Consider the following 72,089-nt stretch of genomic DNA (forward strand, 5'->3'; position numbering starts at 1 on the left):
ATAATGCAGAATTATGTATCAAACAAGAATGTGACCTACAGAACTGGTATATGACACAGACTGAATTGAATAAAGTTTTGATATTTGTTTGGTTTTAGCATGACATTTCAATAACATATTACATTAAAAGTTCTGTAGTTACTAGAAGAGAGACAGGCAAGTGAAGAAAGGGAATCAGGAAGAGGGAACAAGCGGAGATACTAGGGAATTAAAATAATCATAATTGTGTTTAATTTATTACTTAATCATGAATCCAAACAGAGTAATAGAATATTATATTTTAGGAAGACTATGTAGATACATGATCCTATACTATTTTCAATGCAGGTGAGATATTACAGCAGCACATAATATGACATCATATGATATAATGTTTCTAAAGATTTTTAACCTTGATTTAGGACATCTAAGTAGCCAGATATGGTATTTGTTTAAAAGAAACAATTATTTTTGAAAAGTTATGATTATTTTAGAGTGACTTCATAATTGAACCCATATATATCATTCATATATATATATGAATGATATATATATGTATATATCACCCATCCACTTTCACAAAGAAAATTCAAGTTTTCCATCATGTGATTCCATTTCACTTCTACTTTTGTAATGAAATATTTTTACTTTATTTAGTTCCCAGTGGGTTCAAATACATACTCTTCTGCTCAAGATATTTTCTCTCTACTCCACTCCAAGAGGCACCAATCTCAACAACTAGTATGCCTTCCACATGGCCAATTTCTCCAAGGTTCTAATACTTTCTACTTTAACCATTTATTCTTTTTTTCTGGTGCATAATAGTTATACATAATGGTGGGATTTATTGCTACATACTCATACTTTCACACCACATCACAGTATAATATGACCAATATCATTCCCAGCATTTCCCCTCATTTTTCCTTGTTGTTAAGAGTAAACAATAGAAACAATGATCATAACTTATGACTATCAAAATGGATCAAAACCTAAACTAATATATTGTGTGTAATAATTTATTTGGTTTAATTGTTATTTGATCTATTATTATGACTTGCATATGAAGTATATGCAGAAAAGCTCGTATGTTTGAAATATACCCAATGTAGCAAATTCAAGGTGAAATGATTAGGCTATTCGGGATGAAACCTCATCAGTTGATCAACCTATTTGATGGATTAATAATTTCAATGGACTACATATACTAATTGTATGCAGGTGGGGGATGGCTGGAGGAATTAGGTCACTGGGGACATGCCCTTTAGTATTGAGTATATTTTGGCCCTGGATCCTTGTTCTCACTGTCTGATTCCTGACTAATATGAAGTGTATTGTTTTTTCTCCACCACTCACTTACACTATTGTGGTTTGCCTCACTTCAGGCTCATAGAAATCAAGTCAGCAGATGGGCTAAAACTCTAACACTGTGATCTTAAAATAAACTCTTTTTCTTTTCTGAGTTGCTCTTTTCAGGTATATTGGTCACAGCTATAAAAATCAGACTAACACATGTATTCAACATCAATTTCCCCTGTCAGGGACAGTTCTTATATTAGGCTACAGCCAAATATAGCCAGACGTATATGATTAACTTTGGAAGGATTCAATTCCTGTTTGAGCAACTGCAACACAATTACAAAACACAAAACACATATCTAAAAATATTGATTGCTTTACTGTGTAGAATTATATGGGAATTGACATAATACTCCAGGTTTCATAAACTTTATAAAAATATTATTTATAACTTCCATGTTCCCTTGTGTTATTGACTTATATTTTGAGGGTAAGTTAAGCAACTATTAACCAATCTAAAATATTTCCAGGCATTAGAATGGTTGGGAATTATGTCTTTTTTACTTGGTTATAGCTAATTTATTTTGGTGTATAGTATTAAAAAAAAAAAAAACAGAATTAGCCACCAAATGAACAGCTTCCCAGTTCTCCATTATAAGATCCAGAATAGAAGATTTTTGGTGTTAGTATGCTTGCCTTGGTTATATTTGGCTATTTAAGATAAAATAACAATAGTTCTTTTGAAATTATGACTCATCACGTGGGTCTTCAGGGTTCTACATTACTAATAATAAAACAAAAAGATAGAGTTGCATCTCAGGTCATAGTTATGGTAGAATGAATTTAATACCTACCATTGTTTCTCCAGCCCATACACAGTATAAACATTGTTTATAGTATCCCCTTGATTGCGGGTGGAGGGTAGAAGCATAACGATATTAACAACCACCTCTCTTCCCCAAAACAACATATATTAAGGTTTTATACTCTATGGCTATTATTCTTATAATACCAATGATAGAAGAAGAAACTGAAATATCAATAGTTAACAAATTTATCTTACTTGATAAGACAATTTTCAGCAGATCAAAACTTTCTTCTGTCTAGGTATTGCTACTGAGGAAATCTGATTTTGGTTTATGGTTATGAGAGCAAACTAAAGAAAGCAAGAGAAAAACACCTGGAGTGAACACTTGGCAGAATCTTACTCCTCTTTTCTTTTTGAATGTCAAAATGACTAATTTGAGACAGGATTGTAAGTGATATACATGGCTCTCCATTCCTTGCTCTTATGCTTCCTCTTTTTAATGTAGATATGAGAAAGATTGACTTTTATAGTAGGAACTGATTTAATGGCCATTAGCTTCTTGATCATGCTTAGCTCTCCTTCTAGTTAAGGAGAGCTAAGATGCATACTTGGCATACATATTTCACTATCTATAGTGACTACTATGTTTTCTGAACACATAAAGGTGCTTTTAGTGTGTCTGTATGGAGCCTGCTTGTTTTCCCTAATATAGACTGTGGCTGATGTTTTCAGTAACAGATTTAAAATACACCAAATAAACTGTTGATATAAAAACGTTTTCATACACTGTATGAATCGCTATGCAAAATTAATACCTAATTTGTATAAATCTTTCTTAGATGAGTGCTAATTATTAGTGCTATAAATGTGTTTGCATGCTAGAGAGGGCTGAGTCCCATGAAGAATCACTCTGTGGCCTATTTGTTTACCAAGAATGAAAGTTCACATCCAGCATGGAAATAACAGGAGAATAATTGTTGAAGTGCAGAATTAAATCAGACTATGAATATGAGTAATCAGACTATAAAAAAAGGGAAATCTGACCTATTGTAGTTAATCTCTTCTTATTATTCAGTATTTTAGTTGATTTTGTCTTTTATCTGTTAGTTGTAATGTTTATTATATATAGGAGATAAAGGACAAAATAATGGATATGAACATAGTATATGTTGTAGGCAGTTTGTGAAGTTTGTACTTAAAAAATGCTGTTTACCCTCAACTATATCTCTGTGCTGCTACTTGGCTGGAAATACGATTATAAATGTAGTCAGATGGCAAGCACAGACAACTCAAGATCAAAATTCCACATTCAGTTAATGTGGGAGAATCACATCCAAATTACTATCAGAGAAATGTGCACAAATATATCAAATGACCTGGAGAGAATAGCTGCACCAATTCAGGTTGTTCCTTCATTGCCTGAGAAATATTCCATAATCAATGTGAAAAAGTATTAAATAGTCTTCCCTGCTAACAAATAATATTTTATCCAACTAACATTATGTAGATGCCAGGGTCATTTGATCCTAAAGACAATAATGCATAAATAAACTTGAACAATTAAAGAGAATTTTGGAAATTAGAAGTGGAGAGAAGAATCAAATAAAGATAGTATCTGATAATCTCTCCTTAATAACTAGACTTTATTTGTAAGATGAAGTTTAGGGATCATCCAGAATTATTTTATATATAAGTGCCAAAATCTTGTTTGACCAATTGTCAGTTTGTTTTTTGTTTGTTTTATGTGTCTGACAGACTAAGCCATAATTTTTTTTTCTGTCATTTAAATACATTCATAAAGTGGCTCTAAATTGAAGAGTGCTTGCCTTGTTGAATTTTTTGCGCACTCCTACAAAATGACACCATAGTGACAGTGTGGCCATAAATATACTGTTGAATAAATCTGAGAATATGTGTATTCAATACTATTCCAAGTTTTAAAAATAGGAAGTAAGCACTTAAACTGCAACCAGTCCATATACTGATATTTCCAGCATACCTGCTGGCTAAATAACATCTAACATTTACTTCCACATCATTCCTTCAAGTAGAGTTACTAGATTATATGCTGCACTTCCTTTGCAATGTACCATCATCTAAATATGAGAATTATTAAGATAAACTAAAATATGGAAGTTGCTGAATATTCCTGAAAGATTATATTGTAGTTACTATCCAATACCCTTAAGCGTATAGCAAAATATGTTTGAGACCTAGCAAAAATAATCCTGAGGAATTGTACAGTTGATAATTCCTAATCAAAATGTTCATTAAATCAATATTTCCTTTCAAGGTATTTACTTCTGCAATGTGGTAAAACAGGTGGTACATTCACACACAGAAATGTACATACAACAAATAAAAAAATCTTTGATTTAATATCTAATTTAATGTCATTGTTAGTCAAATTTTGGTGACCATACGCTATTTTATACATTAAAATGGCCACTTAAAAGCTTGTGGGTTGGGCTGGGAGTGTAGCTCTGTGGTACAATGCTTGCGTATCATATGTGCTATGCTCTGGGTTAAATCCCTAGCACCACAAATACAAAAATATTGGGGGTGGTAAATTTCCCTAATTCTGAATTTTTTTAATTTAATAATTTTTAAATTAATATTTTTATTAATATTTTTTAAATTAATAATGTATCAACTTAATATTTGCATTTTAGAATACAAAAATCCTAGGTTAAGGATAAGATCAATTTAGGGAGTTGTTATATAAAATTATGAAATTCAAGTTCCCAATGAGCTTAGTCGATGAATTTCTCTATATGAAATTAAGAATTAGCTTCTGAAGATATGTAGATTAACTCCATTGTCACCTTCCTTAGCTTCTGGCAAGGCACCCATCAACAAGTGTAGCTCTGTGAGTGCAAAATCTTGTCAATAAGACTTATTTAAAAAGTAAGCTGTCCTTCTGGAATAATAGGTTTTCTGTGCAGATAGTAGTGCACAAAGCACATGCTGATATGATCTCCGGAAAGGGAAGCAAATCTTTTTCTGGACCTGAATGTACCCAGGTTTTCATCCCACATTGCTCTTATGATCTCTAGAAGAAAGCCATTTTCCAGCTTTGAAGTCTCATGGGGTCTGTGTGTGCACTTGAGTTCTGGCTGCTTTTCCCCTCTCTAGGACTCAGGCCTCGTCCACAAAAAGCTGGATCTTTACTCAATTTCTCTACTAGGCTCATCACTATCACCCCACATACCCACACCATCAGTAACTGTCAGTTGGACTCTTCACCTCATATTTCCACTTCTGGTGTTGTTCAACTTAGACCTGGAATTTCCTAATCATGTAATTTGTGTATGCTTTGCATTTTTCTTTACTTTTTGTGTAAACAGTACTATTTTTTATGCATGTGTTCTATATTTTTACTATCCTGAGAGAACATCTCTGGAGAAGATTGTGAATAATAATTTGTTTATTCTTTGGAGTGAGAGATGGGCAGTTTAGCTTTTAATTTTGGAGCTTGTATTTAAATTGTAAAGCTTAAACATACAATCTTTTGTTGAAATAATACTTTGGGCAACTTGGCAAAGACCCTTTTATTCTTCCTGAAGTAGTTTCTGCTTTTGTTAAATTAAATAATTAGTTGGTTTTCTTATTCTATGCCTTTTTGATAGAAACATAATTGTTAAATATTTTTAAATTAAATATTCAATATTTTCTCAAAATTTCCTTGTAACTTTTCTTTTTTTTTCTTTAAGGATACACATGTCAAAGTAAAAGTTACATTTTAATATATATGAGCTCCTGAACCTAATGATAAAGTTGACTGAATTATTATAAAATTATAAACTCTATTCCATATCATAAAATTGAGATGGGACTATATTATTAGTGCTCAACAATCTACCTTTTGGATATCAGTTGCCCAAGCTCAGTTTAAATCAACATTCACACTAAATATTAAGAATTTAATAGTGCACATAAAAGTGAAAGCTAAATTATTCACATATGCCACTTTTTCTTTAGCATAATAACACAGATGTTTCTAATTAAAAACTTGAGAGATTTTTAGTTTGCTTGTCTTATTTGAAATAATAAAAAGGAATAAGACTGTCACATTATTTGTAAATCCACAGTATTCCATGGTAGAGTTATAATTTGTTTCTGTGTGGGAAACATGCATTTTAAAATTGATTTTTAATATAATCACCATCCATTGAATCTTTGAATGTAAAAAGTAATTGGTTTCAGCATACACACCTTACATTTAAGGAACAAGTATTAGATAGTTAGCTTAATACCTCTTCAGTGTTAGGCTTTGGCAAGACTAACTGTATCATTAGTTCTGGTAGCATTTGCATTAGTATACCCAGAGAGACTTTTCAGTGCACCCTGAAATAACCTCAGAATCTCTGGCTTTGAATAAGTCTGAACTCAGGAAAAGCACTCATGTAGCCATGTACTCATCTGCCAAGTGATCCGTGTTTTGCAGAAGGATGCAGAATCGATTGTAGTGTTCTAAAGCAACACGATATAAGCAATTTTAAGTGACACTTGACCTGAATAATAATCTTTATGGTTCTTCAAATCGCACAGCAGCAACTCATGTTATAAGTTTATCCATCTTTCTTCTTTCTTTAAAAAATTCTCCTCTGTGGAATTGATTGACTTTGACAACTGAAATATTTTCAACTTTATAAGCATAAGCACTATCTTTTGGTGAATGTTATGATCTCTAGCAAGGTGAGGAGAGAAAAATATATCTGAAAATTGCTATCCTTCTTTTTCTACTGAAACCATATTCTTTATCTGACATAGTAAGAAGTCTAAGTCGGATATGACAACAAATCCTGATAAACTGAAAAGACTGCAGAGATTTGGAATAACTTGTTGTGGTACTGACTCTAGCATTGTTACCAGTAGATTGTTAAGATTTACAAAGTAAGCTGTTTTTTACAATCAAATTTCCCCCCAAAATAAAAGTTACTGCCATAAATCTGAGCTTCTAATTATAAGAAAATAAGTAAACATTAATGAATGCTTTTTTTAAAAAAAATATTTATTTATTTATTTTTTTTAGTTCTCGGCGGACAGAACATCTTTGTTTGTATGTGGTGCTGAGGATCGAACCCGGGCTGCACGCATGCCAGGTGAGCGTGCTACCACTTGAGCCACATCCCCAGCCCAAATGAATGCTTTTTTATTCTACTAAAAAGAAAGAAACTTGGAATTTCAATTGTTCTCTACCTCCCTCCCTCCCTCCCTCTCTCTCCCTCTCTCTTTCTGTTATACACACACACACACACACACACACACACACACACATATATATATATATATATATATATATATATATATATATGTTTTACTACAGATTTTGGGGGCATTAATTGTAGTCTTTAGTCATGGTCTAATATATTTCTGATATATTTGTGATAAAGAACTATTACCACAGAAATTGGAAATAAACAAACAACAAAAAAGCAGATATTATCAAATTAATTAAAAATTACAGTTGAATAAGTTTGAAAAATAAACATTATGTTTTAAATGTTTATTTAAACATTTAAATAAATGTTTATTAAATAATTCAATAAATTGTAAATGAAAAAATGTATAACCAAAACCACATTGGTAAAATTGGGAGTTATTAAAAGCTTTGCATATTTAAGTTATTATTAAGCAAAAACACTCATGTGAAGAGGCAGTATCCAAAGAAAGACTAAAGAGTAACAGATGGAAGGAATGGATACATACATTCCCTGTTGTAAAAGGAACATATTTAGTAAGCAGAGATGAAAGAGAGATATGAAATGGAACAAATAATCAAGGTAGACATAGGTGCATACAACCCTGAAGCAGAGGACAGAGATATCATCTAATGTGTTGCAGGCTACATTGGGTGTTTTTTTTTTTTAATTCACACAAGAGAAATGTTGAGCCTAGGAGAATTTTTAAAAGATTGCTATAAATCAATAAGTTAACATTTTGAGTAACCAGCAATAAATGTAGTATGCATGAGTCTATTTTTTATTACTATGGTAAAATACCTGAAGCAAGCTAACTTATAAAGAATAAAGTTCTGTTTCACTCACTGTTTTGGAGTCCAGAAGTTTAAACAGCATTGCAACGCCTCTACTGAGAGTCTCTTTTGGTTGTGTCACTTCATGAAGGATAGTAATGGCAGAAACGGATGTGGGAGGAAAAGATCATATCTAAAACAGGAAGCTGAAGAATGACTAATGGGTCAGGTTTATTCTTAGGACAACTTGTTCTTGTGAGAGCTCAGAGAATCCATAAAACTTCCCTTAATCTCTCCCAAAGGACCTGACACTAAGTCTTCCCTCCTAAAGATTCCATCATTGCCTATGTCACTGTCCTGGGGACCAGGAAATTAACACATGAAAATTTGCAGGATATACTCAAACCATATCCAAACCATATCACGGGGAGATATAATCCAGCTAGAAAGTATTGGTAGTTTAAAAAAATAAACAAAAATTCAGTATTGATTGAGAAAAAAAGGAATAAATTCAAAATGTGTTTAAATGGTAAAATTGAAATTTCTTGGTCATATGTTAATTGGGTAAGATATGGCATGTATAATTGATGATTCCTATAGTTCTGACATTCACCACCAAGCAGATGGTACTCCTGTTTGTTCCACAAAAGTATATAGAGACAAATGTTTACTTTTGAATGAGGTTTTTTTTTTTTTGGACACATAAATAGAGATGTCAAATAATTAGTTGCATAAACTGAAATATTACTCAGGAGCAAGTTCTGAACTAGAGATAATAGGTTTGGAACTCAATGGATTATAAAAGGTAAATTAGTTCATTTCTGATGAAGAGATTTATAGATACAGTAAAGAGTGAGAAGAGAGCATTTTTAGGACTGAACTTTATGGTATTTTATCATTTGATTATTAGTAAAGGAGAAAACATATGTATGAGAAAGAGACCAGAGGAGGAGTTGAGAGACAAGGATATTTTTGTCATGATTAAGTAATTTAAAATACATGAAATATTTTAAACAATGCATAACATATAATATTTTCTACATAAATGTTAGCTACTACTATTATAAAGAGGGGAGAGGAAAGTATAAACACACTTATTAACTTTACGGATGTGATAATTTTCTGGAAAATATTCTGGGAATATTAGTTTTGAAGCAGTAATGGTAAAGACGAGAAAGTTAACCCATTTTTACCACAATGAGGTATATGATGTATGAGAAAATTAACACTTTTCACTCTAAAGGACTGGAAGTAATGTGTTCAGCCTCTAAGAATTTGATGTGAATATAAAGGTGTCTGGTAACAATTATAAGGACATAGTACAATATTTGAGAAGGACACAGAGGAATGGAGAGCTGGGAAAGACAGATCACTGTTGGTGGGGAAGTGCATTGAAAGTCAGGCTTTCTGCTTCTGAAATGGATTGCTCAATAACAATAAAAATAGCATAATGTATTTAATCCAAATTTCTTTCTTTGAGGAGGGAGGCATGGGTTTAACCAAGAGAGCATTTGGCATACTACACCCGGGTGTCTGGCACAGCAGTATCTTCAATCTTAGCCCATTGATGTGGAGTAAAATTGTGACATCACAAGAGGCTTCTATATTTGCATTATGGTGGCTTCCACATTTGGTGATTGCAGTGACTGCGGACTGTACTAGAGAGAAAAACTATACATAGTGTTTATGTGATCATGTATCACTCATTCAAATGAGACACAAATTTAGGTTGAGTATAGGGAACAATCTTTGAAAACAATGAGAATTTAGATTTGTCCTTTTTTAAATTATCCTGTTCACACTTCTCTTATAATTTTGCTTTCTGGTATTTATTTCTTTAAATTACATTATATTTTTTCCAGTAGGCAGATAAAAGGAAAGATAAATAAAATAGTATATGTTCACCTATTTCTCTTCATTTATTAAACACATAAATTTTTTTTAAGGGAGTAAGGAAAAGTATTAGTTTGTTCTAGACAGCTTTTATAAAAGATTTATTCATTTTAATCATTAATTGTGACACCAGTTGTGAATGACAGCAAAAAAGGGAAAAGAATTACGATATTACAATTTGTCTACAAAAAGTATTGATTTTTTTTATTCCTCCATTTCACTTTTACTTTTATAAAGCCTATGGAACACATGAATAATATCCTCTTGAAAGTCTTTAATATTTCTCAAATGGTCAGATCTGCTGCTATACTGCTAATAACACTAACATTTGGATTACCTTGCTAACGTATATCCTGGGCCCCATTCTTTTTCTCTGATAATTCAAAACCCATTGGTCTAGGCTCTAATAATCATTTATTTCCATATAAACTCTTCAAGAAGATAAAGGCCAATCCTTGGGTGTATCTACTGCCATGATCTACTTTCTTTACCTTCTACAGAAAAAAAAATCTTCATTATTTGATATCTAAGAAATCACATTTTACTTTCTTATTTTATCTAATTTATATATTAGATAAAATATATAAATATATATATGAATGGTTTAACAATTACTACTTCTGAGTTTCATTTCTGATTCAGTATCATTTGGCATTTTGTCCCCTCCTTGACCTGAAATGCAGGATTTACTCATTTTTCTTCATCTTGTTTCAGAGACAGGCAGATATGAAGTAGAATTCTAGTACTACCATGTGGTATTTAAGAGTGCAACATCTAGAGTCAAATGATATGTATTTTAATTGAAAATTACATAATAACTGGTTTATTTCTCTCATTTAGAACATTAGTCAGCTACTAGATAGAGTTGTGGTAAAGATTAATGGAGTTAAGTAATATTGAGCATGTTAGAGTCTAGTTAATATGAGTCCACACAAAACCTTCTAAATTAAACCACTATTTTTTGAAATGGCTTCTCTTTGTTGCCCATTTTGGCTTCAAACCTCTGGGCTCTAAGAATTCTCCTGTTTTAATCTCCCAAGTAACTGGGATTACAGACATGTGTCACTGTGTTTGGTTTGGACTAATTCTTATGAAGCACTTGATTAGTGCTGCCACACAGTAAGTATTTAATAAATGACAGAAAATACTACTGTTACTCATGATAATAATAATATAATATTCTCTGTTATCAAATCAGTACAACCTATAGGATATGGCCCAAGGTGGCAGATGAGTTATATGAACTAGACATCACAGTACTAGGTCCATGGTGGGTGCTCAATTACTAGCAACCATTATGAGCATCCTGGTCGCTCTTGCCTCTAGTACTTTAGTTATCATAAGTAGAGACCAAGACACCCTCCCCACAAAATACACTGACTTCCTGGGTCTTTATTTTAGAATTGCAATAGTACAAATAAATAGAACCATATATAATGTAAAATTATGTTGCTTAGCTTCAAGTGGAAACTTGAATTATTTTCTTGATCCCTTGAACTGATTTCTTATAATACCATCAAAGGTAGTTCTAAAGATTTGTTTCCCTCACACCTGAATTTCTGCTATTAGTTGGGTAGAAATGTGAAGTTTGTTTTTTTTTTAATAGACTTTATTTTTAGAGCAGTTTTAAGTTCACAGTAAAATGAAAGTAAAGAGATGTCCCATATACTTCCTGCCCTCACATGTACATATTTTTTTATGTTATTAAAAGATCAAGTTTCACTGACATGATTTCCCCAATATGCATTTCTAAGATCCAAAATATTTCAGTCTTTATAATATTCTTATTTTCCTTCTTCATATTCTCAGTAGCATTGATGTCTCCTGCCTTTTAAGACAAAGTTTGCCAATTCCATTTCTTTCTTTATCTGCTGGGAACCCACTCCTTTAATGATCTCTTCACACTGTAAAAATATTTAACCTGCCCCTCTCAATTGGTTTCTGACATTTCACTCTCCAGTGTCACAAGTTTCCTTCTCTGTTATTTCATTTGCACTTCCAAATTTCTCAAAAGAGTGATAAATATTGACTGTCTGTGTTAAGTCACTTAGACTAAGGTTTTTTTTTTAGAAATTTTTAATGTTTTGATGTTGAAAGATACTCACCTTCCAAAAGTTATCGATTACCTCTGCTTCCTTATATTAGAAGTTCTCTCCATCCTTCCTCTCCTAGATCTACCATGAACATTAGGTCACACCTGGAAATAGTCACAGAAGCAGTGTAGGAGAAGACATAAAAGCAAGAGCGTCTATGTATTCTGGGAACATATTCAAGGTTAGTTCCAAAAGTTACAGGAACCAGGACAAAAAAAAAAAAAAAAAAAAAAACCAAGTAAGGGAAAAGAACACACACTTCCAAAATCAAACTCAAGAGTTAGAAAAAGGAATTTCAACCATGAGATGTCACTGTTTAAATACTTTTTGTATAAGGCAAGGGATTGAGCTTCCATTTACCTGGTAATTTGTGTTTGTGTGAAATTGGCACAAGTAGCTCAAATCAACAAAGTCTACAGTCATTACTAAGTTAGATGTTTTTCTCTCTGTGATTTCAATAGTATTTATTAAAAAGAATATGAAAAGGCCTGTGAATGTGGCTAAACACAGCTGGAAATACGGTAGCAGGGAGTCATCAGAAGAACAAAAATGTTTAAATACTGTTCTTGGAAGTAAGAATGCCTCAAATTATCCTTGACACTAATTGATTACTAGCAATTGATAATTGATAATATCATACAACCAACTTAGTTCATAATTTTGAAAGTTTATTTCCCAATTAAATTAAACAAGAATATCATGGATTGGTATAGATTTCAGTAAAATAAGCAGAAATTTCTAAGCTAAAAATGAGTCCATTGCATCAAAAAATCAACACTGTTGTATTAAACATAAATGAGGCTTTTTCTCAGAATGCAGAACACTGAAAAAAAAATGTGTGTCCGAAAATTTCTTGTGAAGGGGTAGTTTTTCCCTATATTTAGGATTTTGAACCTTTTTAAAAATAAGCTAAAAGAGGTAATTTTTTTGCCCTCAAAGAAATAACACTTTGATAAACGCTAGTCTTAGAACATGTAACTTCTGTTTTTCCTAAAGAATGAACGTAAAAAGTTTCAAGCAGCATGTTAAAAAAAAATCTAGTATCTATGAAACATTAAAATTAGTGAAATAGAAAGATTACGTGCAATGGAATTAGTAACTGAAGATGATTTTTAATAAAAATTAAATTTAAAATTTATATAAAAAGAAAACAGCAATCCAGGAAATGAATAACAGAATTGCAGAGTAGTATGAAATAGCTATTTTGTATCATCCTCACAGTTTTTATATAATTTGCATGATATGTTCACTAATAATATCACCCAGTTTTATTTCAGAGAGACCTTGAATGTCTTCCCACTAAACATATTTCAACATGAAACAAAAATTCACATGAAGTTTTAGCTTCAATACAGGGTTACACTCTTTCTTATATATATATATATATATATATATATATATATATATATATATATATATATGTAAATATATGAATTTTAAAATGTGTGTCTACACAACACCTAAAATCATCTTGTAGAGTAACTAGTTGTAGGACAAGGAGAGTAACTTTCTACAAATTAATTTTTATGTATTTAAAAAAATAATTAGTTAACAATTCCAGTAGTGATGATTTTTTCTCATTATAACATCAAGAACATGATGTAATTAAGTAAATATTTAAATTTTAGAATTTATTATTTTAAAATTTATGTCCAATTGTGGCCCATTAACTTTGTGACTAGTAGAATTGGTTGCATTACCCAATCTCTCCATTATTTATGAATTATCCTTCATTTTGAATTGGTTTTAGCTTTCTAATTTCTGTCATTACTCAACATTCTAATCTCTGTCATTGCTGATAGTACTATTGAATTTACAAATGAATCCTAACCTTTAGTAATGGAATAAAATCCAAATGATCAACTTAATTTATATTATGAACCCAGTAAGGTTATAAACTAAAAAATTCTGCCATATGTGTCCTGACTTCTCAGTAATGCCCCTAGAAATGTACATAAGATCAGGTATGTGAGGACAAATTAATTACATGACAAAATTAAAAATAGAACAATATCAAAATATTTATTGAGATGAAATATTTTTATAAAGTCAATTTAGATATATTTTATACAAAATAAAATGTATCTGGACTCGGTGGTGCATGCATGTAATCCCAGTAGCTCTGGGAGGCTCAGACAGGAAGATTGCGAGTTCAAAGCCAGCCTCAGCAAAAGAGAGCTGCTAATCAACTCAGTGAAACCCTGTTTCTAAATAAAATACAAAATAGGGCTGGGATGTGGCTCAGTGGTCTAGTGCCCCTGAGTTTAATCCCTGATACCAAAAATAAAAAATAAAATGTACCTATTTTAAAATTAATTTGGAGAAATTGTGCAAATGCACATGCCTGTAAAATTGCCACTCCAATCAAAAATTTTTTTTCATCTTTTATCCTTTCCTACTAAAACCTCTCAACCATTAATATATTATTTATCATAGAATTTCATATAAAGTTAGATATTTTGCCCAGTGTAGCATATTTCACTTATCATAATATTTCACATAAATGTAATTATATGGTATCTGTACATTGGTATCTAGCTTCTCATTTTCAGGATAATATTTTGACTTTTATCTATAATGTTTATACATGGTTCATTAAATTTTATTGATGATTAGTACTTCCTTCTATAAATATACCACAATTTGTTTATGAATTCACTTTATGATATGCTTTTTTATTATTTTTCCAGTTATCTATTATGAACAAATCTGTTTTAAAGAATCATTGCCAGTATTTCTTTTGGTTTTTTTCAGAAGGTATGTTTATACTTTTCCTGGGAAAATGTATATAATACATTCATTAGATCATATACTGATTATGTTTAACTTTGTAAGAAACTGCCTAATTACTCCCCCCAGTGTTTTACCATATGGTATTCATACAAGCGATGTATTAGAGTTCCAATCATATCACATTCTTACAAACACTTGATTTCTCATCTTTTTTAATTATAGCTATTGCAATGAATGTGTAGAGTAGAACTCTCACCCTCCCCCTTCTCTCTCTAAAACTTATTTCAGATTTTTAAAATTTCACTATTCATTTATTGCATATTGTATTTTAAATTTAAAACATTCTATGAGTCAGTGCCTTTTAAATTGCTTTTTAGCTTAATTTTTAATTATTTGTTGCTTCTACGTAGATATTTGGTTAATTTTTAGAACTTTCAACTTGAATTATTTAACTTTTACTAAATTCACTTAATTCTAGGTCACATATTTCAGCAGATGTCTTAGAAATATTTATGTACACAAATATTTTGTCTACATAAGAAGACAGGATGCTTTTTGTTTCCAACTATAAAACTTTATTGCTTTTTCTTACCTGATTTCCTAAATTATCAGTTATAAATGGTTTTATGGTAACTGACTTATGGAAAGAAACAGAATGATATTAAGAGGGGGAGGGAATAGTGAAAAGGAAACACTGATCACATTTGATTTTGCAAACAATCATGACCTTTTAATATAGTTTTTTAGAATAAAGTAAAAGAAATACACAAATTTAATATAATACTTCTATAATAATTTCAATCAATATCATTATATTTTTACAGGTTTTAGAGATTTATTTTCATTCATATTAAAAATAAAATATTTATCATAGATAAGCATTTAAAAAGAATATGTGCCCTTTCAATTTCTTAGAACTTTCCAAAAATATCAGTTTGATCAAAGTTGATTATGAAGAAAGCAGAATGTTTTTAGGTCTGATGTATTTTCAAAGATGAACAGTTATCATCATGCATGAAAAGGCAGAGTAGCGTGAATCAATGGGATTCAAATATAAAGGAGAAGGAGAAGAAAACCATTACATCATATTGGACTCTAGGCTAGATCCTAGAAATTGCAAGTATTTTGGCACTGGGCAGTAGAGGATGAGGGAAAATATCACACACCTGAGAGCCAAAACTCTACATTAGTTTCTGTCTCTCTCACTCTGTGATCACTCTGTGATCTTCATGTTTAACCTCTTTGCGCTTCAGATTTCTTCAAGTGTAAAAATGGAGATAATTATTGTAGCAATCTAATAGCATTATGATGAGGATTAAATGAGCTGCTATTTGTAAATGTGCCAGACATCTATTAAGCAGTGTGTGTGTGTGTGTGTGTGTGTGTATGTGTGTGTGCTGTAAGTACAATTCTAAATGTATTACACGCTAGGAAGAAAACATTATTTGTATACTTCAAGGCAAAATGTAATAATTTCTTAAAAGTTAATTCCCATGATCAGTTTAAAAAAATTGTACATTTAACTATAAAAGATATTTGCAGATTTTGGTGTATAGAAAATTCTCTATGTTAATTTTCTGGGGTATTATTACAAAATAAAAGTATATTAATATTTTTCATAAGTGAATAAAGAGCTAAGCTTCTCCCATCAGCACTCTTTTCTTCCTGCCTGTATTCATTGTGTTAGTTTCCTCCTCTTCAAATCAGAATTTACATGGGTCTATCTCAGGGAAGTCCTCTCTAACCCTTCTTTTCTTGGCTGCATCCCCGATACATGTCTTTTTATTTTTTTATTCTACATTTTTATTGATGTATTATAGTTGTATATAGTGGTGCGATTTGTTGTTACATATTTGTACATCTATACAATATAACAAAATAATTTGGCCAGTATCATTCCCCAGCATTTCCCCTCTCTCTCCCAACCTCCCACCCTTTGTTCCTTTTCTTCTACTGATCTCACTTTGATCATCATGAGATGGCCTCCGGTTTTTTTTTTTCTGTTTTCCTCTCTAGTTTCCTCATATGAGAGAAAAGTTCTACCCCTTCACCTTCTTAGTTTGACTTATTACACTTAACATAATGATCTCTAGTTCCATCCATTTTCCTGCAAATGACATACTTCATTTTTCTTTATAGCTGAATTAAATTCCATAGTGTATATATACCACAATTTCTTAAGCCATTGATCAGTACCTGGGTTGATGCTATAGTCTGGCTGCTGTGAATTGTGCTACTATAAACGTGGGTATGCACACTAGATACATATCTTAATGAGTCTTATATTTTGGTCTTTATAACACCACAGTTAAAACTAAATAATTATATTTTGTAATAATACAATATTTATTCTTTTCATGTTTATCAGAAGATATTGAGCTGCTCAAGAATACAGTGGTTCTTGTATGTAACTGCATCTTCTGTTTCTAATTATGTATCTATAAGTTCTCTGAGAGGAGAGATCTGTGTATACTTTTTTATCCTTAGCTGTTACACATATCAGAGATACAATAAATATTTCTTGTATGAATGAAGGATGAACTGAACATATAATTAAGTTGGTGAATCATTCTTATTTTATTTTATATTCTTCTTAGTATTCCAACACCAGGATACACCTTGACATAATCACAAAAACATGGAACCCACCCTTCTCCAATTCAGACCCAGCACTTCTCCCTCATCCCATACTCCCTTCCCTCTGCTCCACTCATCCTTCTTCAATCCATTTACAGTTTTTTTTAATTAAGTAAAGATATATTCTTCAAAGCAAGAATGTTGATTTTTGGTGCTATATTTCAAAAAGTCACTATCCAATGCTATAATTCTAATCAAGTTCTACTGCAACTACTTGATAGATTGAACATATGTTTGCATGAAGGGCTGAATGATACGCAGAATTTTACAATGACCCTTAATATCCTGATATTCTAACTTCTAGTCTACACATACCTTCTTATTGTTATTTAATACAACACTGATCTAAATGCTGTCCTAAAAGGATTTTACATATGTGATTGATATAGTAAATTATTTGAGCCTTCAATAAGATTTTATGGGTAGGAATTAAGACCCTTTAATTATAGGCCTAAAAATTAGATTCAAAGAAAATCAGAGAGATTTGAATTGTGAAAGGAATTTCATGCAAGGAAAGTTATCTTCTTCTGGCTTTAAAAATGATGGGGAAAAGTGGCAAAGAACATGGGCAGCATTTAGAAGTGAAGGTGGACCCACAACTGACAGGCTAAAAGAAAATAGGGATACTAGTGCCACAGCTGCAAGGAACTGAATTTTATCAACAACCTGAATGAGCTTGGAAACAGATTCTTCCCTAGATCCTCAAAACAAAACACAACCAAGAGCCAATGTCTTGAATTGCAGGCATTGACACACTGAGTACAGACACACTGTATCCAGACTTCTAACCCACAGTCTTGTAAAGATCAAAAAAAAAAAAAAAAAAAAAAAAAAAGCAGTGTGTATTGTTTTAAGCTGGTAAATTCATAGTAATTTTCACACAGCAATGGAAAAAGAATTAAAGCTATCTATAGACACAAATAATTTGTTTTGCATGTGCAAAGAAAATTTTTCCAGGGTTCAAGTGAATCCAGTTTGATCATAATGTTTTTAGACAAAAATTTTAATTGATTAATCATAAAATCTACATGAAAGGGAGCAAGTTTTATTGCGAACTTCCTATAAATTTGGTCTAGACAAAAAGACAATGTTAATGGTAATTAAGAAGGTTTTAAACAAGAATTTTTAAGCACATATCATATATTTGGCAGGGATTTTGCTATTCATGCTTCAATACAAAACCCATGCTTACTTGTTTGCATATGCCAGAGAGATAATCCTGATTTATAGATTTCAAGAGTTTGTTTCCTTCCAAGTCAGTTGACCTTCACCTCTATGGTTTCTTGTGTTTGATCCCTGCTGCTTCATGTGGAAATCACAAAGAGAAGAAAAAAGGCACGACCCCCATTGTGTTTGAAGATCAGATCTCTGCCATTTCTCTGTGGCTTTCCATAAAAGAGTTGAGTCTGCAACCCACAGACGATAATAAGCATACCTTCCCTGTATAACTTAAACAATTCAAAAATTCTGAATCAGGAGAACAGCACATGGGACAAACAAGCCAAGAAGGGAAAAGATGGAGAAGAATTTCTGATTTTCTTTAGCACCGAGACAGCTGCTCTACTAAATTATATACGACCCCCAGCACAGATCTTCTCCATAATGTGAGAGCAGCTTGAACATCCCTTGTATATCTGAGTCCCTAGCATTACTGTCTCATGTTGCTTTATTACCACAATAAACTTGTGAATCCTAGTAACTAACTCAGCGGGGCTCCGACGGCAAATTCATTTTCATAACCTCTTTTGTTGTCACAAATGTGATCCAAAAGGGTGCCAAGTCAGCAGTTCCTAGCTGCTTATTAATATAGCACATTACAGAGATTCGTTTAAAAATTCAACAGATGTACTATAATGAAACATTTTACTCATAATTACAATTATGCTAACAGTTAATAATAATTGGGCTTCTGTGCCTATATTTCATTTTGCTCTAAAGACAATTGGGTCTTTTCAAAAGCAGATAACCTCTCAGCAGGTATTCTGCTTAAGAAGCCAGCATAATCAAATGAGAGTAAAAAGTGGGTATGGAACAGGCAACAAGTGTGTAGCTAAGAAACAAAGGAAAGCAATTTGGAGATCACTTGTTCTTAAAGAGAAAGCAGCGATGCAAAACTAAAACCAGGATGTTCAACAACAATATATAAACACAGGACACAGGATGTAGAAGAAGGGAAAAATGTGTCTTGTGAGTAGCAAAACATTGTTGGCATTGATTTGATATATAGAAGTAGATGTCATTGCAATAAGCAAGCTATTCAATAACAGCTCATCTCTACTATTCTTGAAGATTTAACAGAAGCAGGGAATTTCCATTCTAATGATTATCATAATATCTATTTTCCATCATACCCCATTTACTTCTGTTACAATATCTATATCTTATTATCAAATGCAACATAAAAGTTATATACTAGATATTATGATGAGACATTCATTAATAAATAATCAAACCTCTCTAAGTACAAAATGCACATTTCAAGTTGTTTTGAATAAAAAAAATACCTCATAAGTATTTAGACTTCACAGTGAAATGTTTAGTTTTTAATGGATTTCACTAAATGTTGCTGAAGCCTCCACACACTGAATTTTAATGTTAAGTAAATAATCAAGTAGAGATATCTCAGTTGTAAACTGGTAGTGAAACACAATGATAAATAATAAAAAGGTATTCATTGCCTATGTTTTAGGAGAATGTACTTGAAAATACTCAAATTTATACTTTAATTATAAAAGCTAAGCAAATAACAGATACCATTTACTGTTTAAAGTGGTAAACATTTAGATAACATTTTTTCTTTCAGAAAACTTACACTTTATAGAAAGTAAAATAAACAAATATATAATTATAAATTTTGAAAAGTGTTGTAATTAAAAGTAAAATTGTACTTTTATCTCAGGGGGACAGAGTTAAGAGTGAATGGTCTAGACTGACTGATACATATTACAAGGAGCCATTTTGCTGAGGCCCTATTGCTCAGAGAAACAGTTTTAGTTAGTGGCTTGATGAAGAGAATATGCATAAAGGGCTCTGAAGTGTAGGTCAATGTAAATACAGCAGATTGTGAGTGGTCCTGGATACTGTTGGACATATAAGGTGAATGTATTTGACAAAAAATCTCTTAATACAGGTTAAAGAATTGGGGATTTTATTTTATTTTATTTTAAAGGAGAGAGAGAGAGAGAGAGAGAGAGAGAGAGAGAGAGAGAGAATCATTTTTGTAGATGGACATAACACAATGCCTTTATTTTTTTATGTGGTGCTGAGGATCAAACCGGGTCCTGCCTGTGCTAGGCGAGCACTCTACCACTGAGCCACGATTCCAGCCCAAGGGATTTTATTTTAACAACATTGTAAGTTTATGGAAATATCCTAGTCTATGGAGGACAATGTTGATTATTCAAAATATCACTTTGGATGTTCTGTGGCGATACAGCAATATGTATGAGACATGAGTTTCACCAGAGAGATCAATTGGGAGGATGCCATAAAAACCTAGGTGAATGACAATGATAGCTTAGAATAAGCATCCAAAACTAGGTCTTTGGGAATGAGTCTCTAAAGTTTCAAATGGCACAAGATACATTATGCTGTTAACACTGAAGAATTGAATTTATTTATATTTTTACAAAGATTTTATGCCACTTGTTGCATAAGACTTTATTGAGCATTTTACTAATGTTTTAATTAAATTAAAATGAAGGTATAACAAATCATGAACATTGAGCAAAAAAGAAGTGAAGTAAAGCCAAAACTATATTATCTTCAATATTAACTGCAGGGGAACACAGTTTGCTTACCAAATTTCTAGAAACTAGTAAAAAGAAGGAAACATGATTTCAATTTACAAAATAAAAACATTTTAAAAATTAAAAACTAAAACTATTTCTCAGTTGAAATAAACAACTCCTTATGCTGATTCAATGGGAAATTTCTCATGAAATCTCCAAATGAAAATAGTTTATCTGAAAAAAAGATGACCATCACAACTTCTTAGACCATATTCTAAGGCACTAGACCCAGGCTATGGCAAATTCTTCTTGAAAATTATTTTTTGCTTACTCCAGCTCATCTTTTAAATGGTTCTGGAGTCTTAATGCAGTACTAAGTCCAGAATCTGATTTTAACATGCACCTTAAATCATTATAAATCCAGGTAAATAGTCCAATATGGAGGAAAGATCAGAAAAAAATTATAAACATAATCATTATACATAACAGGTTTCTCCACACTGTGCTGAAGTATGCAACTAGTAATCTTTAATAGGATAACTTCATTCAAATATATTTCTTCATCATATACAACAATGGCCTGAACATCAGGAAAGAGGACAGCCATGGTGCATAGGAGCTAGACACATTAGGAAGACCACAAATTATATTTTCAAAAGGTTTGGGTTTGAGTACTAGCTCTATCCTCGGCAGTTTTAAGCTATTTAAGCCTCACTTCCAAGATATAAAGTGCTGATAAGACTGACTACACATAATTATCTTGAGGATTAGATGAGATGATGCATTAAAAGTATCATTACAGTGTCCAGTGCATGATAAGCACTCTAAACATCCTATTTTTCTTTACTTGTTTTAAACAGAAAATAAAGTTTATTTAATGTTGCTTCCAAAAGTTTAATGTTTTCAAAAATGATACGAGTTTTATAAAAAAAAAAAAAGAGAGAGAGAGAGGGGGTTGAGGTTTTGGCTCCATGGTAGAGCACTAGCCTGGCACATGTGAGGCACTGGGTTAGATCCTTAGCACCACAAAAATATAAATAAAAATAAAGGTATTGTGTCCATTAAAAAATAATTCCAATAAAGATTATGATCTAATGAAATTGACAGGTAGCAGAACATTTGAATATGAAAGTCCATATACCAGAATGTGTTTTAGATGATTACTTATCATAGTCTATAGGACTTACACTGATCTTTGTACAATTTCTGAAAAGTAGCTCTAAGAACAGGAATGATCCCAGCTATTCTTATCTATCACTAAAGGAATGTCTGCAAATCTCTTTCAGGGTGTGGGAGTTAGAGAACTGTTGCAGATGGAGAGTCATAAGGAGGGGCACATATAAAAATTATACAGTACTACTTTATCTGTTTTATTGTAAAGCAACCCTTCATTTCAGATCAAATGATGTGTTGATCTTTTAGCTTAAAAACAAAACCCATTTATGAATCAATCTTGTGCCTTCTTTTTCCTTCTCTGTGTATCTTTTAACACTGATTCATTAATTTTAGATAGCTAATAATTTCATATACTTATCTTATGAAACAACTGCAAAAGAAAATAGCAATGTATATCATCTAGCTTTCGTGAGTATTCTCAAAAGATCTTATCTTTAACTGTGCATAACTAAAGGTTCTTGGTTCCAAGAGCTGAACAACTCTTTTTATGTATCTTTTATAATCTAGAATAACTGATAAAGATTTTTACAAGTTGGTTTCACTTTTTATTTACCTATCAGGCTTTATTTACAAATATAAGGACATTAAAGATAATGCAACACGGAATTCATGAACTCCATATTTCAACATGCTTTCCTGAAATAGTAGTAATTTGGAAATATATAAACAAAGTAAAATTTAAGAACATTTATGTATAATAGTTTGCAAACCCCCTCTCTGTTATGAGCATTTAAATATATGTTATATAATATTCAGAGGTAAAAGTGGCCTCAATTCTGAGTGTTTTTTAGTCACAGTGAATGGGGGAAATATCAAAGATGTAAATAATATTTTTAAACAAGTATAAATTGTAATGTTTGTATTCATGTTAATCTTGTACAAGGAAGAATAAGAGCAAGTGTCTCTAAGGAGTTGCTTTGATATTTGATACAATGTGCTGAACTGGTGTAATATTTTTCAATTTTCTACTAAGTATTCATGGAAAGTCAAAAGCATCCAAGAAATTGTTTAATGCAGAACAACAGGACTGGCGGTAAACCTGTTATCAGAATTTGGGACAATTTTTCCCGGAAGTACAAAGCTCATAGAACTGAATTGAATCATGTAATTAGGTAAGTCAGGAGACATTTTGTCCACCTCCTTCTTCTATTCCTTGGTTTATAAGTACAGTGTAAAAAACAACTAAGAAGTTAGACATCCAACCATTGATGATATTATTTGAGACAAACTTGGTGCTTTTTATTAGCTTAAATCCCACTCAGAAATTGCCATTGTCATAATAAAATAAGCAGGATATTTGGGAAATAGGAAAAATTGTAGTTGTATGTTGAATTTTGAGATTTTTATTTGTAAAAGTAATTTGTTGTTGGCAGACAGAGTAAGAGCCTTGGTAAATTAATTATTATGATATCCCATATGCTCTATCCATACAAGGATCAGAGAGACAAGAAAAATGGGCAGATGGAAGAAATCACAGTTTGTCAGAACATTACGGGTAGAGCCCTCAGAGAGCAGAAATTAAGCCATATGCTAATGTGCACTGACCTAATGTCCATGTTTGGTTCAGAGAAGAGGTTTCAATCAATGGCCAAGAGACTGAGATTTGAGCCAAGTGAACACCCAATATTCCATTGTTAAGCATCAGATTATGACAGATCATTCTCAATTCAAGGATCAGTAAATCGAGGATAACCTAGGATTGAAAAACAGACTCTTTGCTGAATTTTATAGCACAATGCTAGAAGCTCAATATCTTTGCTGTCATATTCTCATAGTGCCCTCTACTGCCTTGCTGGCAAGCTCAGTGAGAACAGGTTGAATGACAGTGGAGGAATGGACTTCCAACTACCAGTAAGAAGAAGGAAAAACAGCCCAAAAATTTCCTTTTTGCATGTTCTTGATTAATAGAAGATGTATTTTAAAGCCATACTAAGTTTCTTGTAAGTAGTACTTCTCTTTAAATTCCATGTCAAAGACCTTTCATAAATATCTCTCAGATTATTCTATACAGAGAAGTGAAAAAAAATGGATTTTAATTGGACAATTATTAAATTTCAAGCAAAAACTGTTTAAAACAACAGATCTTTAATTGATAGTTAATGATTGGAAAATTTAAAAAATTATTGCTGAAATCTTACATAGAAACATAATATTCATACTAAACATTATGAACTCGAAAAAGGAGTATACTATCTCACTTATTGTTGAAATTATTATTTTGTAAACCAATATATTATGCTAAAATTCTTCCATGATTGAAAGAGCCAAGTTCTACTTATAAAATTGAGAATTATCTTTTAAAATCAAAACATTTGCAAGGAGAGGGCATTATGCAGAATAAAAATTTCAGGAGACTGCAAAGATAAATGAAACAAATGAGAAATCATTTTGAACAAAGCTTTTACCTGGCAGCAGAACTTTTTTTTATATTAGCATGATTACACCTTTAAAAATTCAATTGATAGATCTCAGGAGAATCAAGAATGACACAGCAAAATAGAATGCAAAATAAAGAAAATATTTTGCACAAATTAACATGGCTTGATGATTTTAAACCTATTTCTTCTAAAAACATTCTGTACTAAGTGAATATAAAATGGGAGTTAAGATATCCATGTGTAGATTTAAAATTGAGCTCATGATTAGATTCAGTGTCACAAGTCAATTTTATCACACACATACACAATAGAAGATAGTTTTGTTTTGAAGTTAGTTTTATGTCAAATCACACTTCGATATTTCTTTTTATAATAACTAAAGGTAAAGCATGATGTCAAAGTGAAAAACAATATGTTTTATACCTGGTTATATTAATAGTGAAAATTTATCAATGAATATTAAAACCCAAAGCAGAAAGAAACACAACAATTTGTTCTCTTTCCAAAAGAGAAACAGTAAATCACACAAACACATAATTTGTTTGGTTATATATTGTAAAGGTTATGTTTATACTAGGAGCTGTGAATGAGATTAATGAGTTTTCTCAGCACAGTAAACCTCCTCCACGGAAACAGAAGCTAAATTGCAATAAATCACAGGTTTATGTTCACGTATTTATGGGATGGGGAAGATTTAAGGTTCCACAGTAGAGAAAGCATCCCAAAGTAAAAGAGAAAATTATGGCTTCCGTAACATAAAGGTAGATAAACTGGGGTAGGCTCAAAATTGTGCATTCAATACACTTAAATGATGTCAGTAATTTATTAAAAGTAATTATCATGGCACAGTTTCATGCTCGTACTTTCCCAGAAGTGACAAAATGCTATTTCAATATGTTAGTTACCATCACATGATTTTGTATCAAGACCAATTAAACTAGAGTTGTGGTTTTCTCTGCATTTACCTAAAAATTCAATACTATATTTTCTTTTAAAAATCCGTTGGCATTATCATTGGGCCATAATCTTGTGTTACTTCATAAAAACAAGGTCTTTTACGTTATTTTGGGGGTGGGGGGCTGGGGGGGAGGCTATCAGTCATATTAGGCTATCTGCTGAGAGCATAATCCATTCAATTTACTTGTGTATATAAATAAGTTTTTAACAGATTTTTGTGCATAAACAATTCTTGAAAAAAACCTCAGTTTTGAGTTATATTTTATTTTTATTCACTATCTCTCTGTCTTGTCAATTTGTTTTATCTTCCTTGAAAAATTAAAACCAAATACAGAAATAGTGATAGCAATATAGACCAAGATGCCAAGGCCCTACTTTTTGTTACTTTGCTCATATCTGAAAATGACACTGTTGAAAACAGCAGAGTGAGTTTTGTTTCAATATCTCAAAATAAAATAAAACAATGGAATTTGATATATATTTGGCTTCTGGGAATGTCATTCAATGTGATTCAAACACAATGCATGCAAAGAGAAAATTGGTTGTTTCAGAAAAGTGAAAATCATTTCAAGTGAATGATGAATAAGTAAGAATATTCTCATGGGAGAATCAAGAAAATAATTCCAATCCTTATAATTAATGATACCTCAAAAAACTTGAATAAAACATTTTAAGGACTTAAGTGCCTCCTTCAAGACATTTTAAATGGACTGGCTCATTCATCTGTCTTCAAAGAAAGTATAGATTGTGTACACTTAAAATTGGGTAAAAAAGCCTCTTTGAAGGTTATACATACTGAATTAGTTCTTCAGGAAAAAAAGGACTAGTTTTTGAAGGAAGAATAATAATTTTCTGAAATTCAAGTAAAAAGTAATTTTTCCAATAGATTTTATTGGCTTATATAAGAAATTTGTATCTATTAAAAAACAAATAATTTTATACTTCTCTATTATTTAAATCCATGTAGTTTAAATATTTCCAAGTTGCATATGTTTAATCAGCTCTAGTAAATACCCTGAAAACAGCGAATAATCCACTTGTGGAGATAAGATTAATATAATACATGAAAAATTCTGATATATTCTGAAATAAAAATGCAACATATATTTATATATTATGCATCTTCAGAAAAAAAAAACACACTTTAATTATATATACCAAATTGTCAAAAGGTCAACTATTTTTTTAATTGGTACCCTTAAGAAAACCAGTTCATACCATATAAAACTGTTGTTTATGTCACCTTTTGCATGTACCATCTATGTTTACATGTTTTGATTCTTCTATACAGTAAAATTATCTAGCACAGATCCTCCTTGATATTGATTCACAAGTAAGATAAGAATATTACTTTCTTTTATTGCAGAAACCAAGAAAATGACAAGTCTAATTCCCAGTCAATTGTTTCACTTGAAATTATTTAAAAAAAAAAGTTGTGTGTTTTGAATGTGTTCATACTTGTTAGAATTTTTATATTGGTTTGAAAGGAACTATCTTACTATAAGAAATTATAAAATATGACACTTTTTAAAAGTAAGCCAATCTGTGTATTATATTTGCCTTATAAATTATACTATATGAGATGAGGTTGAGAAGTAAGGGTATATTAAATTTAGCTCTTTCTAAAAAATTGCTCATTAATTTACAGAAAGTTTTAGTTAGAGACATTTTAAATCTTCACAGTTTCCAGAAAACTGGTTGTTGTTAAAATAAGTGCATGAACTTTTTTATTATAAAATCTTAAAAGCATAAATTTTATATCTTAATAACTTTCATGAATGAAATATGAATAAAGATAAAACTGTGCCCATACCAAGGAGCATCCCACCCCACCTTTACACACAACACAATTAAGATTTACTAAGAATTAGTTCAAGATAATGAAATCTTCAGGTATTTAGTGTTGTTAATAAAGAGTTGGGAAAAACAAACAAGTGTTTCACAGGTTCAAGGAACATTCAGATTTACACAACATCCAAATTACTAAAGTTATATCACGCTTAAGATACAATAAAGACAAATAAAATAAGCTAATACCAACTTGATGCTAGAAACACTTATTTTTCTTAATTCTCAAGTGAATTAGAAACTTCCAAAATTTAAACTAGGCATAGATATTTTCACTGATGAATACATCAAACATAAATGGAACAAAAACCCTCCAAATTTACCTAAATCTTATTAGGATATAGATCAAGTGACTACATACTCTACCTTGTTTTATGACACTAGCATGACCTCATAATGAAAATATGGTATAGACTCCACCAAAAAAATTGTAAATATATCATAAGGTAAAAAGCTTTGGAAATGTAGACAAATTAAATTAATCAATATGTAATAAAATATAGTACAGTATGTCCAATTGCTGTTAGCCCATGGAATGTAACAAATTATAATTGTTAAAAACCTATCAATTGTTAAGTTAGCATAAAAAAAGAGCACAAATATATAACAATTTTTACTTATGATTTTAAAAGAGAGACAAATTTAAATGCACATTTATGATCTTTAAAACCTCATCAAGTAAAAAACTGAACATAGTATTTTAAAAATTTATATCAAAATAAGTGATGAGAAAGGACTTTGTGTTTTCCTTCAAAAATTTTAAATATGGCAATGAGATAAACTCTCAATAGTTTTATTTAAAATTTTACTTGGTACAAAGTCAGTATAAGAAAAGGCAAAAAACCAAACCAAACAAACAAACAAACAAAAAAACTAAAAAGACAGACACCCACTGGAACTCAGGCCTAGCACAGATCCTCCTCTGCCAATTTGTGCAGAAGCCCAGGCCCAGCATAGACCTGGGTCCCAACCACCCCACCTCAACTGGGACCCTAGGCCTAACCCATTTCCACATTAGGGCACTGCATCATCCCCATAGCTTTTCCCAATCAGTAGCCTCTACCTTGGGACAACAGACAGGGCCTAGAAGAAACTTCATCTTGGAGCAGGCATCCCAAAGCCAGTGTAAGGCCCACCCTTTCAGCTCCATTTCTGAAAGATGTTGCATCCATCTTCTAGCAATTCCACTTGTATCTCTAGTTACCTCCTGCTATTGCCACCACCACCTAGAGTTAGTAGCATCCATCCTGGAACACTGGCAGGGTCTGTTAGCCCAAAACCAAGGTGAGTTACCAATAATCTGCACAGATACTACAAGATTATAAGATAGAAACTGTAATCTTCACATGCACACAGCAAAAATGAAAGTCACATAGACAACATAAAAAAAAAAAAAAATGGAGAAAAGTGCCCCAAACAAACCAGGATACTACAATTACAGAACCCATGGACAGCACAGTTGATGAAATTTCAGAGAAGGAGTTCAGAACATTCATAAATAAAATTATCTGTGTATTAAATAATGACCTAAATGAGCGAATACAGGCAAAACTTTACTTTATCATTCCAACAAAGAGATAAGAGAGCAAATATAAGCAACCATTGATGACACAAATAAACAGATAAGGAAACAAATACAGGCATTCATTCATCACAACAACAAAGAGATAAGGGAGCAAATATAGATAGCTAAGGATAACTCCAAGAATGAGATGGAGATTCTGGGGGGAAAAAATAGAAATCCTGGAGATGAGGAAAACAATAAACCAAATAAAATACTCAATAGAAAGCATCACAAACAGACTAGATCACTTGGAAGACAGAGCATCAGATAATGAAGACAAAGTATAAAATCTGGAAAATAAAGTTGACCACACAGTACAGATGGTAAGAAACTATGAGCAGAATGTCCAAGAATTGTGGGATAGCATCAAAAGACCAAATCTAAAAGTTATTGGGATATAGGAAGGCACAGAGTTTCAAACCAAAGGAATGCACAATTTCTTCAATAAGATTATATCAGAAAATTTCCCAAACATGAAGAGTGAATTGGAAAACCAAATATAAGAGGCTTACAGGACACCAAATGTACAAAGTCACAACAAATCTACACCAAGGCACATTATAATGAAAATGCCTAGCATACAGAACAAGGATAGAATCTTAAAGGCCACAAGAGAGAGGAATCAGATCACATAGAGGGGAGACAAATGCATATCTCAGCAAATTTTTCAACCCAGACCCTCAAAGCAAGAAGATCCTGGAACAACATATACCAAGCTCTGAGAGAAAATGAATAACAATCAAGAATTTTATATCCAGCAAAATTAAGCTTTAGATTTGATGATGAAATAAAAACATTTCATGCTAAATAAATTTTCAAATATTGTTAAAAGAATTTACAACTAGAAAGCTTGCACTAGAGAACATTCTCGACAAAATATTCCATGTTCGGGAAATAGAAAACAACAATAAAAATCAGCAGAGGAAGGTATTATACTAAAGGAAAAATTAATCAAAGGAGAAACCAAGTCAAGTTAAATACCAAAAATAAACAAAAATGGCTGGGAATACAAATCATCTCTCAATAATACCCCTAAATATTGATGGCCCAAACTCACCAATCAAAAAGACAGGTTAGCAGATTGGATTAGGGAAAAAAAAAAAAAAGACCCAACAATATGGTGCCTCCAAGAGCCTAATCTCATAAAAAAAGGCATCCATAGACTGAAGGTGAAAGGTTGGGAAAAATTATACCACTTACGTGGACTACGGAAACAAGCAGGGGTTTGCAACCTCATATAAAATAAAGTACACTTCAAGTCAAAGTTAATCAAAAGTGATAAAGAAGGATATGGATATTGCTTAAGGGAATCACACATCAACAAGACATAGCAATTATAAATATATATGGCCCAAACAATGGAGCATCCACATTCATCAAACAAACTCTTTTCAAGTTCAAGAGTCAAATAGACTACAATGTAATAATTTGGGGGTGACTTTAACACACCTCTTTCACCTTTGGATAGATCTTCCAAACAAAAGCTAATCAAGGAAACAATAGAATTCAATAATAAAAATCAATAACTTAGACTTAACTGACATATATAGAATATTTTATCCTTCAAAGAATGAATATACTTTCTTCTCAGCAACACATGGATCCTTCTATAAAATAGATCATAAATTAAGCCACAGACTTACTGAATAAAGAAAAACTCTTACGAATAAAAAAAGTAGACATGCTACCCTGCATTCTATCAGATTATAATGTAATAAGATTAGAAATCAACAATAAAATAAAAAATAAAAGCTACTCCAATGAAATTGAAAGAACTTTTTCATCAAAAAGTTAAAAATTGACAAAACAAAAAGTTGGTTCTTTGAAAAAATAAATAAAATTGAGAAACCCTTAGCTATGTTAACAAAGAAAAAGAAACAAAAACTCAAATTACTAACATAAGTGATGAAACAGGAAATATCACAACAGACACTAGAGAAATAAAGAAGATAATTAGAAATTACTTTGAAAACTTTTACTCCAATAAAATTGAGAATATCAAAGGCACTGACAAATTTCTAGAGTCATATGATTTGCCCAAATTGAATCAGGATGATATACATAATTTAAACAGATCAATTCATTTTTATATATTTATTTTTTAGTTGTAGTTGGGCACAATACCTTTATTTTATTTATTTATTGTTACATGGTGCTAAGGATCAAACCCAGGGCCTTGAACATGCTAGGTGAGTGCTCTACCGCTAAGCAACAGCCCAAACCCTAAACATATTAATTTCAAGAAATAAAATAAAAGATGCCATCAGAAGAAGCCTACCAACCAAGAAAAGCCCAGGACTGGATGGATACACACCTGAGTTCTACAAGACCTTAAAGAAGAACTAATAACAATAGTCTTCAAATTATTTTGTAAAATAGATAAAGAGGGAGCACTTCCAAACTCATTTTATAAGACCAATATCACCCTGATTCCAAAACAGGAAAAGACAAGTCAAGAAAAGAAAACTTCAGACCAAATATCAGTAATGAACGTAAAGGTAAAAATTCTCAATAAAATTTTGGCAAATCAAATACAAAACCTTATGAAAAAGATCATGCACCACAATAAAGTGGAATTCATCCCAGGGATGCCAGTTTGGTTCAACATACAGAAATCAATAAATGTAATTCATGACATCAATAGACTCAAAGATTGCTGGGAGCCACAGCCAATTAATATGATGCATGGCATTTTTGATTGAAAGGTGATGCCAGCTAGCCATTGAGATGATATGATTATGTTAAAAATTACATTCATATGGATACCGGACTCCTGCTGCGGGACTCCTGGAGAGTTCCCATTGGTTGGGAAAGTGCAGTAGGAGGGAATTCCGGGGGAGGCGCTTGCGCTGGAGTTCCGGGAAGGAACCAGCGGAACGCCGCGTGGGTGGATCGGGAATCTTCCCGGGCACGAACGTGGTATTGGCGGTTTTTTCAAATAAAGTTTGTTCCTGTTTGAGTGGCTCCTGATCTTGTGCCCAGCCAGACTACGGCAAAAGATAAGAACCATATTATCATCTCAATAGATGCAGAAAAGGCATTCAGTAAAATACAGCACCCTTATGTTCAAAACAGTAGAAAAATTAGGGATAACAGGAACATATCTCAACATCATAAAAGCTATCTATGCTAAGCCCTAGGCCAATGTCATTCTAAATAAAGAAAAACTGAAAGCATTCCCTCTAAACACTGAAACAAGACAGAGGTGCCGTCTTTCACCACTTCTTTTTAACATAGTTTTTGAAACACTAGCCAGAGCAATTAGGCAGAGGAAAGAAATTCAATGGATATGGATAGGAAAAGAACTCAAATTAGCACTATTTGCCTATGATATGATTCTATACCTAGAATACCCAAAAACTTCCACCAGAAAACTTCTAGAACTAGTAAGTATATTCAGCAAAGTAGCAGAATATAAATTTGAGGAAAATAAGGAAAACTATCCCATTTACAATAGCATCAAAAACAGGTAAATAAAATACTTGAGAATCAACTTAACAAAAGAGGTAGAAGTCCTCTACAATGAAAACTACATAATTCTAAAGAAAGTAATTAAAGAAGACCTTAAAAGACGAAAAGATTCCCCCTTGTTCTTGGATACACAGAATTAATATTGTCAAAATGATCATACTACCAAAAGCACTATATGGATTTAATGCAATTCCAATCAAAATCCCAATGACATTCTTAATAGAAATAGAAAAGGCAGTCATGAAATTCATCTGGAAAAATAAGAGACCCAGAATAGCTAAAACAAACTTTATCAAGAAGAGTGAAGCAGGTGGCATCACTATACCAGACCATAAACTATATTACAGAGCAATAGTAACAAAAGCAGCATGGTATTGGCACCAAAATAGACTTGTAGACCAAAGGAACAGAATACAGGACACGGAGACTAACCCACATAATCACAGTTATCTTATACAGACAAAGGTGCCAAAAACATACATTGGAGAAAAGATAGTCTCTTCAACAAATGGTGCAGGAATACTGGAAATGAATATGCAAAAATAAATAAATAAATAAATAGAACCCCTATCTCTCACCATGCACAAAACTCAACTCAAAGTGGATCAAGGATCTAGGAATTAAAGAAGAAAAAGTAGGCCCAAATCTCCATCATGTCAGTTTAGGTCCTGACTTCCTTAATAAGACACCTATAGCGCAAGAATTAAAATCAAGAATCAATAAATGAGATGGATTCAAACTCAAAAGCTTCTTCTCAGCAAAAGAAACAATCAGTGAGGTGAATAGAGCCTACATTTGGGGAACAAATTTTCACCACACACAAATCAGATTGAGCACTAATCTCTAGGATATATAAAGAACTCAAACATCTTAACACCAAAAAAACAAATAATCCAGTCAATAAATGTGCCAAGAACCTGAACAGACACTTCTCAGAAAAAGAAATACAAAATATGTGAAAAATATTCAATATCTCTAGCAATTAGAGAAATGCAAATCAAAACTACTAGAAGATTTCATCTCACTTCAGTCAGAAAGGCAGCTATTAAGAACACAAACAACAATAAGTGTTGGTGAGGATATGGGGAAAAAGGCACACTCATATTTCGCTGGTGGAACTGCAAATTGGTGCAGCCAATATGGAAAGCAGTATTTCCATTCCTTGGAAAATTGGAAATAGAATCACCATTTGACCCAGCTATCCAACTCCTAGGTCTAAACCCAAAAGACTTAAAAACATCATCTACACGGACACAGTCACATCAATGTTTATTGCAGCACAGTTCACAATAGCTATACTGTGGAACCAACCTAGATAATGGATAAAGGAAATGTGCTATATATACAGAATGGAATATTATTCAGCATTAAAAGAGAATAAAATCATGGCATTTGCAGATAAATTAATGGAGTTGGAGACTATAATGCTAAGTGAAGTTAGCCTATCCCAAACAAAAAATAAATGTCATGTTTTCTCTGATTTAAGGGTGCTAACTTATAATGTGTTTCGGGGGGGGGCATGGGAGGATCAGATGAACTTTAGATAGGGCAAAGGGAAAAGAGGGAAAGTTAAGAGGTATGTGGGCAGGAAGATGATGGAATGAGATGGACATCATTATCCTAAGTATATGTATGTAGAATCAAATGGGGTGACTCTACTTTGTGTACAACCAGAGATATGAAAAATTATGGACTATATATGTAAAATGAATTTCTAATGCATTCTGTTGTCATATATAACAAATTAAAATTTTAAAAAAACACTAAACGTAGTAAAGAGAGAGGTGAAAGATAACTGTCCCTCTTGACAAATAACATTGATAATTGCCCCTCTTGAAAAGCAAGATTGTTTATACATAATCCTGATATATAAAATCCCAAGAGCTCTACAAAACATGTAATATTACAAGTGAATTCTGCAAGTTTGGAGCAAAGTAAGTTACATAAATGAATCAATATGTTTTTCCAGATTTGGGGCCAAAATGAGAAAACATTTAAAAATAGGTCTGCAGCAGTTTTAAAACCATAAGACTTTTAGCCAGGTGCAGTGATGCACACCTGTAATCCGAGCCACTCAGGAGCTGGGGCAAAATGATCTTGAGTTCAAAGCTAGCATTAGCTACTTAGTGAGGCCTTGTCTCAAAAATAAAAATTAAAAGGTCTGAGAATGTTGCTTAGTGGTAAAGTGTCCCCAGGTTCAATCCTCAGTATTCAGCACTCAAAAAAGAAAATATTATTCTGCTGATAGGAAAGTTCCCTATATTACAATCTATAAAACAATGCTAAGAAAGCCAAGATAAATGGAAAGATATACCATATTAATCAATATTAATTAATGGACTAGAATGCTGAAGATGGCAAAATGTCAACTTCTTCAAATTGATCTGTAATTTCACATGAACCTTATAATCATAATGAGTTCTTTTGTTTGTTTGTTTCATCTAATAGAAAATTATAAAATAAACTGGAAATTCACATGGAAATATTTAGGTGTTAGTATTTACAAACAACTCTTGAAGAAGAAGCTTGGGTTCAGGATTTAAATTTAAGATTTAACACAAATCTAACAAAAATAAACAAACAAACAAGGAGAGTCAAATAACTAAATGTCATAAAAGACAAAAGTATATTCAAACATTGGTTATCAACAGTAACACTGAATCAATTCAATAATAAAGGAAAATATTTTTAATAAATAATGCTAGAAAAAAATGCATATACATATGGAGGAGACAAATAAACTTCTGTCTCACACCACACACAAATTATTTTAACAACTTGGCAACTTTGGGTAGACAAGATTTATTTGACCTGATAAGAACTAATGAATAATAAAACAATAGATGATAATAAAAATGGAAATTTTGATTTCATTGAAACTAACCGCTTTGTTCATTTGAATAGACTATTAAGAAAATAAGTAGACAAACCTCAAACTAGGTGAAAATACTTGAGAAATATGGAGAAGATTTGGCAGTTTGTTAGAAAGTTATACATAGATCTAGGAATTTGCAAATGTTTGTTCAAGAGAAATAAAATATTTCTATTCACAGAAAGACTTGCACAGGTATGTTCATTCTGACTTTATTCATAATAGCTCCAAACTGTTGACAACAACACAGGCTTCTATGATCAGGAGAAAGCAATAAATTAAAGTGTTAGGATTATACATTGAAATGTTATTAAGCATTAGACAGTAGCACACCACTGATATTTACCATGGCCCAGATGAATCTCATACACTACCCACAACCATAGAGCTGCACTCAAAGATTAGGTAATGTATGGTTCCATTTAGAGAAAGATTGATAACAGGCAAAAACGACTATATGGTCAAAATAATCATAATAATAGTTGCCTGTGGAGGAGGGATTGAGACCATTCACCGGAAGAAACATGAAAGGACTTTGCAGTGAGGTAATTGTTCTGTATATTAATATATGTACCAGGATCACCATATCATATATTTTTCAAAAGTCATTGAAAAGAAATTGATATATTCCACACTATATAAATTTTGACTCCAAAAATAAGTGTGAAAATTATTATACTCTAATGGATTTTTTTTTCACAATGACATTTTTAGCAGTCACAAAATCATTTCCTTTATTTTCAATATTTGAGCAGAAGAGTTAATAATATATTGAGCATGACCCAAAACAGGCCTCTTTCTAACTGTTGGAGAAAAGAGCTGCTAATATGGGAAAAAAAAATGCAATGCGCTCTGTGATGCTGGATTGCAGATGCCTTTATTAGAATGGTCTTATACTTTTTGGTACATATATAGAGAGAAATACATTTGCATGTACTGACAGGCTCTGATTTGTAAATATTACCTTCTATCTACTCCAAGAAACCAGGGATCTTTGGAGAAAAGCCTGAATCCAGTGCTCTGAGAGAAATAGAAAAGGGTGAAAATAAAACATTTTGTTATACAGAAAATATTAAAAGAATAAGGGTACAAACCACACTGATGAGGTTCCCACTGGTTGAATATGGGATAATTTGAGCATGAAAATAAGTAATTATAGTAATGTATAGGTAAAAAATTTACAGCACAGTACCTAGTAATAAAAAAGAAAACATGAAGATATCATCAATAGATGCTAAAACTAGTCAATGGAAATTTAATGAAGTACAGAATTTTTATAAATTCTGTAATTATATTCCCCTGAAGTACTAATTAATCACAAACCCAAATGAGAAAACTTAATGGAGAAACCAAAAAAAATACAAAGGAAGTGATCACATCTTACTAATATTAAGGCAAACTGACATCAAATAACTCCTGATAGAAAGCTTTGAAAAGGCATTATATCATTTCTGTACTATTCCTGCCAAAAATGCATAACCTGGAAGTAATAATGAGGAAATATCAGACAACTGAGATACAATCTACACAATTCCTGGCCTTTATATAGTCTTCAAAAATGTCAACTTCAAGAAAGTCAGTCTGACTATATGTTCTGAAGAGTCAGGGCAACCAAGCACAATGAATACACCATCCTTGATTTTGGGAGTAGAATAAAATAGCTATAAAAGACATTTTGGGGGCAATTAATGAAATTTAAATATGCACTAGGATAATATGACAAGTTCCCTTATTCTAAGGAGACATACATTAAAATATTTGAGACAAGAGGATAAAAGTCTTCAACTTATTTTAAATTGTCTGGAAAAAAGACACATCTGTATTTAAGAAAGAAATAAAAGAAACAGCAAAATGTAAGCAATTTGTGATTTGCATAAAGGGTTAACAGAAATTTCTTGTACTAATTTTTAATTTTTTTCTAAATTTAATATATCAAAATAAAAATTACATTCATGCAAATGAAGAGTAATATGAAACAGGAAAAAAAGGAGCTTGTTGGGGCTTACATAAGTCTAGGAGAGAGTATAGCAGAAATGTACAGTTGAAACACACTATTCCTTTCATTTTAAAAGATGAAATTGTTTTCCAATGAATGATAGTAGAAGAAAACTTTAGATTAAACAGTTGAACAAACAACTTGCCATCTGGAATATGATTATGTTTACAGCACAAAAGATGAAAGCCAATGATATGCACATTTGTACGTATTAATATAGAAAGATGGTATAGCTTTAAGGCATTTCTTTAGGAGATCTCTCGTCTGTTACAAGAACAAAAAATTAATAATAAAGAGAAACTTACAGGTCCAATTTACAAATAAGTTTCATTATTACTATATGTTTCATTGAAAGAACACTGTATAAAATATAGTTCAATATCAGTTCTATATCTACTTCTTGTTAGTTGAATGTATAATTTAAATTTTATGTGCGTAAGTTTTCTCACGTGAAAAAAGGAAAAATATGGCCAGTGTATGGTCTTTTTTGAAAATGTTATGTGTGTGAAACATAAATCATATGAAAAATTTCAGAGTGCCAATCATATTCATTATTTAATTAAAATGAATTAATTAAAATCCTTAAATACTCTATGTGAAGGAATCACACACTTGTATAAATATAAAAGCTATACCATCTTTCTATATTGATAGGTACAAATTGTTCAGATCACTGGCTTTCATCTTTTGTGCTGTAAACACTTGCAAAAAAAGAAACATCAATAGCTAAGGTTAGATTTTCATTGAAAGCTTTTGACTTAATGTCTGACCTTTGAAGGTAGCATATAATCATTAAGATATTTGATCTTGATTGTTTTTCTGCTTTTTGAGCATATCTTCTTTTTTAAGTAGTTTGATCTGTGTGCTATTGGTAAACAAAATTTTGCAAAAAACAAGCAGCTTTGCAGATGTTTTTCAGATACATCTGAGCTGCTCTCTTGGGATCTAGGCTATTTCTTATAAGAGTTGTTACATATACTTTAAATGTCAAGGCATGCTCTCAAGATTATATAGGCTTTTCATGATGTCTAACTTAGCATGTTGTCACATTTTTAATTCTACTTATGCTGATTTATGAACAATAACAATAGATTTGCTTGACACTTTATTTTCTTACTTTCAAAGCTTGATCTAGCACTCCTGTTAAGTATGTTTTCTATTGTCTCCGCGGAAAACTGACACTTCCAAAATTTCTGTAAAAATCACAATCATTATGTGCATTTTAAAAGTCATTTAACAAAATATTAAAATTGAGTCATGATGTTGGTTATGATAAGCACATTTGTGCTCATATGTATATGCATAAGTAATGAAATCTACAAATGTCATAAAATTTCAGAAGATTGAACACTTCACTTTAAATGCTTCATAAATCAGTGATGATAATATATGTAGCTCACATCATGAGAAGAAACTTCAGAATATATTGCATATTTATGGTAAATATGAAAATATTATAAAATAAATTTAATGTTCTGTCTACTTGTGATGAAGAATAGTATCCTATACTTTCTAGTCTTAAATATTTTAAGTCTTAACCATTTATTACTGTGATGGTCTTTGATAATGTATATAATAATCTCATTTTTATGTCTTTAGACCCAGAGTTCTTATTCAGTTTGGTAGTGGCATCTTTGAGAAATGAATCTGATTATACAAGAAAATCTATTAAGGTTTGTTGAAATTAACATGATATATGGAATATGTGTTGATTAAATGCCTAGGATATTTGTCCATGTATCAGATTTTTAATAATTAATTTATTAATGTCCCACCATAACTTTCTCCACTTTCACTTATTAGAAGTAAAAAAATCCCAATAAAAATAAAGGATTTAGGGCTGATTCCAAAGAAACACCCTATATGTTGTACAGCTAAGAACTTCAAATTTAGCATAAGTTTACAAATAAGCAAGAGAGACAAGTCAAAGAAGAAAAGAGGGGATCAACATTTAGAATCTTTAATTATAGGTGAGTGCACATACTGGACTGAGTAGAATTCCTTACCTTTTTTAGGATAGTTCAGGAAGCCAATACAATGATAAGCAAAATGATCTTTAATTGAGAATAAATTCAAACTAATTGTTCAATAGATATTCGGTCCTTCTTGTTATTTAAACCAGATTTTTTTTTCTTTTCCTAAACACATTTAAGAAGTGATTTTGTGATTCCCCAAATGGCTCAAACTACCATCCAAAGAAAGCACGTTAGAGTATATGCTCTTTACTCTCTTGCTCCTGGATCATTCTCTCTTGTCTAGGCTGTCAAAGAGATCTTTTAAAGATATTATAAATCACATCCTTCACTCCTTAAGCCTCCACTGTACTTTACTAAACTTGATAAAGCATCTGACCTCCTTACTATGTTCTACAAAGCCCTTTATGAACAGTTCCTTGACTAAGTCTCAGTTACAATCTTAAAGACAGCATATTTCTGCTATTCTCACCAAACTTCTTTTTATTATTTTTAAATAGTAAAAAAAGAAGAAGAAAAATCATATTAGAATTAGCACATTGGCCTCAGTTTATCTGATTCCAATTTTGTTAGCAGTATCAGAAGCATCATAAAGAGGATATAGTTGACTAAATGCCTTCTTTCCATCAGGCCTGATCAGAGCAATGACCTTGTCCACATAAATGTCATAGAGCTTCTTAGCTCACTATTTGACTTGATACTTATTGGCTTTGGCATCCACAATGAACATGAGTGTCTTGTCATCTTCTGCCTTCTTCATAGCAGATTCAATGCTCCAGGAAACCTTAACCATAGCATAGAGGTCAAGCTTATTTCTCCTGAGGGTGCTCTTCTTATATTCAGAATGACTCAGGAGTCTTATTGTCTTAGGCTGCCAAATATGGGTGACTTGCATATCTTACTTTTTTGTGGCTGTGCATACATTTACACAGTGTCTTCTTGGCCCTTGAAGCCTCAGTTTTGGCTATGACTTGGGGAGTTGCAGGAGGTTGCTTTTCTCTTTCAGCACCATCTTGGTGAAAAGAGTCCTCACTGTGTTTCTTAATGCTACCCTGCTCTCTGATGTTCAAATAAGCTAAATTCAATATAGTTTAGGATTATTGCATTGCTTCCTCTTTTTCATGGAAGACTCTAGCTCCAAATGTTCATCTGTATGTGCATTTCAGTTCATTAAGAGAACCTCAGTAGACATTCACTTCTATAGCCCAATTTCTTCATTCAGATACTGCATTATCACTTTCACAGAACTTGCAAACATATGTGATAATATTTATGGTATTATTTTGATTTATTGGTTATTTATAGTCCCATGCTACCAATACTAATAATAATATGGCATGCACCAAGGAACAGATGATTGACTGTTGCTGTGCTACTATAACTCAGCACCAATAATAGTGTCTGACCTATAATAGTCAATTATAATGACTTTTACATGACTGAAAGAATGAGAAACTAAGACAATAAAAGCTGAGCATATAGTTCTTTGACTGACTAGTAGAACAATGTGAATTAAATTAGGTGAAGGAGTAATTTTCAATCCTCAATATCAGAGGATCCTGTGTTAGGGTTCACCAAGGCTGATCCATTGAGAGGATGGATGACTGTAGATGCAGTAGTACTCTCATTTTTCAAGCTGAGTATATTTAAAAATACACTCAGGTATAAGATTTGTTGGAGAAAAATGGTTCTGCTTATTGAAACAACAATAATATAACAGTATGTTAAGAACATCAATGTGCAGGAATGTGTGCAATACCCATAACTCTACCAGCCTACATCATTTTTTTTCTCCTTTGACTACAAATTTAAGACATTCAACAATATTATGTTCAATATTATTTCCCTGAAAATATCACTTATTTATATCTTAGTTTTTATACAATTTCTTAGGCAATATGAGTATATACAAATTATGGATTTATGCACAGGTAATTATGGTACAAATATGTTTATAATTTGTAGATTTATTCAAGAACACTTGAATATGTAAGAGTCTTACATCCCTTTGGAAAATGAGCTGAGGAAGTACAAGTTGATAGAGTTAACTGCTGCTTTAATAGTCAGATATGTTGTATAATGAAGACCCTTCACACAATTGCATTAATTACTCTTTTTGTTTCAAGGCCATTAGGTGATGCATGATCTTCAAGAAGTGTTATTTCAGCTGGACAAGTGTTATTACAGGTGGCATACACCTGTAATCCCAGCAACTCGGGAAACTGAGGCAAGAGGATTGTGAGTTCAAAACCAGCCTCAGCAAATTAGTGAGGGCCTAAGCAACGTAGGGAGACCTGTCTCTAAATGAAGTATTAAACAAAAAAGCTGTGAATGTGGCTCAGTGGTTGAGCCCCCCTGGGTTCAATCTCTGGTAACAACAACAACAAAAAAATCAGAATAATTCTGTAAAGGACATATTATTATTATTTTCATTTTAGGGATAATCCATATAGTTTGACTCTTGAGACTTTATTTTTTACCATTTAGTTATAATTTAAATTGTGTTAAAAATAATTTTAACCAAAATAACTAAAGTAGTAAACTTGCTTAGTAATTTTAAAAGCCTATTAAAAGTTGGGACAGAAATTTTTTCCAAGAAGCATCTTTAGCTCTAATATAGATAAACTGAATCTTATATATAATGATTATTACCAATAATATTAAATAACCTAACTTATATAATTATAGAGCAGTCACAAAATTTTATTCATATGCACAAGCCCACACATATAATATATAAATATACATGCATACATATATACACATATATATTATATACATATATTTGGACTTATATAAAACACACACATATATATACACACCTGTTTATATATACATGAGTGCATAAGATTACTTTTCAGGACAACTAGTAGTAAAGCAAAGATTTTAGACAGTCTGTTATTTCACATCATTGAAAAATACATTTAAAAGGATCATCATATTCACAAGTATTTATGAAGAAATTCATGGAGACAAACTTACAGAATTTCATTTTCAGGGCATCAAAGAAAGACATGATTCAAAGAAAATCAATAACTGGAAATCACTAATGTGCATATGCTCATAAGGGAGTTTTTAGGAATCTCTATCGATAAAATCCTAAGTCTGAACAAAGGTCAATCAATCTAAAACATATTTAAAATCACTTTTTCCTGTTAAATGCTGGAATGAGAAACACAGGATTCCACTGAGAACTACATGCACATTTTGGATGAAATTATAATAAATTAATAGAATGCAATTTTGGATGAATAGTATAAATTCGTGTTTAAACTCCACAAAATTTTCTGTTTATTGCAAGATATTTTCATTACAGGGACAAGAAGGGCTTCTGCAGTTTAACACACAGCTGAATGGGAATCTCAGCCAGACGCCAGAAGGGTCTTCTATGACAGCAGGAGCTGAAGTGAGACCAGATCATAAATTACAGCTACTGAGGTTTCAGTTACAGTTGCCAACATATCAAGCAGCAACTTGATGGCCAACAGATAGTCCTAGAGAAAAGGAGTCCAGATGTTTCCACTTCACAAAATACTCTGTTTCATGACCCCCGCAAAAATAAAATCTCTCCTCCAAGACACCCTGACACTATAATGGAATGCAGCTATGGAGGAAGTATGAAAGATCAAGAAATCTCAGACACAATCATTTTTTATCCTCTTTTATAGAATTATTTTAATGATCAGTTCAATATTTTAAACCATATGAGGATAAAATTTAAACGTTATATTATTCTAAGTGATATTTATGGGCATAGATAAAACATGAGATTAGTTCAAGACAAAAGTAAAGTTGGTATAATTTTCTTGAACAAGTAAATTTTGTGGTCATTTTTTCTATACTTGATGTACTTATAAGTTTTCATTGGGCACAGTTTTACTTTGTGAGTTCAACTTTAAGCAAAAACTATTCTAAAATATTAGCATTTATTACTGATATTTTGCCAAATGTTTGTGGAATTTTCAACTTGTTGTTATATAACAATATGTAAAAAAAAATAAAATTGAGTTTTACAGAGAGTTTCTGCAAGTTTTCATAATGGGCTTGTGAAAAAGATTATTTTTAGTACATTTTTTCTAATCTTATGACATTTCAGTTATCCTCAAATTTCCAACTGAAAAGTCACCAAATATATTATTCATTTGTTTTTTACATAACCAACATTGATTAATTTTGCACCATGTACACAAAACTCTCCTTATAGACTGAAAACACAAAGATAAATGTAATACCATTATTAATCTCAAAAGGGCCCATAACCCTGGGTGTGTGGTCACTAAGTTATACAAATAAGAATAATGCAATGAAATAAGGTCTGTTATTGAGTAAAGTTCAAAGTGCCCAGAGAACAGAATGGGAGAACAATATTGCTTTAACTGCTTAGAAGTGCTTCAAAATGTAGGTGACTTTGAATTATACCTGAAAGATAAATAATATTTTAATAACAAAAAAATGATGGCAATGATGTTTTAGTCCATGAAAGCAGCTGATAAAGAGGCACAGTACCATGAAGAAAATGTGTATTTATGAAATATTAAATAAATCAGTGTTCCAGATATATGGGAGACAGGGCAGTAAATGACAGGAGAAACAACTGGAAAGGGATCCAGTGACTGGACATGCCCACTAAGCAAATGACATCAAATCAGAAATTGCAAATTATTTAATACTAAAATGATAGAATGCTGCAATTGTTTGAGCTGCCTGGATTCTTATTGTTCTTCAAAGTATGTCCCTTCTCGCAATTATGAGCATCCTAAAATGTGTATTTATTAATAATGGGAGACTTGCTTTATATTTTGTTATTATTAGGCTTAAAATGGTCCCCAAATTTCCTATTATATAAGAGACTTTGCAGTGATCCATTGTGTTATTAAAAAATTAATAAATGAATAAAATTGTACTTATTTATGAGGTTCATGTGATGTTTCAATACATATGTACAATGTGCAATGTTCAAATCAAGGTAAAAATTTAATTCTTCCAACATTTATCATTTCATTGTGGTAAAAACATTCAAAATCATTTATTCTAGCTTTTTGAAAGAGGCTTTAAAATACCATTATCTATAGTTACCCAACTGTGCAATAGCACACCAGAACTTCTTACTCTTAACTTAGGACCCATTGCTCCTTTGTATAGTATGTAAGACACTTCACAATCTGGCAAGGCCAGCTTTTCGTGAACTTCCCACTTTCCTCTCTCCCACACATTACACTCTAGCCTTAGGGAAATCTGGCTTTCTAGTTCATGCTTCAACTCAGTCTAATTATCACTTCCTCTTTTAAAGCTTCCCTGGTGCCTTTAGGCAGTCAGTCACACTCCTCTGTCTGCTCCCATGAAAGGAAATAATTGGCTGTCATTCAAGGATCTTATGGGTAGTATTCCAGTATTGAGACAGATGCTGGATTCAATAACCTCAAAGGTCATTTCCAATACTTCATTACTTTTCTGCAAGGTATTATATTTACATAAACACTATACATCAACAAGCACAATTACAAACTGAAGTTTTGCATTTGCCTTTCAAACAAAATAAAATTGTGTCTCACTGAACCTATCAACTACACTTATATTTTAGCTTAGGAACTTCTCACAGCTTCCAGAATGGTGGCACTACATTTTATATTAGATGTAGATATACATATTAATATAAATAAATAAGTACTAGATAGCTCCATTATCTATAGTGTGTATTATAGTATAAATTAGGGTATTAGTTGGCTAGGCTGGCAATTAAAGTTACACAAATGGAATCGCTCAAACAACAGAAAATTCTTGCCTCAGAGTTCTGGAGCCTAGAAGTCCAAAATCAACATTTTATGAGCATTAATTCCTTCTGACAGCTATGAAGGAGAATTTGTCCCATGCTTCTTGCCTCAATTCTGGTGGTATGCTGACCATCTTTGTCAGGATTTGACATGTAAAACCATCACTCAATCTTTGCCTTCATCTTCCCATGGCATTTTCCTTGTGTACGCTTCTGGATTCAGATTTCTCCTTTTATGAGGACATCATTCTTATTGGATTAGGGAGCCATTATACTCCGGTGTGACTATTTTAATTAATTACATCTGTAATGACCTTATTTCTATATTATGCTATACTACGAAATGCTAAGATTTAGAAATTCAATATTTAATTTGGAGGGAAACATTTTCAAACCCACAACATATGCACACATATAGTATACTATTAAAATACTACTACATTAGCCTATATTTATACTATTTTAATACTATTTAGACATGAATATCATACATAGATAGTATATAGAAATACACATCATCATCCTAGATAAACATATAATTATACTTTAATTATGTAGCTATAGGAATGATTAAAAGATATGTAATCTAAAAGAAACAGAAATCATTGACCAATTTCAGACAAAATCTGTAGGTCAATTTACTGTGAGGTTCCCTGAGATACTTCCCAAGAGCATTTTTTTCTTAAACTTTCCTTAACCAAATAATACCTTAAAGAGAAATGCACAAATTTTGTTAAGAAATATGAAATATTAATAGTACCTTACTCAATGGGTTTACAACACTAACTTAATTTTTTTTCTTTTCCAGGTTAACTTCCAATTGAACATGATTTTAAGGCTACAGCTTTCAAAACTGCAATACTATGACTGTGATTTTTTAAAAATTATGATAGTTGAACCTGCCTGTAATAAGTATATACCTCCTTTTCTTTCTTAAAGACATGAACAAATGGGAAATTTTTGATAAACATTTATTTTTTTTTCCTTTTCACAATGGTAATTAATCCTGCACTGGCAGTTTAAAGTATAGGTAATACAAATCAATATTTTGTCTTATTATGTGGTATGTGTTTTGTCATTTGCTAAAACCTATTCTAATTTGATCTCCAAAAATGAATAATTGCATGAGAGTTGATGAAGTAAATAATGCTGCTTAAGTGTAATTGAGTAGCAGAAAGTTATATCTGTAGTGAAATTGGTCTTGTACTCTCCTTTTTTTTGTAAAAGCTAGACCTTGTCCCCTTTACCTTCATATACAATCTTTCCCAAAGTTTCAACCAGAGTTTGAAGAAGCATCTAAAGTAGTAAAATTTATGTTGTTTTTAGAATCATTGCTTCATATAACAACAAAGCCTTTGTTAACTGAGGCGAGATTTTAATGCCTGTCTCCATTGGGACAAATTCCTTTTCTCAAAATTTATTCAATCATGTACATATACACAAACATCATTTATGACCAGTCCAGTGGTATATAAGCAATAAGTAATATACATAAATATTGTGCATATATGTAAATCATTATTTGTGATAGTATGTCACTAATTGCTTGCAAGAAACACATTTCTATCTAAGTTCTAGTTTAGATTTTAATAGATTCCTATTGCATCACTGTCACTTATTAACTGATTCTGTCACTTATTAACTTCAAACCTAAACTTTCCTCATTCACAAAACAGGCATGGATTATGATATTTTTTTGTGAAGGAGGCAAATACTTCAAGAGATAGAGTAAAAACTCAATTGGAAAAAAAAAAAAAAAAGAGCTATCATCATCAACATCACCAGTAGCAGCAGCAACATGGTCATTTAGTTTGGAAGTATTTATTTATTTATTTATTTATTTAAAACAGGAATATTTATTGGGTGGCTAATCCTTGAAATTCAAGATTAGCTGGATGTTGCAACAGCTGCCCTCTTGGGTTTAGGAGCTGATCCTTCATGGAATTCATGCCTCAGTCTTCAGTAAACAACTTTTAGGTGCCTCACTCAACCAGTCCAATGGTATTTCATCTTGTCCTGTTGGCACTCACTCCCCTTATGTTTTCTTCTGTGATTGGCAGGATAGCTACATTTGCAATAGGTCAACTGCTGGAGGTGGTAGGCCTTGGAGCCACAGGAGCTGCACAATTTGTGCATTTTCTTACCACTCAATGACATTCCCTTCATCATCTGGCTTCTGCATGGAGGCTAAAAAGTGTTTTGGGGGTTTTATTTGCCAGACTGGGGATTGAACCCTGGTCCTTAGGCATGCTAGGTATGTGTTTTACCACTGAGCCACATCCCCAGCTCTATTGTCATTTCCTTTTAAAAAAAATATAAACCAAAATATGAAAAATGCCTACTTCTTTCGAATTAAAAGTGATCATTTCATATAGTATTTTAATATACTTTTCATAAATTTTAAAAGACTGAACTACAGTATTTAGTTAGTAAAATAAATAATTGAAAGTTTAAAAATTTAACAGAATTAATCTAATTGTGTTAATAAACAGATATTTATTACATAATATAATGTAAAATAAATTTTATATCAAATAAAAATATATATAAAGTTATCATTTATTATCACTATGTTACACACATGTTATCATTACTTTTTTCACTTAAAAAATCTGAAAATCTTGAAAATTTTAATATAACATGGGCAAATGATATTTGTTACTTACTTTTTTCTGATCTGTTGACAGTAGAGCTTAGAATTATGTAATGGTTTTCAATTGGTATTGTTCTTCTGTTTTTATTTTTGCACAATACACCCTGGTTTAAAATACTCATAAAAGATTAACTTTGCCCTTATAACACTGTTTATCTTACATCCTCATTTGTCTGAGCTTCACTTGCCTATACTAGGATTTATGGATAGCATTTACTGGAGTACATTTTTCTATCCCTTTACTCCTGATTTTCCTATGTCCTCTGCTTTAGATATTTCTCATAAAAGAATGTACATCTAAATTTTAGCTTTTAGCTGATGAAAGGTTTTTTAATCATTTAATATGGGGTTAAGCCTGTTTACATTTGTTCCAATGATTAACAGTTTGAAGAGTTTTTATGCCACTTGCATTTGACACAATTTCATTTGCTTATGTCCTATTTTCTGGCCTTTTTAGGTTATTTTCTTGTTACTTTTCCCCTTAATTTTAATTTAAAAAAATGTAGATTTCTTCCTACACCTTCAGTTATTGTCATTTCAACATATATCTATGTTTTTTCTAACAAATGCTTATATTAATCAATTCCTTGTTCTTTATCCAAAAGAAGGCAAATAGTATTACATATTTTAAATTCTTATCAACAGTTTCTTTCTCCACATGCCATTTTTGTCCATTATTTACTGCACATTTATTACTAAATATATTGATTTTTCTATTTTCTCTTTTTGTTATGGACCTCATTTTTTATTTTTAATTATTGGTAAAATTGTTATTAGGCTTTACCTATATTTGTTCATGTTAACTTTTTATCTTATGTTTACATTCATCTTTTTAATTGTGGAAGCACATCTTTTATCTACATGTCTGTAGGAGTCATGTTTCTAAGTGAATGTTTAAATTTATTTTCAAAGCTGCTGTAATAAAATAATACCTGCTGTTCTGACAGTATTCTTCTGTAGATAATCTGAATATGTCTCTCTGCTGGACCCTAGAATATTCTCTCTGTCCTGATGTTCGGCAATTTTACTATAATGTGTTTATTCTACTCTCAGTCTGATAATTCATAAGTTTTTTTCATTTTAGAATAACCTCAAGTGTTATTTTTTTCAAATTCTTCCTCTCTATCATTCACTTAATTTACTCCCGTTTATTTTTCATTTGGAACTATATTAGAGAGCCACATCATAATCTCCATAACCCCTCACTTCTGTTTCATGGTTGCTATCTTGTTATTCCTCCACAGGATATTTTGGAACTTTCTTTTTTTAGCCTTTTAAGTATCTAAATATCATTATTTATAGATTTAAGTAGTGATATCTAAATAGTGATATTCAAATGTTTAATAACAATTTTAAATATCACTGAATATCTTTACATATATTTCAATTTCAGTGTTTCTCAGCCTTCATCCTATCATAGAATACATAGAAAACATTAATACTTATAAGGTTCACTTGGGTAAAAGACAAGTCTGCTCTTTCCAATTGTTAGTTTTAAATTTTTAGTGGAACAATTGATGTTCTTTCAGTCATGTCTACTTGATTTATAACTAATGCTATTATCCAAGTATAATCACTAATATCTTTCAATTCATCAATTTGTAGTAAAAGTATTTTTGAAGCTAGGTGCAGGGGTGCATGCTGGTCATCTTAGTTATTCAGGTGGCTGAGGCAATAGGTCCACTTGAGTCCATGAGTTCAAAACCAGTCTTGGCAACATAGCAAGTCCTTCTCTCAAAAAAATAATTCTTTTATTTTAGAAAGATATCTATATTAAAATGGGTATCTATATCAAAGTGACATGTTATCATTATGGATAGTAATCATGCTCTTCAAAAACATATCTTTCTATTTCTTTTGTTTTATTGGCAGCAAACATGATGTTGACAATTGCTTTTCCAGCTAGTTAAAATAGTTTTTTCTGTAAAAAGGAATGTCTAGACGAGGAAAAATCTTGAGTGAACTCAAGTCTCTCTTCTCTGCCATGCTCCTGCTCTGCTTCCCTGCCTCCCCCACCCCCACCCCCTGAAACTTTCCAAACTAATATGTGCTCAACCATCAGGCAGAAAACCTGAAAAGAATTACTGGACTTTAGCCCGCCAGTTTGTCTAATTTGACTAACTTGCCAAGAATTAAAAATGACACTCGTCCCTGGGCCTTCAGAGTGGTCTCAGTCCTGAATATCAGGCACTGAGTGGGATGTGGACAATGCTCACGGGCTGGAGCTTTGAGGTGAGGTGGGGCTTACCAACTAATTTGGGCCCATGATCTCTTTGCCCATCCTTTTTTTAAAATTAAATAAATGGATCAAAATTAAATAATTCAAGCCCTGTCTTCAAAATTTTTTAAAATATATTATTGTTTAGCAAAAACAACAAATCCCAAACTCTTTTAACCATGAAAAAAAAAAAATTAGTATGGGCTGGGGTTGTGGCTCAGTGGCAGAGCACTTGCCTTACACTGGGTTCTAGCCTCAGCACCACATGAAAATACAACTAAAAACATATTTTAAAAAATTAAAAGAAAAATAATATGACTTTTATTTGAGCTCTTAGTTGCAATACATTGTAACTAGCTTATTAAATTGGAATCTGATATTCTTGAGGGGTCCTCATACAAGATTTAAAAGACTGAAACTTTTTCTGCCCATAACAGATATTTTTTATAATAATTTAAAAAATATTTATATATAATGCCCAGTGCTATTGCAGATATAAATATGCAATGTCAGATCAATGTTTCATTTGATAAATTTCTAGTAAATTGTTTAACTTTGAGAACAAAAAGAATGATTTAGGCACACTGAGGTATATTTATGTATGTTGAGCTTTCTTCCTTTGTTCCTTCTTTTCATTTTCTCTCCTTTTCTTACTTCTTCCTTCCTTCCTTTCTTTCTCTATTCCTATTTCTTTGCTTATTTTTCTTACACTTATTATGTTGATCGTGACTTTGATCATTAAAATTTAAAAATCATTTGATGGATCTTGAAGATATATAAATATTAATTTATATTAAATATAGATAACTTGAGTAGAAATGTTTGGACGTTAGAGACCATTTTTTTAAAAGGTAAAGTTTTTTAAAACTGCAATGAAAATTTTGAAAATCTAGCATGTTTTAAACAAACTAAAATATACTGAAATAGTAACTTTGTGTATTTCAATAAATATTATTCTACAAAATCATATATATATTTATATATATGTATATACTTATATATGACAAAATACTAGCAAAATCAATTTTAAGAAGTTTGTTTTATGTATCAAAAGCTAGTTTTTAGTAATTAACCTTTTTTAATTTCTCAAAAGTAATTCATTAATAATTTTTATCAAATATTAATCTATGGCTAATATTGAGTAATTAAAGAAATAATGTGAAGAAAAGGATCTAAAAGAAAAATCAAGACCTTACCACAACCAATGATGTTCTATTTAGAAAGAGCCAATAGACAATTGGAATAATAACAATTGGAATAATTGCCAGAACAATTCAACAAAAGTTCGAGATTATAGAAAAATTATATGTGAAATTAGAGAACATATTTATATGCTTATGAAACAAGGAACATCACTGACAGTAAAAATTGCAATATTTATTTAATTACTATATCAAGTAAAGTGAAATATTTGACTGTGTTGGTGGTCTGAAAGTTTCTTCTCAAAATTCATTTGTTAAAATTAATTGCTAATTAAATGGTATTAGGAAATGAGCCTTTGGGAGGCAATTATGTCATGAAGGCACAGTCCTTTTTAATGTAACTAGTGCCTTTCTAAAAGAGGCATCAGAGTGCTGCTTTGACCCTTCTACCATGTGAGGGTGCAGAGAGAAGTCTCCATTTATGTGTCAGGGAAAAGATCATCAACATCTTAGTGCCAGCTTGAACTTGAACTTCCCAAAGTTCAGAACTATGGGAAATTCATTTCTGTCCTATTCATCATCCAGTTTATGGAAATTTGTTATAGCAGTTCAAACTGACTATGACAAATTAGAGATCAAGGAGGGGACCAGGCAGTGTGGCCAATACAGAGCACTATCTTGTGGAAGGGACCAAGCATAAAGCCACACAGGTATACATGAATTATGAATTCAGGCCCTTAATAAAGGAAAAACAAAATATTTTAAATAAATTTCAACTCTAAATTTCTAATGGTTATGAAAGTACTTTAAAATTTAAATTTATGAACATTTGTATCTCATAATAAAGTATAACTTACTCAAAAACAACATTGTCAGGAAGCTCTGAGTTTATCTTTAAAACTAAAAGCTGAATTTTTAAATTGAAATAAAAGACAACTTTTATTTCCAGATTTTTGTAGCATTTTATGCTTATTTCATTGGAACTATTTTGACCCAAACTCTTTGAATATTATAATCAGACTACTGTCAGTATCCTAGAATCAGCTTAAATGTTTAGATTTGATCAAACTCTAAGCACAGGGAGCCTGTGTTGGGTATGTGTGAGACCTTGCCTTTGATTTTATTTCCCCCATTGGGTTTCTCCCAGCTTAAATTAAGTTTCCATCTCTAGAGAAGAACATCATGTAATCCCTTACCCCTACTCCTCGTCCCTGAAGGGCACCAAGTCAAAGGGTGCCAAAGTCAAAAGTTTTTTCAACCAATCCTGGAGGGATGCAATGTCTGCTCACTGGTTCCCGAGTCACCCTGCCAATCAGCACCCACCACATCACCAGAGCAACCCTTCTTAAGCTGAAGCTTGCAGGCTCATGCTGCGGCTGCTCTTTTCCTCTCCCTTTCTTCCCCTTCAGGCAACCCCTCAATAAAATCTCTTGGTTGAATCTCCATCTAAGGTGAGTCACTTGCCTTTCAGCCTGAGTTTTCAAAGACTGTGCCAAAGTTTCAAAGACTGTGCCAAAGTTTCAATAAGTGCCAAAACCAAAATTTCTAATGTAAATTTTCACATATCTTTTTAGCATGCTGCTACTCTCTACTCTCCTTGGGAATTTTGCTACTTTTCCTCGTTTGAGTCAATAGATAGCCTCCTGTAATATTTCCCATACATTCTATGTTTTTTATTGTAAGCTCATCCTCTGCATTAATAGCCTTCCATTTTTTCTCTCTGGAGTGTTTCCACCATTATCTTCTGATTAATTCCAAACTGGTACTTATATTTGGTAATATACTAAAAGTTTAAAAAGTCATTGTGAATTCAGCTGCTATCAGTCTTCATTTATTTTTTTAAATTCAGATCTTTAGTACCAGTCTTTAGAACAATCACCATAGATTAAAAAGTAATATTTGTTAAAGCATGCACAAAAGTATATGTCTTCAATTTAATTCCCATTTTTTTTTTTTTTTTACTAAAGCTGAAACAGAGTGAAGTTTATTTTTTCAGTCTTTTAATAGTTGATTCTCTTATATATTAGCCTAGATAAGGAACTGTCTTCAACTGAGGTCCTAAATCAACAGACAAATTTGTTCTGGTTGTTATTTATAAGCAAAACAGTTCCTTTAGGGCCCTGGTTTTATCCAGATTAATTTTAACTTTGGGTGCATGTATGTTTTAAATTCCACTTCTTAAGATTCATATTTACTGCTTCTCTTTCTGTGGGCCATGTGAATTCAACATCAGTTCATAATTCTGGATATTTTTTTTTTGTTTTTGGTCATTTAGATATCTCCTCTTCTTATTTTTGAACATGAATGTCTAGTAAAAGCTCAATGCACATTTGTTTGCTACAGAAAGTAAGATATTCCAGTATGTCATCAATCAGTCGTCTTCACTGGAAATCTGAACACTGATTCTATAAATACAAAGACACATTTCTCTGAAACAATTTTTTTTCAGGTTAGTAAGTGAAGTTTGCTTATTTTATTCTTGAAAGTCATAGTTTCTCTTAACAAACTGAATCTTCAGTGTTAGAATGTGACAAGCTACCAAGAAAATTTAAAATAAATTAGTTTATTGCATTTTACTCAGAAATATATGTTAATATATTGCTGTATATTTTAAAACACTACAATATTCTCTTGAAATGTGATCCAATTCTTTTCCAAAGTATAAAATGAAATGTCATTCACATTATGGCTATGATTTGCTGGGGGTTTAATAAAACAATAAAAAATTGACTAAGCTCTCAGAATTCTTCTATGCTGAAATATTTAAGTTCATTTTTACAGTTCAAACCAGGTTGCTATAGTAATGGTCAAATGATAACTTATGATAATGATATTTTTGAGGTGAAATAACAAAAGAGACTAAATTTGCCCAGAATGAATATATTTTCCCCTTTGTCCTAATTAGAAGTCAAATCCTAACTACTTTTTTATTTTTTAGTAAAATATTAGAAAATCCTTAATAATGGCAAATTAGAAACTACGTAAATGCTTTGAAAAATCTTATCTGCTAAAAAATTTCCAGTTAATCTTAAATTTAATTTATATTTTCTCATTTCTAAGATCTTCTTTGTTCCTTCTTTGTATCATATATGATACATTCACATACATTTAAAATCATAAAAAGACATAACACTTATGTTAATTTGTTGTGGAATGCTTATGTCTCTGTGTATATTCTCTTCACAAATGTTTTTGACATTAGTCTTTCTCTCAAAAAGAATTAATCTCAGCTAGTAAAATTGTTTTTAATTCATAAAATTTTTCCAATTGAACAGCCCTGTTTCTTCATTTTTTGTATATGATTCCCTATAAATTTACTATTTTTCTGTAATGTCACACCCTACTTCTACCTTCAATATTTCTGTTTCCTAATAATGGAAAGAAAACTTATTCAGCAATGAGGCAATAATAATTTTTAAAAGCAAAGTGAACGTTTCAAAAGCCAAGTTCTTAGCTTGAAAAGTTAAAACTTGGCAGGCATGCTTTATAGTTCTGATATTCTATCAAATTTTAATAGTTTTAATTGCCTAATTATCTGCTCCAGTGCAATAATAAAGCCTTTTAATATTTCATTTTCTAGTACAGGAAAAGGTATTCCAGTCTGTGCTAGAGAACCTTCTAACCCTTTATTGAATGCTAAGTTGAAGTTCTTTAGTATAATCTTGCACTTTTGTAAGCCACCTCCATCTGTCATCTCACTTTTGTTCCCCCCACCTCCTTCTTTACCCAAATGTTACTTGTTTATTCAAGGAACACCTCTGTTTCTTTTATCTTTTTCTCTTTGGCAGCTCTGGTTTTTATATCCATTTTTATACTCTTCAATAAATGTCTCTCTATTGCTATGTGTCTATTCTTTAATGCAGGCAATAACTGCATTTCTGAATCTTATATGCCTCCCCACGCCTCTGAAAAGTTTTTCTCTACTTCCGATCTTGCCATTAGCACCTCTCTTAATCTGCTGGTCTGTGCTGTACTGAATAGTTAGGAGAGAATCAATGCTTCTTTTCAGGCACTGACAGGAAGAACTGCCTTGGGCACACTCAGCAGAACAAGAGACCAGGAGGTCAACAACAATAAGAGGATTTAAAGACAACTTCTAGGCACTGAATTCCTACTTAGGAAATTCTGTGATCCATTTTTTGTCTCCTTTATTGAACTGATCAATCTAAGAGAAATAACTTATGAAAAATTTATGTATTTACAATTTCAAGGATTTAGTCCTCACACCATGAGTACATACACATTCCAGTGTTTTATGTACAAAAATACTGTTATGGATATTCAAAATAGTACTATTTTTGTATCCAAGATGAGAACTCTGTTTCTATTTCCTGCACTCCTTTCAGCCCTCCTGTCTATCAAGTTCTTCAGCCTTATTCTTTATTTATGTATTACCTGCTTGTTCTAAAATTTTTGAAACTTCACAAATGAAAATGTTTACTTTCACTGAAGTTGGGATCCCAGCATCTAGAGCCTATAAGCGGGCATCTCCTAGTACACAGGGAGCAAATACATTGCAGAACATGTAGATGGGACGATGGAGTGCAAAGCTGAATATATCCTCCCAACCTAAACAAGATACGTTGGGGGAAATGAAGGAACAAGATATGATGGGGAAATGAAGGATGGCATGTTTCAAGGTGAAGGAACACTGTACTTCTCTGGCGGGAGTATATATGATGCTTGTCTGGGGAAAAGGATTGGCCATCAAGGGCACGTATACATTTGCAGATGGGCTACAGTATGATGCTAATAACTGACACAACTGTGATGGCTATGACGGAGGTTTCACAGGGACATCTGCTTTGGCTTGAAGCCTTCACCAACATAGACCCCCCCCCCTGCCCTAGAGAAATCTCCCCAGCCTCCTACGATTGTGGAGATGGCTTCTACGACCCCAACATGAGGATAATCAAGGACTATAGGTACCACGTTCTGAGAAATGCAGATTATGATGATCATCCTCATCCGGCCCTGTCAGAAGGGCTGGGATGAGATCATGGGTCACAGGCCCAAGCTGTGAGTTCTGCAGCAGCCTCCACCAAAGGCAGCCATCTGCACTGCTGGCACTGGCTGCCTTCACCCTAGGAGCATGTAATTCTAGAACCTAAATTTTGACTCAGGAATAAAGGCTTTCTGCACTCAAAAAAAAAAAAAAAATGTTTATTTTCATTTTCATTATATGGTAGCAAAAGAACTAGTCAATGGGAATTAATACTTTAAATATTCTTCTGTGATGATGCCTCAATTATAATCAGCTTTAGAAATGATTTCCTCTTCCTAGGGAAAGGTAATTTTCAATTCTTAAATTTGATAAAAAGCCAAAACAGCCTCATTTTAAAAATCATTTATCTATAACACACTATTTCTTCATGAAAAGTCAATGCATTGCTATTCACAGGAAAATAGTAAACCTAATTAAAGATTTTCCTAATACAACTATTTCCATCGTTAAACACAGTACATCTCAAATGCATCTCCATAGGTATTAACTATATTACTATCTCAACTTAATTCATGATTAAGGGGGGGTGGAAATCAAGTTCTCTTTATGACTTCAGGAAAATACGAATTGGAAAGTAAGACTCATAACTGAAACCCATAATCAAGTCTCAAAATTTAATTAGTTTTATGTATAGTAAGAACAGAAATAAGAGATTACATATGTCTTCAAATAATACTTTTTTTCCAAATAATGCATCTGAGAAGAACCACAAGAAAGAATATTTATATGCTAACAATATGCTAAACCAGGCTTAGATTTTGTGCACCATACCTGGCTCATTATTTTACAGATATGTTGAAAATAACTAAGAACATGGTTCGTTTGTTTTTAGAAAAAGATTTTTATGAGAATCTTTGTGACAGACCCAAATTGAAAATTAGAAATATAAATGACTAAGAAGACAAGACTTCAGGGCTAAGGTTTTAATTCAGAGGTAGAGCACTAGACAGGCAGGTACCAGGCCTTGGGTTCCATCCTCAGCAACACATAAAAATAGATAATTTAAATAAAGGAATGTGTCCAACTACAACTAGAAAATAAATATTAAAAAAAAAGATTACAAGACCTATCAAATAAGAATTTAGTTAAAAACTGAAAAATAACATTTGATGAGAAAATGTTTTTATTATGGTTTTAGAGATCAGAACTCTTTAGTGATTGATGATCATGAAACTCAAGGTCTGATACTATAAAGGATAAAAACTATGAAATAATATATAAAGAGATAGCAGTTTATGGAACATTTTACATTTTCTTCCAAAAAATTTATAAATAAGTTAAACGTTTACACTTTGTTTTCAAACCATTTCTCTTAAAAAAATTAACTAAAATATTTACTTATTTAACATGTTTATTGATGTCATTAAAAGTCACCTAACTTGTATAGTCTATCTTAAACTGAACTCTTAAATCGGTAAAGAGAAATCTTTAAACACATATGTGCGCGCGTGCACACACACACACACACACACACACACAGGTAAACCCTGTGATGAGTTCTAAAATTATGCATTCATAGCTGCTTTCAAATTCCAATTTATGAAGAAGAAAATAGAGCTGATATCTTAAATGAACAGACTCCATTTAGCCTCACCAAAGACATGCCAAGTGAGTTTTGCAGGTATATTTTATTAGATTTGTTTGTAAGTTCACTTGTATTCCCAAAAGTGTTGCAATAGTTAATTTTTACACCTAAGCCACAGAGTGAGCTGCAGGGTGGAGTGGTCGCTAAGCAACCTTACCAGGAGAACATTAAGTACCAGATTTTCCTCATTTAAATCTGTTTGAGAGCTAGAGAAGTGAGATTTTTTATGGGAAGAACTTTTCAAGTTGATTTGGCTAAACTAAGCATACTGCAATTTGTATGCCTGAAATCCTGTCAGATTGGCAAAAGCCAAAACAACAGAAATTGCTTGAAGAAAATACGATTGATGCTGTGAGAAGGATTTTTCTCTGAGGGGTAGTCTCAGTTTTGTTCTTAAATAAAAAAGACATTTTTCAAAAATTGTAGAAATTTCACATTTGGTGTACTTCTATTCCAATTCCACTTGATAATTTTAAAATAATTATTTTCATCCCAATTTATTAAACCATTAAAATGAATCCAAACTTAATCACAGCTATAACTAAATTGAAAAGTTTTACTCTTTCTGGTATATTGAAATAGAAAATATGTAAATTTTTAAAAGGTTCCAGACATTATTAGCAAGTCAAGGGGTGGAGAAATGTGGAAAAGAGACTGGATAGGTCTTTGATTTTTAAAAAACAAACAAATATTATTAGTTTTCCTTTCTTTTATGACTTTTAAAAATAATTATTGCCTTCTTTGAATGTCAACATTTTAAGTCATGTGTGCACCTGAATAATTAAAAATAATTATAATTATTAATATGTAGTTAACATTTTTGCGTTTTCTGAGATTTATATTAATAGTCATAGCATATATTCATTTATAAGTTGTAGTTTTCAATAAATAATAAGTTTGTGAACCAATCCATGGTTTTGTGTGAGTTATATAGTTTATTAATGTTATTACAATATATTATATATTATATTATACATTATATATTACAATATATGTTATATAATTATTTGGCTCACTTTAGTAAGTAAAGTGCACAAAATGTTAATTATTTGTGTATTAATTATTTGTGTATTTTATTGTTAATATAATTTGGGATTTTTAAAAACAATCCTGCTATGATATACTTGTATATAAAGAGATATACTTCTGAAAGTATTCCTAACTGTATAGAAGACTAGGTCATGGGTATGCTATATCTTCAACTTTACTATATACTAACAAATTGGTTTCCAAAGTTTTTCTACAAATTGCTATTAAAATAATTCAATGTGGGGCTGGGGATGTGGCTCAAGCGGTAGCGCGCTCTCCTGGCATTCGATCCTCAGCACCACATACAAAGAAAGATGTTGTGTCTGCCGAAAACTAAAAAAATAAATAGTAAAAAAAACTCTCTCTCTCTCTCTCTCTCTCTAAAAAAATAAAGAAATAAATAAATTAATTCAATGTGATTGTCTCTTCTGTGTTCAATACTTAAAACAACAAAACAAACCCAGTGATTTCATAATTCTTTAATCTCTGTCCTGATAAACAAGGGCCTACAGTGGAGCTGAGATAGCCACTGCGGTCCTTTCTAAAAAGCTCTTGTGACACCAGAATGATTTCAGATATGTGGCAGCCAGGAATTTTTTAGAAGGGATAGAAAAAAGGATAAAAAGGAAACTCTCAAGGGAGAGAATGGGTCCTCTCAGAGAGAACAAAAATGGCATGAACCTCCTTCCCTTCAGTTTTATTGGCGTTCCCAGGGAAGTTTCCAAAGAGTCCCACCAAGCCCATCTCTTGACTTTTGACTGACAGCAGGGTTGCATCAGACTTCCAAATACCCACCATGCATGGTAAATTTCCAAGGAAATTCTGGGTCACTTTGGCCCCTACTGACTGGTTCTAATTGGAACTTGTCCTTATAGATTTTATGATTAGGGAGAATTCTTATATCCCTGAGTTCTGGAATCTTGTGTATGTGAGGCTCATAAAAGTTCTTCTTTCAAGGTAACATGTGTTCACCTTATCAGCAGGGAGGAACTTTTCTTAAGGCCTGAATTTCTCCTGAAGATAATGGACTGTTAGCTGAGGAATGTAGTATTTACTATTGACTTAACCAGGTAAGACTGAAGGTAAATTGCATTTTGAGAGGAAACATGTGAGGGTGACACTGTAGACCCAGTTTTTAGAATTATCCCCTTAAATCATATACTCAGTATACATTTCTGCCTTTACCTCTCATGGAGACCAGTAAGGTTCCAGATGGGTTTGGTATAAGTCTCACCTCCCTAAGACCCCCTATTAGAGGGCATGCAGAGTGAATGAGAAATTTCTATTCTAATTCACTAATGATTCTTATTAGTTATTAAAATAAATCATGGGCACAAGTTCTTGATTATATTAAAGTGTTGGAAATTTTACCTCTATGTTACTATTTGTTTTTCATTCTTCTGTGTTATCTTTTGATAAAAAAAAATTCAAATAGAGTTTTTGCTAATTTATCAATAGTAGTCTTTCTGTTAAATTCTGTTTAAGAAAGTCTCTTTCTCTTGAAATTATTATATATTAAAACTGTCTGTGTTTGCCCTTCTCATTTGAGCAGAACTTCAATATGAATGTCAGTTCTTGAGTCTTATTATTTATTCATTTGGGGAAATATTTAATTATAGCTTTATTTTTAACTCTAGATTTGGTTATAGTATCTATTTTTCCATTATTCAGTTTTTATATTATACTTTTCTAGGGATATATTTGCTTCAAATACATTATCTAATTTACGGGTTTAAAGGGCTTTTAAAAATACTATTCAGCATATTTATTTATAAAATATCTATCATGTGTCAAATGTAATTGTATCCTCATTATTTTATGTGAAATTTACTATAAGTTTATCATTTCTATGATGTACTTTTATAAGCAATTATTCCTTTAACTTTCATTTTTGCATGCTTAATTTTTTATATACTTAATTTTTTATTCACTTTTGCTTTTGTTTCTTTCCTTCACTTTAAATTTAATGTCTTTTAATGTTATTTCCTCATATCTTGTAATTGGATGCTTATCAAGAAGTTTTCAATCTTCTCCCTTCTTTGTTTAAGTAGGTAGGTCTGTTTTTAGAAGTTATTGTTTTCATTGTTGCTATTTTTATGCTGGGGATCACCCATGCTAGGAAAGTACTCTATCATGGACCTACACATTCCATCATGTCAATTTTTATGAATTTTGTCTATATATTTTTCTATTATTTTTACATGGCCTACCAATTATTGATAATGGTACTCATAACTGTATATTAAAATTTCCAACTATTGGGGCTGGGGATGTGGCTCAAGCGGTAGCGCGCTCGCCTGGCATGCGTGCGGCTCAGGTTCGATCCTCAGCACAACATACAAACAAAGATGTTGTGTCCACTGAAAACTAAAAAAAAATAAATAAATAAATATCAAAAAATTCTCTCTCTCTCTCTCTCTCTCTCTCTCTCTCAAAAAAAAATCCAACTATTAATTTATATATATATATATATATATATATATATATATATATATATATATATTTATTCTTATATTTCAATTTTTATTTTATTTATTTGAATGTTATATTGTGAAATGTTTTTTGTCACTGGTTTTCTCTCTCCCCTGATATTTTATCTTAAAATAAATTCATCAAATACTACTATCCTAATGTCATATAAAAATAACAAAAATAAGTGCAGCAGCAAACATCACAATAATGTTAATGACATAATATTTCCAAAGTGTAAATATGTAAAATTTGTCAGCTTAGACTTGCACAACAAAATACATAATATTGTCATTCAAAATAACTAAAACTTTACCATCAAGAGAACTTCTCTAAAGAAAGCAGTAGGGTTTTAATTCAAGAATTAAGCAAATGACACAATATATTAAAAACTAGGTTAAAAAAATAATGTGGTGATAATGACAAATTCAGACATGTAGGCAGCCTTGAGAAATCAATAATTTCTAATTCACAGAGTAAAGACAAAATATTTTTATTTAAATTTCAATAGTTAAGCAAGTTCCCTTATCTTTATATATCTTGCTACTCTACACTTAGTAGGAGCAAAAAGACTATTGTCCAAAATGATTAAGAAATCAGATGCCAAATCCATGTTTTTCTCGGCAAAAGTTTACTTATGGTGTAATACTTGGTCCATTTTGTAAGATCTTGAAGACGTGTTTGTGTATGTATATGTTTAGTATGTGTGTGTGTGTTTGTGTGTATAAAACTTGTATTCCATGACTAGACTTTGTCTAATATGTAAAAAAAAAAATTTCAGTGGTTATTCAACAGTATTTGGAAGACTCAAGAGGAAAAAAAAAACAAAACCCAGTCAGAGAAGAGAAAAAGTATAAATACTTTTATATAAAATTTCACCTTATTTCTAGGGAATGGTATAAGAAATTCATAGCAGAAACTCCACTGTAGGCTTAGAAATTGTTAATTAATTATAGAAAACTTTTGATTTATCCATTTATTTGGTAAAGTTGTATTTTAAAAACAATAAGTGCCAGCCGGAAACATGACAAATTTCTTAACTTATCACCACCTCAGTTTTATCACCTGTATAAACTTTATGAAAAGGCATGACTTTGAATTTGTCTCTTTAATAGTTTTAGGGAAATATAATGCACCTAGGAAGGGAAAGGGAAAAAAATAAACATTTGGGTTTTGATGTTTGGTTTGGTTTTTTAACAAGCATAGATTCTCAGTTGAATGACTCTTCTCTAAGAAAAGAAGCAGAATTGGAAAATATTGAGTGAAAATGGAAGTAGTATTTATGATTCTTCTGTATAATTACTTCCCAGGTAAAGAATGAATTCAGCTATAGCAATAAAATTTTTTAACACTGATGATTTCAGTATTCTGAACCTTAGTAGCTAGATTAGATTGATCATTTAGAACTTATATGTCCATAAAGTCTATTGAGTGGTAGATGGCCATAATCATCCTCTTTATTTTGGAATATATCCTCCACTCATCAATTATGGCATTGTGTTACATAATACAAGCGTTTGATATTATGCTAAAGAAAATAAATGTCTTGCTTTAATTTTTTGAGTGATATTTATTCTAGCTGAACATTCAGATCCTACTCTAGAACAAGGTCATATTACTTCATTAAGTTCTAACCTATGTTTAATAAAAAAGATGAAGAAAATCTATGATCCTTCTAAATATACCCTTGGAAATGACCAGCTGCATACACTTATTCCTGTTAATCATTTTATACAGAAAGAGATGGCCATTTCCTATTGTAGCCACAGACTTGCCCAAAGAAGCACCATCAAATGATAAGTCCAACCTGAAATTATGCATTAGGCAAATTGTATAGTCTCCAGGATATAATATGAAGGATTTAAGAATTAAAATGATGCTGAGACAGGTGTTTGAGAAAAAAATAGTCACCACAGGAGAAGTATTTACAAAAGCCTGAATTGGACTGGCAGTAGCATTCATCATGAAAATAAATGAAGAGGGCTGGAGTTGTTCAGTGGTAGAGTGCTTAACTAGCATGTATGGGAGGCACTAGGTTCAATTCTCAGCACCACATATAAATTAACAAATAAAAGAAGATCCAAGGACAACTAAAAAAAATATTAGAAAAAAAAGAAGTGAAGATATTAAAACTCATAGCATTCAAGGGTTTCAAAAATTCGTCTAAAAAAAATGAAGAGAAAAAAGGCTGAAACATTGTTTGTAGTTGAATCCCAAACAACTAAGGAGAAACTGGGCCATAAACAAGAAAACTCAGTAATAGGTAGAAAATAAAGTTGTAAAGTTAATCATGAATGTTTTATTGTTACCTGTTATAGCTTAGATATAAGGTGACCTAAAAGCTCTTGTATTAATGCAGGACTATTCAGAGGTAACATGATTGAATTCTGAGAGGTGTGACCTAATTAGTCCATCCTAGTTTGAGTGGACTGAATTGGAAGGTAGAGCATATTTTCATTGGGGGCATTCCCTCAAAAGATTGACCTTCCCTGTGGCCCCTTCCCCCACCCCTCTCTGCATTATTGCTACCATAAGGGGAGTATCTTCCCTCAACCACACCATTCCCCATAATATTCTACTTCATCTTGGATCTAGACTAATGGAGACAGCCATATTGAGACCACCTCTGATACCATGAGCTCCATATAAACTTTTCTTCTTCTAAATTGTTCTTGTTTCATATTTTAGTCACAGTGACACAAAACCTGACTAAAATAGAAAGTTGTATCTGGAGTAGAGTTGTTACCACAGTAACAACTAACCTGACCATGTGGTCCAGAAATCTTTGAAGATGAACTGTGGAAGTAATTTGGAAAAGTTTGGAGATGCAGATTGAAAAAATCTTTAGAATGTTGTAAGCAAAGACTAATGGACAATTCTGATGCTAAATCAGAAGACCAGAATGCAGATAGTAAAGACTAGGCTCATGAGATTTTTAGAGGGAGATGAAGACTCTCTTGGGAATTGAACTATAGATCACTTGTGTTATATTCTTGCCAAGAAATTCTCTTTATTTTGCACACATCATGAGATTTTGTGTGTGGCTGAATTTAAAAGAGATGGACTAAGTGGTCTGGCATAAGAAATTTCAATGCAGCACAGCCCTCAATTAGTGTCAAGGATTTTGATGGCAGATTTTAGCCAGCTTTACTGTGAGAATTAAGAGCAGAAAACAGATCTAAAGGATTTTAAAGACTTGCAGTTAGACTAGAAAATTGCATGTAAAACTGGGGAAGTTGTGTTTGTTGAAGAAATTACAGTACCTAAAGAGATACTAAGTACTTTGCATTGAGATGTTAGGAAAGAGAGCTTGAGGGCATCTCAAGAATTTATAAAACCACACCCACTGCAGTCTCTAGGTTGTAGATAGAAAAGTTTTTGAGAAGATGTCATGCATGGAGTTCCCTGTTTTCACAGGAATACCTTGGAAATTGTTTCATCCAGCTCGGCCATCAAGGTACTTAGAGGATGCTGTAGTCATGATCACAGAGAGTGTAGTTATTGCATCAACTGGTAGCAGACCCTGGTGTCATCCATGTGGCACTTCAGGAATGCAAGATGAGATTCATAGAAGTTTCACTAAGATTTCAAAGTAAGGCCTGGGAGACCAAGCAAAAATGTATCAGGATCAAAATCCCTATGGGGCATTCCTGAGACGGTGATTCCCGAATCTGTGAGGGTGAAGACAAAATGAAAACTTCAGAAATTAAGAGAAGCTAGTAATGATGGCTGTCTGGTGAGAAAAGTTGATGCTGCAGAGATAGCCAAGCTAAAAGAGTCCATGTGAATTGCAATTTGCAAGGCCAAAAGAGTGGGGCTGCTCGAGCCCTTTAGAAATAATATATCAGAATCATGTGTCCTAGATGCTATTCAAAGAATTGTGGGACCTGTTTGACCAGTGGGTTTTATTTTTGCATGGCCCCATCTGTTCTTTAGATTTAATGTTTACTCTTTACTCTGTACCTCTGTATATTGCATGTATGTAACTTGCTTTTTTTTTTTTTTTTTTTTTTTTTGAGTTTTACTGGAACCCATAGCCAAGAGTTTGCATTTGAGTCTCAGAGAAAGCCTTGGACCTGGAATTTTTGGCAATTCTGGACTATTAAGGTCATGGAATGCTTAAAGTTGAACTAAATGAATTTTGCATTGTGAGATGGCCAGGATTTTAGAGGTCAGGTGCAGAATATTGTGATATGTAGTATCTTTCTAAAACTCTTCTGTTAATATAAAAATGTTTAGCAGAAAAATAAGTGAATTATAAGAACTGTAACTTAATGGGTCCATCCTAGTTTGAAGGGACTAACTGAGTGGTAACTGTAGGTAGTTGGGATGTATGTAGTTATGTTGGGGGAAGTGAATCACTAGGGGTGTGCCCTGGAAGGGTTCACATTCCCTCTGGCACCTTTCCCCACCTCCCTTTTCTTTGCTTTCATGGAAGGAGCATCTTCCCTCTGCCATGTCTTCCTCTATGATATTTTGCCTTATCTTGGGCCCAGAACATTCATTCAAATCTATGAATTGAGAACCCTGAAATAATGAATTCCAAATATATATTTTTTCCTCTTCTAAGTTATTCATGTTGGGTATTTTGGTCATAGCATTGCAACTTCTGAATAAAATATTACCAATAACTTATTATGTATGGATTTGATACCTTAAAAATGAGCCAAAATCCCCTCAAATTGAATAAAAATAAGGGAAGCAATGAAACTAAAATAAAATGACTTTTGATTTTAAAATATTGAATGATTATCAGGTAATAAAAATGGTCATTTTAACACTTTATAAGATAGCTCAGAAAAATTACAGAAAACATCCTATACAAATTTTAAATTTTGGTAGCACCATTGAAATAAGCAATAATCTTCTAAAGTTACTATTTTGAATAATTGTCATTTAGATATAGAAGGTCTAATGTATATATTTATAAAAAAATAAGCTCTTGTAGCAGAATACATAATTTGTGTGTTTTTAAAAAGTTATTATTATTAAAAATACTTTCAAGCTCTTTATAGCAATAAAAGGCAAATAGTAATAATAAAAACAAAATAATGTCAATCTAATACTAGAGAGAATTCATAGTAACTTAGGATAGAGTAATACTTTAAGAAATATATTTAATTAAGTGTACTCAAAGACAGAATTTATTTCCTCAGATAACATCATTGGTTTATATAAATCTCTAGTAAATTTGGCTTTAAAAATTAATATTTGGAAAACTGAAGAAAGAAATGTTATTTATATTTGGAGAGCCAAGAACATGATCCAGAAAAAAAATAAGTTAAAAAATAATTCATGCTGTATCAACGGGTAGCAGCAAAAAATTAATCAAATTGGATAAATAGATAAAACTAAGATCATCTCCAATCTCAAAAATGATACTCATCCTAAGTTAGAAACAGTACACAGTATGGAAAGGCCTCCCAGTTTGACTGGTAAAGTGAAAATATAAAAGTTTTTTTCAAAAACAATTATGGTAATTTCACAGTCACAAAGTGGATGAGGGGAAAAAGCAAAAGCTTAAACTCTGCATGCTAGCTACATGGGGAAGAGCTGCTTACCCTGTCTGCCATGATCGCAGGTTTTACTCTATTACTGCCTGATATATTTGAGCATACCAAATAGGTATAAAATGATAGTAGATGACCTCCTGTGGGATTTTGTGCACAGAAAACGGAGGATGAATCAGCCTGAATTGAATTGTGTTTCTCTCTCCCACAGATAAATACTGCATACTAAATCAGTTTCAGTGTACTTGTGTTGCCTTCCCGTTAGCTTAATATATGCAGTGTCAAGTTATTTCAAACTGAGTACCGTTTGACTCTATGTACACAGTTTGTCTAAGGTAAAAATTGGAAACAGTTTATAGTATAATGAAATTCTCTTCCCACTCCTACAATTTTTCAGGGAATAGTGAGAAAAATCTGTGAGCTGGAAAACTGACTTAACTCGTATTTCCAATACTGTGTAGTGGCATGAAAAATCCTACCGTTTACATTGTAATATAACATCTTATATTATTTAATTCAAAGACTTTTGTAAACTAAGATGGTCTTTACTGTGTCATTCAATTGGAATAAATTGAGTTAGGTCATATTTTCCAAAAGAAGTTTTCACTAGGAAACTATATTCTTGAAAACATTGTCGTCTCTATATCTTCTATCAGAGACATATATTTTTGTGCGGAATTATATCCCTCTTGGAAGTGTGTGTGTGTGTGTGTTCTTGAGCAGAGCTGTAATGGAAATAGAATAGAATCTGTGCTGCCCCCTTTTCTCCCACAGACTTTTAGCAAACACCTGCACAAAAGGCAAGGGACAGACAGGAAGGAAGTTGAAGATAACTGATCTAGAGAACTATATAGTAAACTGAATCCACTTATATTCATTAGAGTATGAGAAGGACTACTTTAGCAATTTCCCAGAGTAACAGTGGTTTAAAGAAAGTAGACATTTATCTCTAATGTAGACCCAGGTCAATGCAGAGACTGAAGTTTATTGCACTCTGTTTTATTGTCTTTCATTCTTCTGGAGATGACCTGACCTTAGATGTTAAGGAAACTCACCATCATGTTCACACTCTACATGTTGGGAAAAAGGAAAAGAAAAAGAATGGGAAAGGAGATGGATCATTTATGACTGGGTCATAGTTTTCTTTGAGGGCAAAAGCCTGAAGATAAAATGAAAAGATAAATCACACTGATCAGAAATTAGTCACATGCCTCCACTAGATTTGAGAATGAAATTTGAGATAATGAGATATTCATTTCAGGCAAACTTGTCCAAAGATAAATTCTTAACAATGGATAACTATAGATATTGGGGGATGATCAGCACTCTTTGCCCTTTTACTGTAACTTGGAAAATGAAATTCATAATACTTAATCCAAGCACCTTGACCAAAAGTGCCTTTGACATAGTTCCCTATTCTCCTTATTCTCTTAAGACATGTATGGCAGATGAGAGGTGATATGGTATGACTGCTTAGAAAATAATTTCTGCAGAATATGGCTTTCGATTTAATCCTGGTTCTGCTATTTTCTTTTTTTATTTACATATGAGAGCAGACTGCATTACAATTCTTATTACACATACAGAGCACAATTTTTCATATCTCTGGTTTTATACAAAGTATATTCACACCAATTTGTGTCTTCATACATGTCCTTTGGATAATGATGTCCATCACATTCCATCATCATTTCTAACCCAATGCCCCTTCCTTTCCCCTCCCACCCCTCTGCCCTATCTTGAGTTTGTCTATTCCTCCTATGCTCCTCCTCCCTACCCCATTATGAATCAGCCTCCTTATATCAGAGAAAACATTCAGCATTTGGTTTTCTTGGATTGGCTAACTTCACATAGCATTATATTCTCTAATATCCATTTACCTGCAAATGCCATGATTTTATTCTCTTTTATTGCTGAGTAATATTCCATTGTGTATATATGCCACATTTTTTATCAATTCATCTATTGAAGGGCATCTATGTTGGTTCCACAGTTTAGCAATTGTGAATTGTGCTGCTGTAAACATGGATGTGGCTGTGTCCCTGTAGTATGATTCCTTTGGGTATAGACTGGGGAGAGGGATAGCTGAGTCAAATGGTGGTTTCATTCCCAATTTTCCAAGGAATCTCCATACAGCTTTCATATTGGCTGCACTAATTTGCAGCCCCAATAGCAATGTATGAGTGTGCCTTTTTCCCCCCATCCTTGCCAACACTTATTGTTGTTTGTATTCATAATAGCTACCATTCTGTCTGGAGTGAGATGAAATCTTAGAGTAGTTCTGATTTGCATTTCTCTAATTGCTAGTTTTGATGAACATTTTTTCATGTATTTGTTAATTGACTATATCATCTTCTGAGAATTGTCTGTTCAGGTCCTTGGCCCATTTATTGATTGGGTTATTTGTTTTTTTTTTTGTTGCTTAGCTTTTTGTGTTCTTTATATACCCTGGAGATTAATGTTCTATCTGATATGTGAGGGGTAAAGATTTGCTCCGAAGATGTAGGCTCTCTATTCACCTCACAGATTATTTCTTTTACTGAGGAGAAACTTTTTAGTTTGAGTCCATCCCATTTATTGATTCTTGATTTTAATTCTTGTGCCAAAAGAGTCTTATTAAGGAAGTTGGGGCCTAATCTTACATGATGGAGATTAGGGCCTACTTTTTCTTCTATTAGACGCAGGGTCTCTGGTTTCATTCCTAAGTCCTTGATCCATTTTGAGTTGAGTTTTATGCATGGTCAGAGATAGAGTTTTAATTTTACTTTACTGCATATGGATTTCCAGTTTTCCCAGCACCATTTGTTGAAAAGACTATCTTTTCTCCAATGCATGTTTTTGGCACCTTTGTCTAATATAAGATAATTGCAATTTTGTGGGTTAGACTCTGTGTCCTCTATTCTGCACCATTGGTCTACCAGTCTGTTTTGGTGCCAATATCATGATGTTTTTATTACTATCACTCTGTAGTATAGTTTGAGGTCTTGTATAGTGATGCCATCTGCTTCACAATTCCTGCTAAGGATTCCTTTAGCTATTATGGGTCTATAATTTTTCCAGATGAATTTCATGACTTTTTTTTTTATTTCTATGAGGAATGTCATTGAGATTTTGATTGGAGTTGCATTAAATCTGTATAGTGCTTTTGGTAGCATGGTCATTTTAATAATATTAATACTTCCTATTTAAGAACAAGGTAGATCTTTCCATCTAAGGTCTTCTTTGATTTCTTTCTTTAGGACTCTGTAATTTTCATTATATAGATCTTTCACCTCTTTTGTTAAGTTGATTCCCAAGTTTTTGTTTTGTTTTGTTTTGTTTTGTTTTTTTAGGCTATTGTCAATGGGGTAGTTTTCCTTGTTTCCCTTTGAGATGCTTTATCACTGATATACAGAAATGCCTTTGATTTATGGGTGTTGATTTTGTATCCTGCTACTTTGCTGAATTCATTTACTAGTTCTAGAAGTTTTCTGGTGGAATTTTTTGGGTCTTTTAGGTATAGAATCATATCAAATAGTGCCAATTTGAGTTCTAATTTTCCTATGTATATTCATTTAATTTATTTCACCATTCTAAATGCTCTGGCCAGATTTTCAAGAACTATGTTAAAAAGAAGTGGTGAATGAGGCATGTGTCTTGTTCCAGTTTTTAGAAGGAATACCTTCGATTTTAAAACATTCAGAATGATGTTAACCTGGGGCTTAGCATAGATAGCTTTTATGATGTTGAGATATGTTCCTGTTATCCTTAATTTTTCTAGTGCTTTGAACATGAAGGGGGCTATATTTTGTTAATTTTTTTGCATCTATTAACATGATCATATGATTTTTATGTTTAAGTCTATTGATGTGATGAATTACATTTATTTATTTATGTATGTTAAAACAACCTTGCATTCCTGGGATGAACCACACTTGATTGTGGTACACATTCTTTTTGATATGTTTTTGTATTTGATTTTTCAGAATTTTATTAAGAATTTTTTGCCTCTAAGTTCATTAGAGATATTGGTCTGAGGTTTTCTTTTTTTGATTTGTCTTTGCCTGGTTTTGGAATCAGGGTGATATTGGCTTCAAAGAATGATTTGGAAGTGCTCCCTTTTTTTCTATTCTGAAATAAATTGAAGAGTATTGGTATTATTTCCTCTTTAACGGTCTTATAGAACCTATGAGTTTTTTGTTTTTTTTTTAGAGTCTCTCTCTTTATTGAAGTAATCTTTTGTTATCTGTATTTGCTCTCTTATCTCTTTGTTGGAATGATCAATTTTTGCATGTATTTGCTCATTTAAGTCATTCTTTAATTCACTGATCATTTTAATTATGAACCTTCTAAACTTCTTGTCTGACATTTCTTCAACTTCATTGTCTTATTGTAGTATCCTTGTTTGTTTGTGTATCCATTTGGTCCTGGGCTTTTCTTGGTCAGTAGACTTGTGATGGCATCTTCTATTTCATCGTTTGAAATTGATATGTTTAAATTGTGTATATCAACCTGATTCAATTTGGGAAAATCATATGACTATGAATTTGTTGATGACTTTGATATTTTTTATTTTATTGGAGTAAAAGTTTTCTAAATAATTTCTTTTTTTTTTTATTGGTTGTTCAAAACCCTACAAAGCTCTTGACATATCATATTTCATACATTAGCATACATTAGCTTCAAGTGAGTTATGAACTCCCTTTTTTACCCCAAGTACAGATTGCAGAATCACATGGGTTACACATCCACATTTTTACATAATACCATAATAGTAACTGTTGTATTCTGCTACCTTTCCTATCCTCTACTATCCCCCCTCCCCTCCCCTCCCATCTTCTCTCTCTACCCCTTCTACTGTAGTTCATTTCTCACCTTGTTTATTTTCCCATTCCACTTACAACCTCTTATATGTAATTTAGTATAACATTGAGGGTCTCCCTCCGTTTCCACTAAATAATTTCTAATTATCTTCTGTATTTCTGTTGTGTCTGTTTTAATATTTCCTTTTTATCATGTATGTTAGTAATTTGAGTTTTCTCTCATATTCTCTTATTAGCAAGACTAAGGGTCTGTCAATTTTATTTATTTTTTCAAAGAACCAAACTTTTATATTTTGTCAATTTTTTCAATTGTTTCTTTTGTTTCAATTTCATTGATTTCAGCTCTGATTTTAATTATTTTCTTTCTTCTACTTCTTTTGGTGTTAATTTGTTCTTCTTTATCTAGGACTTTGAGATATAATATTAAAACATTTATTTAATCACCTTTTCTTCTTTTAAGGAATAAACCCCATGCAATGAGCTTTCTTGTTGGAACTCCTTTCATAGTTTCACAGAGATTT

General features: G+C 32.0%; 1 pseudogene; it reads left to right on the forward strand.

Annotated features, from left to right (window-relative positions):
• Positions 1-23,304: 23,304 nt before the first annotated feature.
• LOC143411392 (MORN repeat-containing protein 5 pseudogene) lies at positions 23,305-56,191 on the forward strand (annotated as a pseudogene).
• Positions 56,192-72,089: the final 15,898 nt, after the last annotated feature.

The sequence above is a fragment of the Callospermophilus lateralis genome, chromosome 12 (genome assembly GCF_048772815.1).
Source record: "Callospermophilus lateralis isolate mCalLat2 chromosome 12, mCalLat2.hap1, whole genome shotgun sequence".
NCBI classification, from domain to species: domain Eukaryota; kingdom Metazoa; phylum Chordata; class Mammalia; order Rodentia; family Sciuridae; genus Callospermophilus; species Callospermophilus lateralis.